This window comes from Colossoma macropomum, unplaced genomic scaffold, assembly GCF_904425465.1.
Source record: "Colossoma macropomum unplaced genomic scaffold, Colossoma_macropomum, whole genome shotgun sequence".
In the NCBI taxonomy this organism is placed as follows: domain Eukaryota; kingdom Metazoa; phylum Chordata; class Actinopteri; order Characiformes; family Serrasalmidae; genus Colossoma; species Colossoma macropomum.
In genome coordinates, this window is record NW_023494793.1 from 9,458,151 (window position 1) to 9,528,163 (window position 70,013).

The 70,013-nt window shown below is 39.0% G+C and overlaps 1 protein-coding gene across 1 annotated transcript; it reads right to left on the reverse strand.

Moving 5' to 3' along the window:
- Positions 1 to 36,134: 36,134 nt before the first annotated feature.
- On the reverse strand, positions 36,135 to 38,850 carry aplnra (apelin receptor a). The gene has a single exon (XM_036578424.1). The coding sequence runs from the start codon at positions 38,456 to 38,458 to the stop codon at positions 37,379 to 37,381; it is 1,080 nt and encodes a 359-aa protein (XP_036434317.1). The 5' UTR covers positions 38,459 to 38,850; the 3' UTR covers positions 36,135 to 37,378.
- Positions 38,851 to 70,013: the final 31,163 nt, after the last annotated feature.

The window sequence follows — 70,013 nt, forward strand, 5'->3', positions numbered from 1 at the left end:
CACTGCAGCTGAAAAGGTAGTTTTTGCATTACATCCAAAATCCAACGAGTGTACATCACTGCTGACACCTAACTGCACCATGCACGTTTGTTTTTAGGGTTGTAAGTAATGTGGTTGAAATGCTATTGGAATATAAAATTCAAAGGGTGTGCATCATTGCTGACACTTCACTGCACCATACACCATTGTTTTCACTACTGTATGTAAGACAGCTGAAATATTATTGAAATTCAAAATAAATAAAAAATTAATAAAGTTATTGCATTGCATCCAAAATCCAAAAGTTGTGTATGATTGCTGATACCTAACTGCACTGTGCACATTTGTTTTTAGGATTGTATGTAAGATGGCTGAAATATTATTGAAGTTCAATATATATAAAAATTAATATGAAGTCATTATTGCATTATATCCAAGATCCAAAAATTGTGCATGATTGATGATACCTAGCTGCACCATACACAGTTGTTTGTGTTGTATATAAGGTGGCTGAAAGTTCAAAATAATTAAAGTAGTTACTGCATTACATCCAAAATCCAAAAGTTGTGCATGATTGCTGACACTGCACCATACACAGTTATTTTTAAAGTTGTATGTAAGATGGTTGAAATATTATTGAAGTTCAAAATAAATATAAATTAATGAAAAGTAGGTATTGCATTGCATCCAAAATCCAAAAGTTGTGTATGAAATTCAAAATACATAAACATAAATATAAAGTAGTTATTGCATTATATGCAAAATCCAAAGGGTGTGCATCATTGCTGACACTTCACTGCACCATTCACAGTTGTTTTTTAGTGGTAGCTGACGTAGCTGAAATATTATTGAAATTCAAAAAATATAAAACTGAATTACTGTATTACTGCATTACATCCAAAATCTAAACATTATGCATGATTGATGACACCTAACTGCACCATACACATTTGTTTTTAGTGTTATATGTAATGGGGCTGAAATGCTCTTGGAATTCAAAATAAATAAAAATGTATATAAAGCAGTTATTGCATTACATCCAAAATCCAAAAGTTGTGTATGATTGCTGACACCTTACTGAAACATACACAATGGTTTTTATTGTTGTATGTAAATGTGGTTGAAATGCTATTGAAATTCAAAATACATAAACATTAATATAAAGTAGCTATTGCTTTATATCCAAAATTAAAAAGTTGTGCATCATTGCAGACACCTGGCTGCACCATAAAGTTGCTTTTATTATTGTATGTTATGTAATTGAAATGCCATTTGTTACAGGACGGCGGGGAGGCGGACCCAAGTGCAGAAATGGAAACAGAAAAAAAAAATGGAAAAAATGAATTGTTTGTGACACTGAAACATGCACATGAGGTGACCCAAAGCCAAGTTCGAACTGGCGATGTATTGATCGGCGGTTCGTGGCGTTACCACTGCGGCGCACAGGTAACTACTGGCAATAACACCTCAAGGTAGGGGGCCTTTCCTTTCCTGTCCTGTCCTGTCCTGTCCTGTCCTGTCCTGTCCTGGCCTTGCCTTGCCTTGCCTTGCCTGACACTAAGTACCGTACAAAAGTGTGACAAACACCACTGTTTGCCTTGACCTTAAGTAGAGGAGTCCGCAGGTCTGTCGCGTTGGGCCTAATCGGATGGGAATTGGAGTTCCCTGAAGTTCTAGCCCTGTGCCGCCGTCGCCCTCTGCTGGCAGCAGGCGGCGCAGGCTGGACACCCTGCCGCCGTCGCCCTCTGCCGGCAGCAGGCGGGGCCGGCTGAACCCTTACACCATTGAAGTTCAAAATACCTAAACGTTAAAATAAAATTATTGCATTATATCCAAAATCCAAATGTTGTGCATCATTGCTTACATTTCATCGCACCATATACAGTTGTTTACAAGGTTCTGTGTAATGCTGCTGAAATATTATTGAAATTCAAAATACATGAAAATGTACGTTTTACATAAGGTAGTTATTGCAGCAAATGTAAAATCAAAAGGTTGTGCATGATTGATGAAACAGCTGCACCACACACAGTTTTTAAGTGTTTTAGAGTCGGAGCTACGTTTAATCAATCATGTACAACCTTTGGATTTTGGATGTAATGCCAGAAATACATAATTTTTTAATATATTTTGAATTTCAATAATATTTCAGCAGGATTACATAGAACACTAAAAACAACTGTATATGGTGAGGCGAGGTGTCCGCAATAATGCACAACCTTTGGAATTTGAAACATAATGAAATAAATCCTTTTTATGTATTTTAAATTTCAATAACATTTTAGCCTCATTATATACAACACTAAAAACAACTGTATACGGTGCAGCTAGGTATAAGCAATCATACTTAACTTTAGGATTTTGGATGTAATGCAATAAGTAATTTATATTAATTTATAGATATTTTGAGATTCAATAATATTATATTCATTTTTATTTATCTGGAACTTAAGCCGTCTTATATACAACACTAAAAAGAAATGTCAGCAATGACGTACACCCTTTGGATCTTGGATATAATGCAATATCTAATTTATATTAATTTTTATTTATTTTGAATTTCAATAATATTTCAGCTACTTTACATACAGCACTGAAAACAACGGTGTATGGTGCAGCTAAGTATCATCAATCATGCACAACCTTTGGGTTTTGAATGTAATGCCAAAATTACATAATATTCATTTTTATGTATCTTGAATTTCGAAAATATGTCAGCCGCATAAATGTAGAATGCTAGAAATAACTGTATTTTGCAGCAAAGTGTCTGCAATGTTGCACAACCTTTGGATTTGGGATGTAATACAATCTCATTTATATTCCAGCCACATTACATACAACACTAAAATAAATTGTGTATGGTGCAGTGAAATGTTAGCAGTAATACACACCTTTTGGATTTTGGATGCAATGCAATAACTTCTTTATATTAATTTATATTTATTTTGAACTTCAATAATATTTCAGCTATCTTACATACAACACTAAAAATAAATGTGTATGGTGCAGTTAAGTGTCAGCAATGATGCACACCCTTTGGATCTTGGATATAATGCAATAGCTACTTTATATTAAATGTTTATGTATTTTGAATTCCAATAGCATTTCAACCACATTACTTACAACCCTAAAAACAAACGTGCACGGTGCAGTTAGGTGTCAGCAGTGATGTGCACTCTTTGGATTTTGGATGTAATGCAAAAACTACTTTCTATTCATTTTTATATATTTTGTTGTTCAATAGCATTTCAGCTGCAGCAGTAGTGATAACTACTTTATACTTTTTTCCATCTTGAATTTCAAAAGGATTTTAGCTGCATTACTTACAACACTAAAATCAGCTGCATTAGATCCAAAGGTAAAATCCAAAGTTTGTGCATCATCACTAACACCTGTCTGCACCAAACACTGTTTATTTCACTGTTAAATGTAATGCAGCTAAAATGCTATTGAAATTCAAAAAGGAAAAAATAATGTAAAGTATTATATTTAAAATGATTGAGATGTTTGTCATAATTCCCAATTAGCTGCACCATTTGTAGTTGATTCTAGCATTGTATTTAATGTGGTTGAACCACAATTGAAATAACAAAATATAAATTAAGTATTTGATTACATCCATATTATTTTTTTTTTATGTAAAAGTTTAAATGAATAAAAAATATTATATTAGTGTTATTCATTCCAAAAGAACTGCACATGCGCTATTATATCTCCAAGCTGTCTATTTGAAGACTGCCTCTAACTTCACAAACTGAGTGTTTGGTGTATTTATAAACTTGAATTCTGCTTAAATTAAGTAAGACAACCTTAAAGACTGTGCATGTCTTCATCAAGCTAATGTCAGTATACAGGTAACATCAGTTTTTACAGGTATTACAGTAGAATAAGTATGGGCATGCACATTTTTAGCTACTGGTTAATTAAATGTCCTTTTTTGTGGTGTGCAGTTGGTGTGCAATTCTCACCATAGATCAAAGTAAACAACACAATTAATCAGATGTGTATAGACACAGTGGTTCTGGAGCTATTGACATATTGACGATTTGGCGGAAAACAAATGTGTGTGCAGGGATGCAGGTTCGGTTTAGAAACGCATGCATTTTATTGGAAATCTCGTCTCACTTTTTTGGTATTAACACAAAAAGAGGGGTGCGTTAAATGTCACCCAAACCGCAAAAGAAAAGGTGTGCATCACTCTCTGTGGTCGTACTGTCATGATTATGTAAGTCTTTACTAGCCTCCATAGTCCGTTCAAATGTTATTAGTGCCGAAAAGACGAATATTGAAAATCAAACTAGCTTTACCGTGGTGAGGCACTTTTACTGCTCTGTTGTGGCTCCACAGCAGAATTAGGTTTTTATGAGATATAAATAAATAAAATAATCCTCCTTTGCAGTAAAATGAAGCTCTGCTGATTTAACAATAAACTGTCTTAAACGCTGGGGTTAATGTACAGTGGTGTGAAAAAGTGTTTGCCCCCTTCCTGATTTTCTTATTTTTTTGCATGTTTGTCACACTTCAGGAACAAATGAGAAAGTAATTGAGATCTATCAGTCTGGAAAAGGTTATAAAGCCATTTCTAAAGCTTTGGGACTCCAGCGAACCACAGTGAGAGCCATTATTCACAAATGGCGAAAACATGAAACAGTGGTGAACCTTCCCAGGAGTGGCCGGCCGACCAAAATTACCCCAAGAGCGCAGCGACGACTCATCCAAGAGGTCACAAAAGACCCCACAACAACATCCAAAGAACTGCAGGCCTCACTTGCCTCAGTTAAGGTCAGTGTTCATGACTCCACCATAAGAAAGAGACTAGGCAAAAATGGCCTGCATGGCAGAGTTCCAAGATGAAAACCACTGCTGACAAAAAGAACATAAAGGCTTGTCTCAGTTTTGTCAGAAAACATCTTGATGATCCCCAAGACTTTTGGGAGAATACTCTGTGGACTGACGAGACAAAAGTTGAACTTTTTGGAAGGTGTATGTCTCATTACATCTGGCGTAGAAATAACACAGCATTTCAGAAGAGGAACATCATACAAACAGTAAAATATGGTGCTGGTAGTGTGATGGTCTGGGGCTGTTTTGCTGCTTCAGGACCTGGAAGACTTGCTGTGGTAAATGGAACCATAAATTCTGCTGTCTACCAAAAAATCCTGAAGGAGAATGTCCGGCCATCTGTTCGTGACCTCAAGCTAAAGCGCACTTGGGTTCTGCAGCAGGACAATGATCTAAAACACACCAGCAAGTCCACTTCTGAATGGCTTAAGAAAAACAAAATTAAGCCTAGTCAAAGTCCTGACCTGAATCCAATTGAGATGCTGTGGCATGACCTTAAAAAGGCGGTTCATGCTCGGAAACCCTCCAATGTGGCTGAATTACAACAGTTCTGCAAAGATGATTCGGCCAAAATTCCTCCATAGCGCTGTAAAAGACTCATTGCCAGTTATCACAAACACTTGATTGCAGTTGTTGCTGCTAAGGGTGGCCAACCAGTTATTAGGTTTAGGGGGCAATCACTATCACACAGGGCCCTGTAGGTTTGGATTTTTTTCCCTTAATAATAAAGACCTTAATTCAGGAAATTAGGAAAAGAAATCAGGAAAGGAGCAAACACTTTTTCACACCACTAGCCACGTTTACATGCAGCCTGATAATCCGTTAATAATCCGACTAATAGCTCAATCGGAATAGAATATGTCCATGTAAACACCTCAATCGGAATAGTCTAATCGATTGAGGCCATTCGGAATACAATTTCTATCCGATTAAACGAGGTGGGTAAACTTCTAAATAATCCGTTAAATAGAAGAATAATAGCCATGTAAACGCCTGAATCCGATTACATTCCAATCGGAACGTGTAAGTATGTTCTGCGCATGTGCGTCGCGTCACGGCGAAAGTTTACACCGCTCAACATGGCGGAGCAGAAACTGGTCTGGACCTCATGTGATGTTCGCTGTCATGGTAACGTTTACTCTAAGCGCTACTCCACGCACGCGCGTCATTTTGCATCGGATTACTTGTAGTGAGCATGTAAACGAAGATTTTCCATCAGATTGTTTAATAGAGTGCATATAAACACCTCAGTCTAAATCTGTAATCGGATTGTATTCAATCGGATTGGCAAAAATCGTTGCATGTAAACATAGACACTGTATAACTGCTAATTCACCCTTTAACCCTGAAGATTGGCGCGCAGACTGCTGGTCACCATAGCGATGCAGACAATCTTGTCTAGCTAGCTACCCAGTTAGCAAAATTTGTCTGGCTCACTTTCGGGCCACATCCCTGGTTTGTTCTGGCCCAGTACACGGCTGGGTCCTCAGCCCAGATTTGGCCCACACACTGTAAAGTGAGTAGAACTATAGGGTGTGGCCCAAATGTGGTCCCAATCTGGCCCAACTACATATTTGGTCCACAATATTCATGCCAGAATTGTCCTACAAATGTAGACATTAGGCAAAAATGGTACGAAATTGTCCAGGATATGGCCCTATTCTGGCACGCATGCCTAACATCTACCCGGTAGTCAATCAACACTCACATAGGAAAGCCAGAATCGGCCCAAAACTGTCTGCTATCCGGGTAGTAGCTAACGAAAAGGCAAAATAAAAAGATTTACAACAAACATCGATAATTTGGTGACGAATTAACTTTTATAATCACTCCAGCTGGTTTCCTTACATGTTTATTCTGACACGAGAAACTGTCAAAAAAGAAAAAGTTGCGAAGCTAAAGTCTATGGGTGAAGTTTCTTTGTTTTTTTTCAGCAGGGCAATAGAAAGTGGGAGAAGTTTGGTGTTTCTAGGTTGTTTTAACTACATTAATCCATGTTATATGGAAGTCCAGAGAGGCCATGTGGTAGTTATAATTTTATCACAAGATAATAAAGTCACAAGATAATAAAGTCACAATCTCAAGATAACAAAAGCCACTTTAAGCTGTTTTGGAATAGCCACTTTAAGCTGTTTTGGAATGTCCTGGCCATCCAAAGGGTATGGTATGGAAGCCCGTTTCCTCCACGGTAAGTCATAATAATGTCATAATAATAAAGGCTTCCCTAATTATGACTTAATATCTCACAATTATGATTTCTCATAATTACAACTTAGCATCTCATTATTATGCCATATTTTCTCATTTATTTCTCAATTATGACTTTACAGTCTCAAGTATGACTTAGTATATCAAAATGACTTTCATAATCATTACTTTCTCATAATTATGAGAAAATGTCTTTGAGTTAGTAAGTAATTATTATAAGGCATTAAGTCATAATTATGAAGAACTTTCTCATTATTACGAGACGTCATAGTAATGAGATGCTCTCATAATTGTGAGACACTAATTCATAGTTATGCAAAAATGGCTACATGTTTCTCTCCATCTCTCCCACTGTCTTGGTCTTAGCAGACCACGAATGTAGTTTGTTCATGCAATGGAAAGTTTTCACTTCTTGTTTGCAGTTCTTAAAGTGAAAGGTAATTCACTTTATCATACACTTTATCATCATCATCATCAGTCGTGTTCACTTTCAGTTCTCATAGGGGAAAAGAGAGTCGTAGCAGAGAACTTCAGAGAAGTGTGGGATCATTATGAGGGACCCGATCACAGAGGAGTATAAGGTGAAGCTGTATAAAGACAGTGAGGGCAACCAGAAAGGAGACGGACTCTAGCGGAAGAGGGAGTCGGTGGCTCTTGCTGAGCGTCTGCTGGACGACTCGGAGAACCGATACTACAGGCTGCATGTAGAGGCTTCCTCCCTCCAAACCAGTCCATCTGGCACACATCCGCCTCTGTAAAGGCCACTGAGTCAGGGTGGCCTTTACAGGTGGCCGTCAGGGTGTCGATCAAAGATGATGACCTTCTTGACCTCCCCAGATTTCTCACACTCCGTCCGCAGGTCGTCTCTGTACTCGTTCAGCACCAGCGGATCTTCCTCGGAGTCTTTTGGGTGGAACATGCTCTGCATGATCACCACGCGCTCTTGTCTCTTGCGTACCTGCCCTTCTCCGGCCTCCAGTCCAGTTGCCCTTCGGCTCAGCTGTGGGACGGAGTTACCTACTATCAGGTGGAGGAGACGTCACGGGAGCGTGAGGAGAGGTAAAAGGGGTGGTCCACGTTTCTGGAGGATGAAAAGGCCGCTGAGGCTGCAGCCCAGGCTAAAGACACTGAAGGAAAGAAGGAAGCAGAAAACACTCAGGGGGCTGGGTCATCGTCAGCCCCGCCCACAGATACAACACCATCACGGCCAGAAAATGAAACAGAAGCAGGACAGCCAGATGAAGCGGCCGTGGATTCCACAGACAGCAGCCTGGCGGGCAGTGACGACGAGGGTTAGATCCAAAATTGGAGGCAGGCCCATTCATTTAGAATGTAATTAAGCTAGTAATACTTTAACATCTATTTTAACAGAGCTCACAGTTTATCATCTAACTATGATCTGACCACAACAACACAGAAGGAATGGAGGATGTAAAGCAGTGGTCACCAACCCTGGTCCTGGAGAGTTACCTTCCTGCTGAGTCTGGTTCCAACTACAATCTGATACACCTGCTCCAGCTGTTTAACCTCTTCAGAAGGCCGCATGGTAGACTAAAGCTCTCTAAAGTATGCATTATGAGTTATAGTGTAGACTAAATATTATATGTTCCTGCTCAAGCAGTTCTTATTTAGGCTTTCTTCTGAAAAAGCCATTTCACTGTTTGCTTTAAAATATATATATACTAGTCAGTCTGGATCAGTGATCACCATCCCTGGTCCTGGAGATGTGCCTTCCTGCAGTCTCCAGCTAATTAACACCTTCAGAAGTCCCTGATTGGCTGGATTAGAATCAGCAGTGTTAGGGCAGCATGTTAGATGCAGGTTGGAACTAAACTCTGCAGAAAAGTAGATCTCCAGGTGGAGAGTTGGTGACCGCTGGTGTAGATGCTTTGGCTATACACACACACACACACACACACACACACACACACACACACACACACACATATATATATATATATATATATATATATATATATATACACACACACACACACACATATATATGTATATATATATATATGTATATATATATATATATATATATATGATGCATTTGCTCTGCATCCAGTGATTCAATGTATTCAGTCTCAACTCAGTCTTCATGTGGATGAAATGTGCAGATTATTTGTTCTTTTAAATCATGTAGGCTAGATTTATTGGTACTTTTGAACAATAGCTTAAAGTAAAGCTTGCTATCAGCGTGAATAGAAGATCATAATGCATTTTCCTTCTGTACCGTGATGTATTTTGGAGTGAAACACAGGGAGGGTCTCTGAGCTAGATGAGCGTTTTCTCTCTGTAACAGAGAAAGGTGGGAGGGTGAGGTGAAACATGATGTTATTGGTTAATATTACTTTTCCCACCCTGGTGATTGGTGACATAATCAGAAATCAGAAAATGTTTCAGAGTCAGGGCAAAAGTCACTACATTTTGATGGAAGATTATAAGAAAACACAAGAGTTTTGTTTTTTATTGTATGATATGATGAATCGTGTTTGATATGACCAGCAACATGAGCTAAAAAGATAAGAAAGGTATGTTTTCAGCTTCCAGCTTGCAGGTTTCAGGAGTAGAGGCCTCCAGACACAAGGCATACAAACTGTTTTTGAAAACTTTTAAGCAGAGTCTTCATTTATGCCACTTGTGTTTGTAGGCCTATAAAAAGCTGCATGTCTGCTCAAGTTTGTCTTACTTTTAAATTGTCACTAGGTGGCAGCATCTGCACACTTTCTCTGGAAGGCAGCCATTTGAATAAGCCATGGCTGTGCTCATGAGGCATAGGACAAATGGAAGATGTAGGACGTCTGATCCAGACTAAATATTATATTTTCCTGCCCAAACAGTTCTTTTTTGTGTTTCTTCTATGCATTTAAAGAGATTATATTTCAGCCAGGCAGACTATAGTGCACTTTTTGCCTTACCAGAAGTAAACAGGTCATTCTAGATGGGTCAAATGTATTTGTGCTGATAATAAATTATGTTTTGGAGAAAAAAAGGATATATTTAACTGATTTGAGTTCGGTTTTGACAATAGATTTGTTTTGTATATATTATATAACTTTATATATACATTATCTTATAGCGTGTGTGTCTGTGTGTATGTATACGACGGTTTATAAGTTTGGAATCAATTAATTTTTGTTATTGTATATACAAAAGCTAACTCTAAGCTAGACAGTTCATAGATGTCATATTCAAGAAATGAAGTATTTTGACAGCAAGAGGTTATTTAAGGATAAATAATATACTGTAATTTTTAATTTATGTGATTTTTGTCTGCCACAAGATGTGACTGTCACTTTTGTAATGCGAGGAAACTATGGATATTAATGTTGTTACAATCTTTTGCAGTCATTTTGAGTGCACAGTTCTGTGTATCATTCTGGACACATAACATTTCTTTATTTATGTTTTATTGTTTTTTTTTACAGCTAATTATTTGTAATTATATACAGTTAGAGATTGTAAATAATTCATTAATTGAATTAAAAAAGTCAGACGCCACCATTTCACTTCATTTATTTAATTTGCAGTAATTTATGGCCATTAAGTACAAGTTATTCATTTTCAGGAGATAATTCAGAAATTAAGATGTAAACCGTTCAGAGTGGTCTGGTGTGAAATGGTTCATTGTAGAGAAACTTACTGACAGATGTCTTTACAGTGGTGGTGATAGGAACCAGGGGTTACAATGTCTACAATACAAATATAGACATTTTATTTACTATACAAAACCACCAATGAACGTACACGAGTCTTCAGAGTTGTTAAATGTAATACTGATGATGGTAAAAGAGTAACAAATCTGAAAAAGATACATTTTCCATGGGGACTGTTTTGCCTCACAACACCCTGCATGTACCCCTCCACTATTATTGGATTAAAAAAAAGTTTCAGTCCAAAAGTTCACAGTCTCAAAACTATTCTTAAACAACATCTCAGGCAACATATTCCTAATCATTTTGTGTAATAACTTTCTAACGATCCGGATATCTGGTTCCTATCACCACCACCACGGGGCGTCGGATTAAACTTGTCTACAAATGCATGTGTACATGAGGGGGCTCACAGCACGATTTGTATTTACGACAGTGGTGTAAAAGTGAAATACATTGTACAACTGTAGGGAGAGCCCAAGAGCAACATACCAATTCTCACATAATGCTACTTAAATTGGAGAAACTGTGTTCTTAATGACAATTCCTAATGTTCCACACTGAGTTTCAGAATTTGGGACACATTTGCTTCAAAACAATGGCATCTAACTGTTCACCATGTGACCAAGAGGGACAGGGATGCAGTCTCACTTCCTGCTCAATAATGCAGGGGTGTGACTAAAATGAGACTCTGCCTACTGACTAAAACTGTGTTCCAGTAGTGACATGAAAATGTAGGACAGCATTTTTAATCACATTTTTTTTTATTATGAAATTAAACTCTAAGAGAAATCTAAATCTTCCAACTTCACTTTAAAATGAATCAAAAACAAAAATAACAAAAAAATGTAGGGGATAGGGTTTGAGCCATCTCCCAAAATACCCTATAAATGTTGTTTTGCATGTGTATTTACCTCATTGCTGTTCCTTAATGCATTCTTGTTAAATAGATCATAATATAATCCTTGTAAATATATAATGTGTGAGTACTTAATTGCTTTTAAAACTTTTTTTTTAATTTTTAAAACTGTTTTAAATGTTTTTTAAACTCTGGAACTGCAGCTTGTACTGATCTGGTAGAACGCGCCATATAATGTCTTAATTGTATTTAATTACTTATTTTATATTTGTTTCAATGTGAGCTTCTTCACAAATTTCTTATACGCAATGTTTTACTTGGCTAATTAAACAGGTTCCGATTCGAGATGCAGTTGAGCAAGTGTTCTATGTATCTAGGTTGTGAAAGGTGTGAGTGCGTGTAAAACCGTTTAAAGATGCTCCGGCTCATTAGTAACGTCTCTGCTGAGTCCAGCTCGGCCGTGTTGGTATGCTGCCCTGCTCTCCGCCGCTTTCAGCGGTTCATCTCCCCACTTCCTCCCGTTCTACAGCTTTGATGGGCTGCCATGTATCTCCCACACTGGAGAGCTTTTCATAGATGGCACCTGTCAGGAAAAGGAGGGAGGGGGGTTTGTTGTTACAGGCAGAGGATTCACAGTTATGGCCAGATGAGACAGGTGTGTGTCTGTGAGGGTGTGTGTGTGTGTGTGTGTGTGTGTGTGTGTGTGTGTGTGTGTGTGTGTTCCAGGGTCAGAAGGATGGCTTAATAGTGGCTGCATCAGCTACTGAGGCACTACTGTTCTGGACTGCAGCAAAAAGGACTCATTCATTTTGGCCTTAGCTAGAGCTAACGTGTATTGTGTATGTGTTTAAGGGGTGTGGCGATGCTCATATTTTCATGTTTGAAACAATTTTCAAGTCTGAGATCAAGATTTAAGTTGATTTTCTATATTTTATATGGCAAAAACTGGATGTTTTGAGCTTCTGGCTCAGATAAATAAGTTAAATAGAACTTTATCAGTGCTGTGCTGCTCTCTAACATCAAATTACATTCAAGTTTTTACATTCAACTTTTTACGTTAACCTTTTCAAAAAGTCTATATAATTTAATGGTAAAGATATAAACAAAGTCATTTAAAGTGCTTTAATTGTGAGAGTGGTTTAGTTCATTGTAGAGAAACTTACCGAGTCAGAGGTGTTCACAGAGGTGGTGATAGGAACCAGACTGAAGAGTTAAAACCTTCTAGATCAGGGGTGTCAAACTCAACCACTAAAGGGCCATATTAATAAATCTCAGCAAATCTGTGGGCCAGCTGTGTTTTTATTTCATTTTTACTCAACATTTTGCCTGGACCTGAACTTTTTTTATTGTTTATTCAAAATATCCAAAACTGCAACAGCAAAATAGGCATTAAATACTAAATACTCAAAATAATTCTAAATGAAAATAAGTCGTTTTAGGCCTTTTTTTTAAATGCCCATTTACTTGAACTAGACACCAGACATCTTTTCTTCTTGTGTAACCGCTGGCCCAGAGATTGTTGTTGGGGAAGGGGGTCAGAACACACACTGTGTTGCAGTGCATGCTGGGTACTATAGTGCATCTTAGGCTAATAAGAATAAAACATTAAAAGAATTTTGTCGGCCAAATAGGACTGTGACAGGCCTGACTCGGTCCGCGGGCCTTGTGTTTGACACATGGGCCCCGCCCACTTCACTCTGACTGGATGCGACCAAATGCATGAGTTTGATCATTGACTGTGGTTTCCATGTAAGGCAGTTAAAGAGAGTTTACAGTGAAAATTCAGTTTTTCTGTTTATCAGTACAGTTTTGAAATCATACACCGCTAATACCGCATAACACCGCATGTCTTCCCTGGCCTTGAGGCAGTGGATTAGTTTTGCACAGGTAACTTTATTAAATTTGTTAAATATTATTGCACATTATACAAGTAAGCAAAGCTGGAACCACTTGTTGATTTAACAGTGACAGAATCCTCTTATTGGGATAACTGTGTGGAAAATAAATGCAATAAATGGTTTAAAAAGGTTCAGGGGGCTGCGGGTGGAGGTGGTGGTGGTACTGTTTTCCTTTTACTTTTCATTTCATAAGAATAAAACTCCAATTCACGCTCTATTACGGTGCTCTCATGTCCACTTCAGAGTTAGGATCTTCCTAAAAATTACCAGAAGAAAAAGTGTTTATATTGTGTGTATTTATTGTAGCAGTTTTACACTTTTTATATGAAGAAAGCTGCAGTTTGCTGTCTGTTTTATCTCGGCACAGCTGTATTCATAAAGACCCTTGAATTGTTTTACAGCATGCAGCCCCTCCACCCATTTCAACCCTCATTGCTCACTAGCAGCTCTTTACAGAGCCACGGAATGGCCACTAGGGGGCCTGCAGAAAGGCTGATATATTGCAAGACAGGGCATATCACAATTGCAACATGCAGCAATATAATCACAATATTCTGTCCGTATCGTGCTTCTCTACTGTGGACCACACATGCATGAGAAGAGAGTTGAGGGGAAGATGCATTAAACATCAACATTGTTCAAATGCCTGAATGTGTGTGTGGAACACCGGATCTGGATGCAGAGGGGACTCATCCTGGGGCCACAAAGGGCCCGTTGAGGTGGTGGTGTGAAGACAGCATTATGAGTGCTGCCCGCCCCTACCCGTTCGTTATAGAGCTAAATAACTCTCCTGTCAACGCCTCCGACCCACTGCCAGTCCAGCTGGACACACACACACACACACCCACATCCTCCCGCCAAAACCACCATCCGATGCGGGCTCATTGCAGCCTGAGAGAGAGAAATGGGTGAATATAAAAGCGATGGGAAGTGAGGGATGCAGAAAGATGCAGGAGGGAGAGAGAGATAGGGGAGATAGAGAGAGAGAGCTTCACATTGATTAGCATGTGCACTGACTAGCCGTTTTGTGCCACTTTCGATAATAGGTTGAAGCTTGAAAGGTTGTCATTCGTGTAAACTCATCTGTTTTATTCCAGGATGCCTCACAAGTCAAGGAGAAGAAAAATATCATGGGTTTCACAGAACATAATATGATTACTTGATTCCATGACTAATAAACAATTTTGATTCATTTTCATCCATTCCTACAGATACACACTTAACAAAATGTTCTTTAAGGTTCTTTAAGAGTTCTTTAGTAAAAAAAAATGGTTCTATATAGCAACAAAAAGGCTTCTTCTATTGTAACAAGCCTGACATCGTAACAATGGAAGAACCCTTTTTGTGCTATATAGAACCATTTTCTTTACTAAAGGACTCTTGAACAAAAAAGGTTCTTTTCATGATTAAAAGGGTTCTTTACATCGTGAAAGTGTTCTTCAGATCAATGGAGAATGTGTTGCATATAGTTCTATATAGAACCTTTCTGTAAAGAGTTCTATATAGCACAAAAAAGGGTTCTGCTATTGTTCGGATGCCAAGCTTGTAGCTACAGAAGAACGCTTTTGGGTACTATATAGAACCATTTTCAAAAAGGTTCATTATAAAACCATCCACAGCACATTCTCCATCAATCTGAAGAACCATTTCACGATGCAAAAAAACCTTTGATCACGCAAACCAGTGTTCGTGGTTCTTTTTCTTTACTAAAGAACCATTTTCTTCACTAAAGAATGCTTGAAGAACCATCATTGTTAAGTGTGTACCACCATGGGACACCACCGAGTTTGCATGGTAGTCTAGCACTGTAGTAGCACGACACATTAACTAACCGTGGATAAGGTTTACTAATGTCAGCTCTGTGAAATTAGCAGCATTTCAGCAGCTAAACAGGCCAACAGCAATGTTGTAAAAGCTTGAAAATAAGCTTGAAAATAAGACAACATTCAGAAACGTTTATAGACAAAAAGGCTGTCACTGACGTCAAGACTTTTAAAAAATAGTTTGTTTTTTCATGTTGTGTTCATCCAAAAATGGATGGAAGAAAAAGGGAAGACCAGAGAAGTGGTTTATATGAACTGAAGTTGTTTATATTGGCCTATATAGAGATTTATGTGTGTGCTAGGCTGGCGTAGATTTGCAGTGTCCCTAGTTTTTTCTTTTCAGGACTACAGCACTGATGGTGACAGTGTTACTGGTTATCAGAGAAGAGCATTAGCTGTAAAATGGTAGGACCATAGAACCATTATTCTTTTCTATTATACTGGTTTCACCTGGGTTTCCAAAGCAATCAACATCCAGTTCATTTCACCAGCACAGTTACAGTAACAAAAACAGACTGTTCAATTCTAAGAGATAAGCAGCTGAATTCAGTTACATCTAATCTCCTCAGAAATATCTCCATGCAAACTTTAAATGTAGTACCTTTTTTCATTATATGTACATCAACATAATACAAGTATGCTAGAATGCACTCTATGACACTAATATCTGTGCTATGGCCTTTGCAACTGTGTCTTATCCAGGCCAAATGGTCGAATCACGTCTTAGGTCAGCCATCCTGCAGGAAACTGCATGTTTAATCAATTAAGAGCCACAATGAGAGAGGAAGACCTGACCATTCTCAGGGCAATTGGAGACTGACCCCTCCATGGCTTATCTTACACTTGCACACACATATAGACACACATAAACACACACACACGCACACACATACAGTTATACAGTAGTGAGATAAAACAAGGGTGCCTGGAAATGCTCTGTCTTTTCTGATGCAAGGATTCCTCAAACGCATTTCAGTGCTGTCAATTATTCCACAAAACTCTACAAAAAATGTTGCCCCTTCAGAAGAAAATGTTGGTAGACCCCAGAATTATAGGCTTCTGAGCTGATTACAATTTATATCAGCTGCACCAAAATGGGTGCAAGCAGTTATTTTTGAGTAGGACTCAGGTTTGCATGTAAATTAGACACTGTGTAGTTTTGTCTCAGTGACCATTCCTCATGTAATGCCACAGATTATTAGGCCCCTATTCCACTCATCAGCTAAGTGTAAAGCCCTTGATATACCAACTTAGGCGTGTTCACCTCAGTCCAAGCAAGTTAAAAAATGCAAAATAATATGCAATGGGATTACGCAATGTACACAGGTAGCTGTAATGCCTCTGACCTGTTGCTGACCGCTTCTTTGCCCTTAAGCAAAACACTTAACCCCAAAACCCAGAGCTGTTGCAACATGTCTAAACTGCCCCTTCCCTGCAGAGGAAGATGGAGATGCATAGCTGTGTTAGGTTATTGTGCACCAAATGGTGGAAATCCTCCGCAAGGTCCATAAATATGTCCTTTCTAGTGCCAAAAGCAGGCCTAGTTTGATAAACATGGGAGCCTCTGAAGCAGAGGTGCTCAGTTTCAGGATTGGGGGCTTTGGTTCAGTACAGTTTGGTGGTTTTTCTGCTCAACTCATTAGTTTTAGTTGTTGTGTTTTGGCAGGGAAACTATCAAAGACTGTTTCAAAGAGATTGAATGGTGTGGGGTCAGTGGGAATAGTTAGCAACATGCTCCTCTCAACTGATACATTCATACAGTACATCAAAAACTGAAGAGAAACTCAAAATATTAAAATGTAACTGAGCTTAGAAAGTTGCAGGGGAATTCTTTAAATAGAACAGATTTAAAGCTGTTGTAATAAGGATACAACATGGCTTAATTGAGAAAAATTCATCTGAACTATAGCACTGCTAAATGACTCAGTTGTTTGCTACATTTCCATAGATATGCTACACCAATTGCCATTGTTACAGTACACTTATTTTACAATGGTTCTGCTACACCCAATTCCCAGTGGTTATGCCACTCCCATTTCCATACTTACACTACACCTATTTTCTTGCTTCTGCTATACCTATTTACATGGTTACAGTACACCCAGTTCCCCATGTTTACCTTACAGTTATTTCCAAGGCTGTGCTACACCCATTTGCGTGTGCCACACCCCATTCCATGGTTACAGTACAACCACTTCACCATGGTTCTGCTGCACCCAATTCCTAGTGGTTACGCCACACCCATTTCCATATTTACACTACACCCATTTTCTTGCTTCTGCTACACCCATTTCCATGGGTATGGTACACCCATTTTCATGGTTTCAATACACTCATTTCCCCATTGTTACGGTACACCCATTCCCATGGTTACAGTACACATAGTTCCATGGTTATAGTACACCCATTTCCATTGTTATAGTACACTAATTTCCATAGTTACAGTGCACCCATTTCCATGGTTAGGTACACCCATTTCCATTGTTACAGTACACCCATCTCCATTGTTACAGTACACCCATTCCCATGGTTTCGGTACACCCATTTTCATGGTTACAGTACTCTCATTTCCACATGATAACTGTACACTCATTTCCCTGTGGTTATGGTACACCCATTTCCATGGTTACCATACACCCATTTCCATCATTACAGTACACATATTCCCATGGTTATGGTACACTGATTTCCATTTGTTACAGTGCACCCATTTCCATGGTTAGGTACACCCATTTCTCCATGGTTACAGTACACCCATTTTCATGGTTTTGGTACACATTCAATGGTTATACTACAGGTGTTTTCATGGTTATGCTACTCTCATATCCACTGTTATACTAAGTCTGCTGCCATGGATATGCTAAACCCATTTCCACTGTAACACCAAACAATGCAATGTTTGCAATGGTTATCCTACAACTGTTACCAATGCCTACGTTACATAAATTTCTATTGTTATAGTGAACCAATTTCCAGGGTTACGCTACAGCCATTTCCATTGCTATGCTAAACTGATTTCCTTGGTTACTCTTTGGTACCAAGTACCTTTGCCTGTTATGTACAGGCTACATGCTATTATGAGTGATATTGAAATAGCGAAGACATTCAATGAAACGATGATTCATTCTTGTTAATTCATAGTTAATTCATTCATTAATCTTCATAGCGTCCACTCAAAATTCACAGCAAAATTTATATATGAATGAAATGAAAACAATTAAACAAACAAACAAACAAAACTTAACACCTGAACCCCTAAGGGTCTGTATATGGGCCTGCACCTCAGTTCCTCACTCTCATTTCTACAGAATTTGCACATTTTTGTTGCTTTTACTATAGATGAAACCAGCAGAGCGAGTGACAGAAAGAGAAAAAGGTGTATTCACACCTCAGATGAAAAGACGGCATTGAACACTCAGACGAAAAACACACAAATACTCAAACATAAACTCACTGCATTCTCCGCCCGACTGTAACCGGTCAAACTAAGCTGAACTGGTTATTCATAGAGACCAGCTACAGAGCAACTTTCTTTACATTAAAGCACACACATCTAGAGTGGTGAGCAGAGAGGTGTTGGGGTGTGTATTGGCTTTTGGTTGGCTTTTATTGTCATGGATATCAGCAATAGTGCAGATTGGGAATGTAATAGCAACTTTGTTTGACTCTAATGGCCTATCGGGGCGCGACTTCATCTGCAGAAAGGGAAAGTCCTCTCTGCCTGAGAGAGGAGGTGTGACCCTTCAGGCTCGCTGTACGAGTATGAGCTACACATATAAAAAAGATGGTTCTTCAAGGGTTCTTTAGTAAAAAAAATGGTCCTATATAGAATCATGAACACTCAAAGAACACTTTGCATAATTAAAGTGTTCTTTGCATTGTGAAATGGTTCTTCAGATTGATGGAGAATATGCTGTAGATGGTTCTATATAGAACCTTTTTGAAATGGGTTCTTCTGTAGTTACAAGGTTGACATCATAACAATAGCAGAACCGTTGTTGGTCCTATACAGAACCCTTTTCAGAAGTGTTTCTATATAGAACCATATGCAACACACACACCATCAATCTGAAAACCCCTTTCACAGTGCAAAGAACCCTTTAAACATGCAAAGGGTTCTTTGAGTGTACATGGTGCTACATAGAACCATTTTCTTTACTAAAGAACCCTTGAAGAACCATATTTTTTAAGAGTATAGAGTGTGAAAATGCATCAGTGCATTGTAATGTGTCAGTCTGAAGGTGACGATTGAACTGCATTGATTTAGCCCCGAAAAAGCAAATGTGTACATTATTTCCACATGGATAAAATACATCAGCACAGTTAATTCCAAAGGCAGGCAAAGTGGAAGACAAAATTGTGCCAGTATGATGTATTTCATTCATGTGGAAATGGTGTACATATTTAGATTTAAGCATTTTCAATGCATTTCTTCAGTGTGGAACAATATAAGAAATATAATAACATTCAATATACTATGCACCTTTTTGGTCAAAACAAAAAGGGGCTTTTTTTGAAATGTAAAAATCCAAAAAATGCTTAGTTTATACTACATAATGCCCATATTTCACTGCTCTGTAAGCACCATCAGAAAAAGGGTGCTGTACTGTGTTCACCAAGGAATAATCAATATAAGGATTACTATGCTAAAGTTATATAATGCTCCTTAAGGTCCAAATTGAGTTGTAAAAGTGCACAACGTTCATTTCCCGGGGAGAAAGTGCATATTCATACCTTTTCATATAAAGGCTGGAGTTCAAACAGGGTGTATGGAGTCAATGCAATGTTAAAAAGTAATTTGGTAGTTCTATAGCCAAGAGTGCTTTTCCACTGAACCTTCGGAACCAGAAAACTAGAATTGTGCTTTTTTTTATTGGTTATCGGTCCAGTACTGAAGGTTCCAGATTTATGGTTTTTGGTACTTGCTAAAGATTGGCTCCAACAGAACCTAAAGGTACTCCAGGGTGTTTTCTGTTTTTGGTAACACTTGCAGCTAACGCTAATGACAATTTAGCAAATTACTCTTTCAGGTAGAGATAAAGTCACCGTTACATCACCAGCAAGAGCATCAGAATAAAAACTAGAACGGTATATGTTGCTTTGTTGATGCTATTTTTTAGAATCATTACTTTGTAAAGAGTTTGCTAAAGCTAGTTAGCAGGCCTACGTGGTTAGCTCCTATATTAGCCTCCACAGAATGAACGTTTTTGCTCATATTTGACTCCTCAACAGAAGAAGTATAAGATTTTTTTTTGGTCCTGCACATAATTCTGATGTTTGTGTGAGTGTGTGAGTTTGCGTGAGAGCAGAAAAGTCCACTATATTACTTCATTTCAGCACAGCTAGTGTTAAGCTCAGTTAACTAACGCAAGATAAGCAAGATAGCTAATGCCAATTAGCTAATTAGCTGACTCTTAGGATAAAAGCTGAAATTTTGCTTGATTCTACCCACAAGTAAATGTAAATGTAGATATGTTTGTGAGTACGTGCGTCCAGAACAGTGCAGTATACTGTTCATATCAGCCAATAAATTCAGCTAACTATAGCTAGCAATCAAAGCGGCTTATAAGCCAAATGGGATGCTTTAGAGTGGCATAACATGTTGACCACAGTTGTTTCTATGACAGTTCAAGCTGTCTCTCAACAAATGGGAATTGAACTATAACCAGAACCAGAAGTTCTTTAGGTTCCCATTTGGGAAAACACCCCAAGAATGCCCTGAAGGGTCTGAAAAGTTGAGTTTAGTCCACACTTAACAAAGATGGCTCTTCAAGGTTTATTCAGTAAATGTGGCGGTTCTATAAACAACAACAACAAAAAAAAAACCCAAACATTTCATGCTTAAATGGTTCTTTGCATCGTAAAATGGTTCTCTAGTTTGATGGAGAATATGTTGTATATGGTTCTATATAGCAACAAAAGGGTTCTTCTATTTTTATGAGGTCTAGCATGTAACAATAGAAGAACCATTTTTTGTGCTATAAAGAATCACTTTTAAAATAGTTCTATAGAGAATCATATACAACCCATTCTCTGTTAATCTGAAGAACAATTTCACCATGCAAAGAGCTATTTAAGCACGAAAGGGTTTTAAATAGAACTTATGGTTCTAAATACAACCATTGCCTTTACTAAAGAACCCTTGAAGGACTATCTTTGTTAAGAATGTACCTTTCTTTTCACCTGTTTTTTTGTATTCTGTGTATTTTTAAAAGAATTCTGACTGGTACAATTGAATTGTGTCCTACAGAATCAGAATTGAACTGAATCATTGAGTCATCATTGAGATTTACAATCTCAGTCTGAACCACACTTGCGAAAATATGAATTTATGAGCACCGGAGAGAAAAAGAGTCCTAACCTGAGTTTGGCCTTGGTGAACGATCATACGGACTGACACACACACACACGTTTTCACTTATGCACATTTTAACATGCAGGACAGGTGGTTGAGGTGAACTTGAGGAACTGTCGGACGGTCACACATACTGGAGTCATAGCAGTGAGAGAGATCCACAGTTGTTCTGGCTCTTCAGGCTGAATCCAATCTTCCATAAAACATGAAGGTATAAACCATGAAATTGCAGGAAAGTGATCTGATTTCAGCAGTTTTAAATCTTCATCAAGCCACGGTGGGACATTTCTGTCACACATGAAACTGCACAGATCCCTGGATACAAACAACCCAAATGGGTAGCATTCATATCATTCATTTGACACTCAAATTCAAAAGACACTTTGTTGTTTTTTCCATCCTGTTCAAGCATGAAGGAATTTTAAACAAATATACACAACTTTCCAACTTACCTCACATGTAGTCTGGGAGTTCACAAAAAAAAAACAGGCACTCGAGAATCGAGAATCGACCTTAAAGCTTCGGACTTGATTCCCCCTGATGATTTTCATGTTTGCACACAATTGCGGACACATGGAATGAGAGATATTCTGTTACATTAATGCTTCCACAAAACACATTAAAGTTTCATCTGTATTTTATTGAAACAAAGTGGGGAAAAAAAATTCTCCAAATTTCCTTGCTAAGGTCATATATATAATTAAAACACTTTATTTTTGCCAGTTGTCCTTCTGTATTTCTTGATTTTTGGATTATTGTCTGGAATCAACTCCAAATTTTCTGGAATCTAACAGCCATATTACATCATGCAGACTGTATGCCTAAATTACTAAATTACGCACTCATTTTAAACCATATTGAGTTTTAATAATGCCTAATAAACTTGTTTATGTGGTTTCTGACACTGTATGACTTAAAGACATCAATAAACATGGACAAACGGTTTGGGTGAATGTGATGATATAGAAATGTAGTTTGCACAATGCTAACCAGTGGCTATAAGCTTCTATTACTTATTATTAGCTACATTAGCCTCATAGCTCCTGCACAAAACTATAGATGTAAACTTCAAGCACCAAACAAGTCCTGGCTGACTGATGACATTTGGGATATCAGGGCAAATGTGTACATTAGATTTTTGCCAGTTGGTTTGCCAAACTGTTGCTTTCAGATTGATCCTCTCAGTTTCTTTTTGTTAGCTTCAAAATTCTTGTGTTTGCCAACAAATCTAAAGTAGTACATCTCTCCCTGTCTCTGTCTCCCTCTCTCTCCCTTACACACACACACACACACACACACACACACACTCATTTTGTTTGTCCTCAGGCTAGCATTCTCCAAAGCTCATTACAGCTTAAATGGAGGAGGTGGAGAACTCACATGGAACATCAAAAGAAGCCTAACCACAGGGGTGATCGCTGAAAGCAAAAGAGAGGATGGATGGAGGGAAGAGAGAAGAAGGAAGAAGGTGGAGGAAGAAGAAGATGAAGGTAAAGGGTGATGGAAACTGATGGAGGAGAAGAGAACAAGTGTCAAAGCCTCCAAATGTGGTAAAAAAATAAGTATAGCAGGGGTAAGTAGAGGAGCATAAACCCTGACCCAGATAGAAGGTCCAAAAACTCCTCAAGTATTCTTCCCGATACATTGTGAAAAACATTGAGTTTAAAACCAACTACTGGGTTACACATATTTAGCCATTATATTGAGATTTTCAAGTCAATTCTTTAATCATTTCAGTGGGGTTAAATAACAGGTGTCAGTGGGACTCCAGTTAGAAGCTGCTTAATTGTAACAAGTACATTTTTTTGTGCTATAATGTATTTATTTTATGTTAAATTGGACATGTTAAAAAAACATAATTTATATATACTTATATATACCTAATATACTTCACCTGAAAGTGAATGTACAAATCTGCTTTAGTCAGTAAGGCCTTATTTATGAAGGATCACCTGCAAAAGTTTGCTAAATAGCTTTAAAATATAACACAACTTAGCTGGGTTGACTCTCAAATCATGTGAGAGCCAGTCAAGTTCTTCCACACCAAACTCACCGTGCCGTGCCTTTATGGACCTTGCTTTGTGCACCGGGGCTCAGTCATGCTAGAACAGAATAGGTTCTTCCCCAAACTGTTCCCACAAAGTTGGAAGTGTACAATTGTCCAAAACGTCTTGTTATGCTGAAGAATTAAGATTTCCCTTCACTGGAACTAAGGGTTCTAGACCAACCCCTGAAAAACAGCCCCATAGCATCATCCCTCCTCCACAGTCCTGTCAGGCAGGTAATGTTCTTCTGATAACTGCCAAACCCAGACTCGTCCATCAGACGGCCAGATAGAGAAGTGTGATTCATCAGTCCACAGAATACGTTTCCACTGCTCCAGAGTCCAGTGGCGACGTGCCTTACTCCACTCCATCCAACACTTGCCATTGTGCTTGGTGATGTAAAGCTTGCATGCAGCTGCTTGGCCATAGAAACCCTGCCATGAAGCTCCCGGCACACAGTTTTCATGCTGATGTTGATGCCAGAGGAGGTTTGGAACTCTGCAGTTATTGATCAGCAGAGCGTTGATGACTTTTATGCACTATGCGTCTCAGCACTCGGCGACCCTCTCTGTAACTTTACGTGGTCTGACACTTCATGATCTGAGTTGTTCTGGTTCCTAAACGCTTCCCCTATTCAATAATACCTCTCACAGTTGATTCTGTGTGCTCTTTAGAACAACCCATTCTTTCACAAATGTGTGTAAAGGCAGACTGCATGGCTATGTGCTTGATTTTAGACACCTGTAGCAATGGGACTGAATGAAACACCTGAATTCAATGATTAAGAGGTCATTCATTCACTGAATTCAATGATTAAGAGGTGTGTCCCAATACTTTTGTCTATATAATGTATGTATAATCACCACTGTCTTGACAAAACATTGTATGTCCAAAATGATAACTTTACAGAACATGGGAAAAAAAACTTTCTGAAGTTTGAATGGAAGTTAACAGAACATGTAATTTTTTCAAGTAATTTTTAAAAGTGACAAAAATGTCCCTCAATAAATATGTATATAACTTACCCCACCCCCCCCACACACAAAAGGTGCCCATGAGTCTGTGTTTTTTCCACCTCTGTCCATGTGTGTGCACTTATGTTTGTGTAAGTGTGTTTGTGTAAGTGTGTGTGTGTGTGTGTGTGTGTGTGTGTGTGGATCAGTGCTCCAGACTGGCCTCTTTGTTTTGATGGATAAGCGCTCAGTCTGCTCTATTGTCTAGACGGGTTTTCAGCCTCGACAGACACATTACAGTATTAACACTGCTGTGTGTGTGTGTGTGTGTGTGTGTGTGTGGTGGGAAAGCTAATGTATGGCTGTCTTTAAAAGCAGAAAGGACGGCAGGTCTGCCACACACACACCCCTTACTGTGTTATCTACTCCATCAATGCTTTTTAATTAACTGCTTTGGTAAGTCTTTCATTCTCTCTCTCTCTCTCTCTGTTTCTCTCTCTCTCTCTCTCTCTCTCTCTCTCTCTCTCTCTCTCTCTCTCTTTCTCTCCCTCTCTCCCCATATGTCTCCACTCCCAAGTGAGAACAAATTGTTTCAGTAGTGTAGTGTATATATCAGATGACAGTTAGTGCTCTTTGATGTTTAGAAGTGTAGGAGCTGAGAAATTTGGACACTTAACCTCAAACACACACACACACACACACACACACACATGTTCTTGTATATATGATAATAATTATGTTCCATATGTATTATGTATAGCTACCTATATGTAATACTGATTATTATAATGTACTATGTGTGTGTAATAGTATGTGTGATACATATCGCTGCAGTCAGAACAAAATCTTGTATCTCCATTTTTTGTCGTTTTTCAGTTTTTGTCATAATTTAAAAAATAACTGTTGCCCTTTACATTGTGTATAAATTTCATGAACGGACCAAAAGAATTTGCTCAGAATTACTTGGAAAATATTCTGGTTCCATTGACTTACATTAAAAGTGAAGTATATTTTTTCCTTCTCCTTTAAAGTTACTATTTTGGAGATACAAGGTTTTGTTCTGACAACGGCGATTATGCAAATACTTGGGCCCTCCAGGTCAAATTACATTTTTGTTGAGTTTCTATATGAAAATATTTATTAATATTTATTTAACATACTGAAGAAATAAATAAAAATTTGGCCTGTGCAAATGTTATGCACATTTAATATTTAATATTTTATTTTTTCACAATACATTAAACTCATAAAATAATTCATAATTGTGCACCAACATTAGCAGAAAATTGGCATATTTAAGTGTGTTCTCTGTAAAAGATGTATTGACTAATTATCACTTAGAACACTAAGTGTAATTTGACCAGTGTTCAAACGTATGCATATGACTGTATGTAAGCACCTGTATGTAATAATAATATGTTCCCTATGTACAATATATATGTATATGTACTCTTTTCCCTAATCCTAAACTTAAGCCTTAATCTTAAACTCAGTAACCAAAAAATGAAAGATTTTATTCTTTCAGGTTTAAAAAATTAATCAGTTGTAAAAGCACTTGTTGGTGCTCTTGGTGACGTCATTAAGTCAGGATCCTGTCTTGCCCTGTAAATGTATAAAAACAAACACACACTCAACTGGGTAGTAGTGTGTTAATGTCTCTTGCAGCTTCACACACAGATGCTTTCACACACACACACACACACACACACACACACACACACTCAATCCTGTGTTTGGACTTTGAGCAGTCCATTAAATGTCACTCTTCATCTCATACCTTAATATACAGATACAGTTATATGGATATCTGATATCTGAGAGTCCTGCAGTTGAACATCTGCACACTGTCTTGGTGTGTGTGTGTGTGTGTGTGTGTGTGTATGTGTGTCACAGGATGTCCAGATAACTCATTTGGGTGTGACTGTTCTCTGCTGACCACCAACTCAAAGACACCCACCTGTCAAGGCCTGTGGAGTGAGCATGTGAGCGTGTGGTGATGATGGAGGGTATGTGCTGCTGCTGGTCATCATTATGAGGGTTAACAGCTGTGAAGCACAGACATTAGTCCGCAGTCAGACACGATGACTGGTGATAAGTATATACCATGAGCACAGAATGTAACCTTGGTAAGCTCATAATATAGTTCCTGCTCTTTTTACAGAGCTTTAGAATCTGAATTATTTCAGCAAAACTTTTTTTTTCATACATGCAACCTACACATCTCTGCTACAAAAGAAAACAAACTTGGCCCAGAGGCCTGAGCCACCAGGGGGGCCCCCACGAGCAATTATAAGAAAGTCTAAACAGCTGCTTTGACTTGCAGGAGAAACTTTAGTGGCAGCACAGCAAAAAAAATGAGTTAATATGTCACCGTATTACAGCTGATCATATTCTGACACTGTCCATGTCTTTCCTGAATGTTTGCTTCATTTTCTCCTCCAATCACTGCTTTGCGACTGTTACACTATCTGCCATTACTTCGGTCAAGCCTTCAGGTTTTTGAGTGAGCTAATGTTAGTTGCTGTGAATGTACTTTGATTTTAAAGCTCTGGGATTCAAACGTTGTGCCTGGGGGAATCTGGAAAAGCACAACCTCAGACCTCGGCAGAGTAGATGAAGCCCATTTCCAAGGCTAAGTCTAAAATGCAACCACCTGTGTTAATTGTCCATCATCATGATCTGCAAACTGTCATCAAAGGTAAGATATAAATTAAACAAAAATTCAGTTTTTAAGCTTGCTATTATTTCTGTCTTTAAGTACATCCAATTCGTCCAGTTTTAATTTGTTGTCTTCGCTGGGATAAATGTTTTGCTTGTGAATAGTGGACGCATGGTTTACGAGGAAGTGTTGCATTGGTTGTTGGGTTTAAGCTAATCTGTGCTATTGTTATATAATGTGTCCGTAATCTTGCTATTGTGCATAACACTGTGGTAAGTGTGCTGCCATCGTGGTGCTGCATAGGCCTTGTGTGATAAAAAAATTCACTGTCCACCCAAAAAAGGTAGCCAAGTAGGGGTCTACCAAATATATGTGCCCAAGGGCTGATAACTTGATAATCCAGGCCTGTTGTTACACTTTTAACTACTGTGTCTGTATGTTGAGTGATCTAAAGCTAATACTATTAGAATCTAGTTTAAAAGTAGAGCCCTTTCTATATAGAATTATTTAATCTTATTTAATAATCATGGCCCACTAAACCCACAAATGTTTGTACATGCTTTTATGGCAGCAGACGGCAAGAATAAATAAATAAATAAATAAAACTAAACTTGTGCCCATTGCTGATGCTGTGCATGCCTGACAAAGTCTATAAGGTTTGAATTCATCACAGTGTATTGGCTGAATTACAGAGAAGCACCATTTTATCTGCTATCCAAAATAACCAGTGAACTATGTGTCTTATAGGGTATTATATGTCACACTGACAATGGTAAAGTAGTGCTAAATTTGAATAAATTTGTTTTTTGGGTACTATTTTTTTTCAACATTTGATTTGTTGTGTACTATTCTCAATGAAATATAGGATTTAAATGATTTGCACATTTTGCGCATTTTGTTTTTATTTACATTTTTCAAAGCGTCCCAACTTTTTTGCAAATAGAGTTGTAGTATTTCCCGTGCTCTACATGCGTTTAGTGTTGTTTGGGTCGGCGGTGTTGCGTCACACTCATAGTTTACTTGAGTAACTTATTCATCAGAGGAGCTGTGATAGATCACAGTTGCACCTTGCTGTCCTGCCCTATAAACAGGTAAACAGAGTAGCAAGTAGTTTGTTGTTGACACATCAATTTCCATTCGCTCTGGGTTCTTCTGCTTCAGTGCCGGCTGGTTCAATCTCTCTCTCTCTCTTGCTCTCTCCTCTTCAAGCTGCTGCAAGTCATTTGTGTGTTCTGGCTCAAATCAATTTGGCTCTACGACATTTTGGAAACAGACCTTATCGAAAGCCCACCACACACCGTGCCATCTTCCACAGATAGTTAAGAAAACTGTAAACAAAAGCTTCTGGTGTTGTATCTGATTCAGTTTCCCCTCAAATTCACATTCCCTTTGATAACTCAGGTCCTCAGGCGGCGCATCCACTGAACAGAAAACAACGCCAAGCAACACTGAGGAGGAACTGAATCGGATACCACCCCAGCGTTAGTCATGTGCGCGCATTGATCTCAGTTGAAAGTGAGGTTATGAGAGGGGAAACAGAGGTAATCCTGGAGTAATAGTTTATATTAAAATACATTTTAGGCCAAAACTTCATAACACAACTCTCACAAAACAATGTCTCTGGTATGAAGCATTTATACGCATTTATAACCATTTTGTGTAATAACTTAGTAGGATGTACCTTTTAGAGCCATTAAATGCATCGGACATCTGGTTCCTAGCGCTATAATAGTGAACAATTCTGACTCAGTAAATTTCTCTGGAAAGGCGCATTTCACATCAAAACAATCCGAATGATTTTGTTTACATGTAAACCACTGAATGATTGAGTAATTTTGCAAAATCGGTGGAGTTCCCCTTTAAGTCAGTTATCCTGCAGACGGAATTTACCAAATCCGTACAATGGCTGGAACCAAACCTGTGTTATTCCAACAGTATTCTTCTTAATGTTATATAGTGTTTTTCGTGGCACAAACCAACTTGTTGCTGAGATAAATAACTCTAAACTGTTTTCAGGACTGCCTAAGACTTTTGCGCAGTACTGAATGTGCATGTGCACGCAAGTAGAGGTAAATATAATCCGAGTCATGCTGCTTTTCTGTGGTCAGTCCTAATCTTACTGAAATAACCTCTTACCATTTATCAAGCCACTGAAGTTGTATACAGTGATATATTACGCACACACACACACAAACACACACACTCATGCGCAAGCAAGATAGCGCCCTTCCGTCAGAGCTTGTTTTCTGTCTGCTGTCAACGGCCCCCACCCTACTGACCAAAACATTCTCACACTAAACTAGACCACCACCATCACGCTGTCAGAACTAGTGTGACTCTTCAGCATGCAAACACTTTTACCTTCCCGTCTTTTACTCTACACTATCATGTTTCATTACCTAGAACCGCACAGATGGAGTGTTCGAAGTTTGAACAGATGTTGTTGTGTTGTTCTGCTTCTTTCCTCTAATGTGACTCAAGCCTGTTGTAAAACTTGGCCCCTGGTGGAAATTAGTGGATTAGCCACTCAGCTCTGTCGGTACTGTCAGTAATGTAGCTTTATTATTCTCAGATGACATCACTGACCAGACTACACGGCTAATGAGATTACTTCATCATATCTCTCTCGCCCAGATGGCCCCGTGTGTTTGTGTTCGTCTCAGACAGACGTGCCAAAAACAATCCACAGATGTTTATCTGGAGAATCGCCGCTCTGCAGGGACGTCCCGCTACGACCACCAGCTAAAGCATCGTCTCCCTCTCTGTGTCTCTCTATGTCTCTCTCTCTCTCTCTGTCATCATCTCGCTCTCACCCCCCCTCTCTCTTCCTCTCTCTCCTTCTTCCTTTCTCTCTCTCTCCTCTCTTTCTCTCCATGTTTCTTCCTCTCTCCCTCCTCTTTCTCTCCTCTGTCTTTCTCTCCCCCTCTCTCTCACTCTTCCTCCCTTTCTCAACCTCTCTTTCTCTCTCTTCCTCTCTTTCTCTGTCTCTTGTCCTTTCTCTCTCTCTCTCTCTGTCACCATCTCTCTCTCATCCCTCTATCACTTCCTCTCTCTCTCTCTCTCTCTCACTCTCTCTCTCCTCTATTTGTCTTTCTCTCCCTCTCTCACTCTTCCACCCTTTCTCTCTCTCATCCTCTCTCTCTCTCTGTCTCTCTCTTATCCCTCTCTTTCTTTCTCTATCTATCTCTTCCTCTCTCACCCTCTCTTTTTCTGTCTCTCAACCTCTCTCTCTTCTTTCTGTCTTTTCCTTTCTTTCTCTCCTCTCTATCTCTTCATCTCTCTTTCTTTCTTCCTCTCTCTCTGTCTCTCTCTCCTCTCTCTCTCTTTCTCTTCCTCTCTCACCTCTCTCTCTCTCTCCTCTATCTATCTCTTCCTCCATCTCTCTCTCTCCCTTTCTCTCTTCTTCCTCCCTCTGTTTTTTCTTTTTTCTCTTTCTCTTTCTGTTGATTTCTCTTCAGTTTCTTTCTCTCGTTGTTTGTTCCTCTCTCTCTTCCTCTTTGATTCTATCCCCCTTTCTCTGTCTTCTCTCTTTCTTTCTCCCTCTGTGCTCTCTTTTATATCCCTCTCTTTTTTCTCTCTCTCTCTCTCAGCTGTTTTCTCTCTCTATCTTTTTATCCTCTCTGTTTTCACTATCTGTTTTCTCCCACTCTGTTTTTTTCTCTGTTTTTTTCTGTCTCTCTCTTTCTGTTTTCTCTGTCTTTCTCTCTCTCTCTCTCTCTCTCTCTCTCTCTCTCTCTCTCTCTCTCTCTCTCTCACTGTCTGTCTCTGTCTCTGTCTCTGTCTCTCTCTGATCTGTTTCAGTGTAAAGTGATGAGCACACAGGATATGCCTGTTAACGTGTGCTTGTCTCTGTCACCTCCTCCCCCCGTTTTCTGTAACGGTCACAGCAGACAAATATTGACTGGCCTCAGTAGCTCTAGTGAGGCTTAAACTTGGCCTCTTGACCATTTCAGGGTTCATCTCAGCTCATTAGTTCTGAATCAGATGGGGCCTTACAGTGTCACTCTCGATAAATCACACTCATCTTTGACCTCACGCTGGTTCAGCATGTGTGTGTGTGTGTGTGTGTTGGGGGAGTTGCTGTAGGACCTGATCTTGAACTGGCGTCTCTGGAGAAGCGGGCTGTAGCCCACCCTTAAAGCCGCTTTTCATCTCATGGTAAATGGTAGATGGTGGGGGTGGGGGGGTGTCTGGTGGGGGGGTCTTAGCCACATTTAAAAGCACTTTTACACCAACCAGATTTCAATCAGCCTCCATTAAAATAAACTCCTCAAACGTACTACAAACTGCTGCTCTTCAACCCAGTTTACACTACTGTACATCAGACACCATTTTTCATTGGATGTTGACTTTTTTAGCACTTTAAACTTAGACCATTAAAATTGTTAACAGTTAACAGATAAAATAAAGCTATTTATATCTCGTCTCTGTCATATCAAAACCTTGCAACTTTATACCATTTAAAATCTGAATTTTAAGTCTCTGCTGTTGGCTTGTTGATCAAAAGGCCACGATATACAGACAGGACGTGACCTTGTATTTAAAAAAAGAAAGACATTTTCTTGCCCAAGAACTGCTGTGATCATCCAGTTTCTGTTTTTTATCTTAACGTATCACTTCTTAAATGTTACACTGTCAGAAATAAAGGTAAACTGTCACTGGTGCAGTGCCCCTGTTGTCACTGGGGTGGTTCCCTCAAGGGTTCATCTGAGTACCTTTAGTCAGGGAGCACAATTGTACCATAATCCATTGAAATTCTATTTATAATAGCTGTACTGACTCCACACCCTGTCTCGTCTCCAGGGTTTTTATTTTATTGTTCTGTTTTAAAACATTAGATAATTAAAAGGTACAAATACACACTTTTCACCTGGAAAACCTATTTAAGATACACAATTGGACCTTAAAACCACTGTTATACCTTTGAGGGAACATTTACATTGTTTGTACCTTGATGAACGAAAAATGTACCTGCACAGAACCTTTATTTCAAACAGTGTTACATTAAAGGAGAAGTAAAAATGTGATTTTTGTGAAGTAATTTTGGACCCTTTCTTTTCGTCCACTTATCATAATATGTTCACATAATATGTCAAGTTCCACTTATAATGTTTATGAGTTGGTGCACTAAAACAGTCACTTCATTTCAACTTCTCTTCAGTTCGGATTTCAGACTGTTTTCACTGCTGATATGTGTAAATGAGCTTTGTTCTATTGGCTGGCCTGTATTGTGCCTTGTTTGAAAAGCAGTTCATGCTGAAACACTCCTTATAACCTCAGTGTGAATGGGCGGGGCTAAACACTGCTATAGGAAAATGAGGCAGTTGATTTTGGTGACATCACAAAAACAGTGAGTTCAAATGGGCTGTTTATGCTGCTTAATTTGCATAAATGTTTGGTATGGACTGTGGATTTTGATGCTAACAGTATTTACATACTATGTCAAACGTCAAAAGAGTTAGGGAAAATTAGTTTTGGATGATATGTGCCTTTTTAATATCTCTGTCAGCTTTAAAGAGCCCCATCCTATATTTTTTCCTGAGGTCCACTTACAAAGTTTGGATGGTTTCATAAACCTAGAAAACACTTTAATTATTATCCCTTTTAATAAAATGGGCTGTTTTCAGTTCTTTGGCTTTTAGACTGATATATGTAAATGAGCTCTGTTCTGATTGGCCCTGTATTGTGCATTGTTCAGAGGCAGTAAGTGCTGAAATACTCCATATAACTTCAATGTGAATGGGTACAGCTAAACTACTGTAGGCAGAAGAGGGAGTTATAGTTAAATGTGCTGATTTTTGTGACATCACAAAAAGAATGAATTCAAAGCAGCCTGTTTTAGCAGCTTTGTTTCCATATATATATATATATATATATATATATATATATACTGAATGCGCTGAAGTGTACAGTTTGAAACTTGTTTACATACTATAACAAACTCTTTTATTAAAAATTAGTTTTCAATGACCTACATTAACAGTCGTCCTAATTCGTGACGACTGTATGTGAGAAGCAAAGCAAGGTCAGCAGTTTAATAAACATTTGAGTGCTTGCTCAGTTTTACACACATTTGCGCATGATTGCATGCGCGTGTGTGTCTGATAAACAGAGTTGATCTGCTCGAGAGAAGCGCAGGAATGTGTGACACTTTTTCTGTTTGAGCGACACCACAAGCCACCCCACAACCCTGTGAAGCTCTCGCACACACATGATGATAGCAAATACACGCAGTGCCACATCCATCTGATCTATATTACTGGAAATACCCAACACACTCAGTTTAAATACTGGGGTACTGTACATACAGTACCGTGCAAAAGTCAGAGACCACCCTTCATTTATTTAAAAGAAAAGAGCAGAAAACATACATAACAGATAATTACACAGAGGCCTCAACAGCTAAATATTATATCAGATTTTTCAGTATTTAGTGTTTCCACTCTTTACCTTTATTACAGCTTCCATTCTTTTCAGGCGACTCACTTTCAGTTTTTCAGAGAAATCTTAGAAGTTGGTTATATTTTCTGCTTCTTACAATTAAAGTAATTCTAGTTCAAATTTAGACTCATTAGTCCATAAGACCTTACTTCATATCTCAGGTGTTTTAGTGTTACAGTGCATTTTTTTCTTTTTTGCTGTCCGTCTCCTTTTCTCAGTGAGGCTTCTTGAACAGCTATACATCCTTTCAGACCCATAGCGCTGAGTCGTCTTCTCTCAGTGGAAGGATGGACAGAAACACCGGTGGATGTTTTCAGATCTGAAGCAGCTTGATTTTCTCCTCTCTCTCAAAGATGAAAGCTTTAAGTGCTGTTTATCTGATGGGGGCAGTTTTGGTGTCTAGCAGGACTTGTTCAGTTGTTAGGAGTCCCATTTTCTCTGTATCTTTTAATCATGTTTGATTTGATTCATTAATTTGAATTTATTCGTGTACTAATTGTACTGTGTATTGTTTATTGAAATATGTGAGTGCGTGTATACATATATGTATATATATATACATATATATACATATACATATATACACACAGTGCTCAGCATAAATGAGTACACCCCCTTTGAAAAGTAAGATTTTAATCAATATCCCACTGAACACAAGAACAATTTCCAAAATTTTGACAAGACTAAGTTTCATAGAACATTTATTTGACCTATAACCATGGAAGTAAGGTTAATAATATAACTTAGATTACAAAATCTTCAGTTTTACTCAAATTAGTTGATTCAAAAATGAATACACCCCACAACAAAAACTACTACATCTAGTATTTTTTTCTATGACCTCCTTGATTTTTAAGGACAGCACCAAGTCTTCTAGGCATGGAATGAACAAGCTGGCGACATATTAAAACATCAGTCTTTTCCCATTCTTCAAGAATGACCTCTTTTAGAGCCTGGATGCTAGATGGAGAGTGTTGCTCAACTTGTCTCTTCAGAATTCCCCATAGGTGTTCGATTGGGTTCAGATCAAGAGACATACTTGGCCACTGAATCACTCTCACCCTGTTCTTCTTCAGAAATGCAACAGTGGCCTTAGATGTGTGTTTTGGATCATTGTCATGCTGGAAAAGTGCATGACAACCAAGGGCATCTAGGTGGGCTTTTTTGTGCATGGGCTTTAGGAGAGGCTTCCTTCGTGGACGACACCCATGCATGCCATTCCTGTGCAGTGTACGCTGTATTGTGTCACGGGAAACAGTCACCCCAGATTGCCTTTCTATTTCTTTAGCTAACTGCAGTGAAATTGCACGGCGATTTTCATCAAGACTTCTCATCAGAAGACGCTCCTGTTTAGGTGATAACTTCCATGGATGGCCTGGGCATCTTTGGGAGATGGTTGCAGTTCCATCTTTGTTAAGTTTTTGTATCACTTTTGCTACAGTATTCTGACTGATGAGTAAAGCTTTGCTGATCTTCTTGTAGCCTTCACCTTTCTTGTGTAAAGAAATTATTTTTCGCAGGTCTTGTGACATTTCCATGTGGTGCCATTGATGACAGCATGAAATGGGAAGGGGTTTTCTTTGTTAAGTAACGCCCTTTTATAGTCAACTGTCTGCTGGACACCTGTTTAATTAATAAGTAGACTCACCTGTGGTTGAATTCTTGTTAATTAGAATTTTGTGGTCTAAACTTTAGCTGTGCTCCTAAGACTTTCATTGGGGTGTACTCATTTTTGCAACATGGTCTTGAATGAATTTGTTAGAAAAATTACTTTTTTGTGGCAAATTAACACATCTTGTTTGCAATCAATGAACTACATTTGTGGGAGTATTTTGTAGTAAAGTATCCCATAGAAAATGTTGATTCTGAAAGGAAACTAAAGGTTTTCTGACGAATCTGTTGGGATGTATTCATTTATGCTGAGCACTGTATATATCGCTGCTGCCAGAACAAAACCTCGTCTCTATATGTATATATAAAAAAACACACACACACATATATACATATACACATATATATCACTGCTGTCAGAACAAAACCTCATATCTCCAAAAAGGTAACTTTACAGTAGAAGGAAAAAACATATTTTACTTTTAATGTAAGTCAATGGAACCAGACTTTTTTTTGTTTTGGGCCGTTTCTTTTGGTCCATTCATCATGAAATTTATACACAATGTAAAAAAATGTTTGTTTTTTTTTTCTGGTTGTTTTGGATAGTAGATAAAATGGCTATTAATTTCTCTATAATGCACTACTTCACATAAAACCACTCAATTATTATCAGTAAGTTTCAATAACTGAATTATGCAAAATATTTGAAAACTGATGGAATTCCCCTTTAAAGTCAAGAACATTTTTCCCCTTCCACTCTTATGACAGTGAGGATACACAATAACAAGCACAACACCAGTCCTGGATTCATCATTTGCCTTTAATACAGTAGTTAGTTACAGAAAGCTGTGAAAAATAAACCAGGCACTCCAATTAAAATGATTTTTGAATTTAATGCCTCACATTTCTATTCAGTCAGATGGACTTTTGTTACTGCGACATAAAATGCAATGGCAGTAAATGCAGCATCGTCAAAACAAGTTCATTTTTCTGTGTGCATCCTTTATCTGGACCCTCGCCCCCCTCCTCTTTCTCTCCCTCCCTCGTTCCCGGAGACATTTGTCAGCTGCCATCTGCCTGTCTGCCCCGTCTCCTCCCAGCGAGTCTCACTGACCACTCTTAAAACTATCTAATTAAGCTGCAACACCTTGACTTCAGTTACTCGCCAACCCCCCATGCACCCCCCCCCAGCCCTACCCCCGCCCCCCCACAAAAGAGGACACGCATGCTTTGAACCTTTCATCAAGAAAAACAAACACACAAGCACACCCAGGGTGCAGGCTTCATTCTCAAGCATTATACTTTTATATCTTCATTTACACAAGTGCTACAGACACTAAACATACTTCTGAAGTTGTCGATTTAGCAGAAAAATAGTATGAAAATACTGTACAATTTGTCCATTTAGACCAGTGCATGCACACCCGCACACACACACACACACAATTCACATACAAGCCACAAATTCCTGCCACAGATTTCTGCAGTTAGTGTCTCCATGGTTCGGTTAGATTTGAATATTGAATTAGCATGCTATGCTATAGAATAGCACGTCTATGTTCAATCTTCTGTCAACATCTGTGCATGAGACATAGCAGGAAGACACACACATTCATACATACACATATACACATGCATACGTCATTATTCTTACAGTAGAATACACAAAACCTATGTATTATTCACATACTGTACATATAGCACATAGCAGTCCATATCTTTAGTCACTTAGCAGTCTGTTTCTGTCATCAGTTCATTATGACACAAATGCTGACTGGCCTCAGTAGCTCTACGGGGGCTAGAAACCCCTTTTCTCACTTTTAAGTGAGCGAGAGAGATAAAGAAAGACATAGAAAGAAAGAGAGAGATAGAAACCTAGATGTCCATTATCTCATCTCATCCAGTCAAAGCAACATTCATGGCTTATAAGGGCTCGGCCCAGCCAAGCCGAAGCCAGCCAGGTTGGTTCCAGCCGTCTGGCCGCTTCCATGTGTCCCACCCTGGGTTCCTCTCACCTTTTGCCCTTTCCCTCCCCCCTGCGTTTTCTCACACTTTGGTGGCCAGCGACTGCACCTCGGACTTCTGGGTCTGGGCGCTGAGGGTGGACGACATGGAGCTCATGCGGCCGTGCACCGCCTTCTTCAGGTTCAGCAGGCACAGGCACTGCGAGCGGAAGCGCAGGTCGAAGAAGGCGTACAGGAATGGGTTCAGGCAGCTGTTGACGTAGGCGAGGCAGGTGGCATAAGGGTGCGCCAGAAGCAGAAAGTGCAGGAAGCCGCAAGAAGTGGGCGCCAGGTCCAGGTAGGACAGGGCGTCCATGCTCTTGAGGACATGGAAGGGCGTCCAGCAGAAGGCGAAGACGACCACCAGGGTGGTGATGATCTTGAGCAGCCGTCGCTTCTTCTGGTCTTCCTTGCGCAGGTGGCTGAAGTGGCGCGCGACGGTGCAACCAATGAAGCAGTAGCACACGGTCATGGCCAGGAATGGCAGCAGGAAGCCCAGGGCTGAGGAGGACAGGCTAAGGCCAGCGATCCACAGCGACTCGTGGCGCCGATTCAGGGCCACCAGGCTGAAGTCCATGGCACAGCTGGTACGATTGCTGTCCGCTTCGTCCACAGTGGTGCGGAAGAGAAGGGTCGGGATGGCCAGCGTCATGGAAAGCAGCCAGATTGCACCTAGCGAAGCTAGCATGGCACCCCGGGAACGTAGACGTCCGCTGGACAGCGAGTGGACGATGGCCAGGTAGCGGTCAAAGCTCAAGCAGGTGAGGCAGAAGACACTAGCGTACATGTTGACTAGCACCACGTAGCTGCTGATCTTGCACAGGGCCACTCCGAATGGCCAGTGGTACCCAAGAGCTGTGTATACTGCCCAAAGTGGCAGGGTCACCACGAAGGTCAGGTCAGCCAAGGCCAGGTTGCCGATGTAAACGTCAGCTGCACGACGCTTTGACTTGGAGCGCCAGACGGTGAAGATGACCACGCCGTTCCCGGACAGACCCAGGATAAAAATGAGCATGTACAGCACTGGGATGAGGGAGTAGGATGGTTCCCACTCTGAATAGTCGCATGCAGTCTCGTTGTCTTCATAGTAGTCATAGGTGTCGGGGTATTCCGTGGGATCCATTGGGAGATCCTGAAAAATTTCTCAAAGTTTTTCAAAGTTCTCAGATCTTCTCAAAGTCCTCAAAATTTCTCAGCTCAGAAAAGTTTCTCAAAGTCCTCCAAAGCTTCTCAAAGTTCTTGCACCTTCTCAACGTCCTCAAAACCTTCTTTGACAAGGTTTAGTCCAGTCTTTAAAATGTAAAAGGCATGAGAAACAGACCTTGCAAGACTGCAAAAACAAATGTTCCCTTTTCTCTGGGAGTACAGACAGAAACTTGTGCACGTGGAGAGCAGGAGAGACTGTTTGAGTGAGGGAGGAGAAACAGAGTGCCTTTTTAAACACCCCCCTGGCCAGCCCACCACTCCCTCTTTGCCGGCTAGCCCTGTTCTCTTTTAACCACACCTCCAAAACCCCCACCCCACTCTCACCCACCCTTTCTACCCCCATCCCATTCCCACCAACCCACCCCCATGCCCCCGGCCTACTCCCACCCACCATGGTGTCCCAGCACCCCCCTCCATTCTCAGAGTGTGTCAACACTACGGAATTAACTCTGTTTTTCTTCTTAATGAAAAAGTAATGGTGTGGGCTTCTTTCAAGTCAGATTTGAAATGACAGCTGACAAAAGGCCCCCTGCTTTCCCCTCTCTATAGGCTCCAGCACTCTACCATAACTTTTTAAGGAGAAGCTCAACAGCATTTTAGATTAAAGCAACCAAGATGCTCACCATAATTTGGCTGTCAGTTTATTTCATAACCAAATGAGTTGGTTGATTTTATATTTGTCTATAATACAAGATTCATAGAAGAAGTGACCAATGAAAGCAGTAACAGTAGTCAGAAATAGTCCTGCTCTCTCTTAATTTTAATTAAAAAAAGTTATAAGGTAAGCCCACCTTCAAAACTGGTGGTAGTTACTCCAGTGGTCTCATGGTCCCCAAAATCAAGTTTGGACAGAAACCGGACAGGTTCCTACCAAAACCACAGACTGACAAAGGAACCAAATTATAATGTAAAAGGAGCTGGCGCTCAGCATTAGCACCTTATTTCCTATGCGGCTTGAGGCTGTGTTCCAATATGCACACTCAGACACTAGCTAGTGGACTTCTAGTGCTGCTGTAATACACTTATTTATGTAAAATATACTTGTTCATTTTAAATATCAGTACATTTAAACATGTGTGAATGCCATTGGACAGGGCACCTCGTCATCACAGCAGTCTATAAACTCCAAAAGAAAAAAAAGGTCCCGGATGTGAAGAGAACTGGAGAGAATGTGAGCTGATCAGAGAGTTTGGGATCAGGCTGAGATGATCTGCAGATGATATTATCACACTAACGAGGTGTGAGGTGAGATGATGGGTTAGTCAGATCCTCAGAGGCCCTGCAGAGTCTGCAGAATGTTGAATTATTCATTAATCGCTTCCCCATGTGAAAAAACAAACATTAATAAATGAAATGAATGGTTTCAGAAACTGATTACATCACATTAAATTGATTGATTACATTGCTTTAATTAAAATGAATGATAGCTATGCATAGAATTTTGCACTGTTGTTAGAAGTTCTGGCAAAGTGGTCTAAAGTTCTAAATTCAGCACTCTAGTCATAATTCTATGTATAGCTTTGCATTCTAGTTAGAACTCTATACATAGCTTTGCATTCTAGTCAGAATTCTATACATAGCTTTGCATTCTGGTTAGAACTCTATACATAGCTTTGCATTCTGGTTAAAATTCTATACATAGCTTAGCATTCTAGTTGGAATTCTATACATAGCTTAGCATTCTAGTTAGAACTCTATACGTAGCTTAGCATTCTGGTTAGAATTCTATACATAGCTTACCATTCTGGTTAGAATTCTATACATAGCTTAGCATTCTGGTTAGAATTCTATACATAGCTTAGCATTGTAGTTAGAATTCTATACATAGCTTAGCATTCTAGTTAAAATTCTATACATAGCTTTGCATTGTAGTTAGAATTCTATACATAGCTTAGCATTCTGGTTAGAATTCTATACATAGCTTTGCGTTCAAGTTAGAATTCTATACATAGCTTAGCATTCTAGTTAGAATTATATACATAGCTTAGCATTCTAGTTAGCTAGAATTCTAAATTAAGTGTTCTAGTTAGAGTTCTATCTTTGCATTCTAGCTAGTGACAGTTCTGTGGTCTAACTCGTTCTAGAACACTAAGTCTGCATATTGGGACGCAGCCGAAAGTTGCGTCTCTCGGCGCTCGAGCGGTTCCACTTCCACTAGAGCCCAGTCTCTCAGTCTGAGAGGAGCTGTTCTCGTCCAAACACGCTTCTCATCTCACAGATATCTAGATTGTTCACTGTTGCGGCGGTTTTTGGTAATGACTCCGCTTTCCTCGCACAGTCTTCCTCTCCTTTAGGATACCAGTTTATTTCTCTTTATTCGCTCTTATTTAACTCGCCGTGCGGTGTGAAGTGAAGCCCTCAGTCAGGGGCGGTAAGGCGCACTGTATCTCTGGGGGCTCTGACGGCCTCTGTCTGAAGATGAAACGTTAGATAGGAGCGATGTGAGCTTAATTCTCGAGCCCTGGGATTAATTAACATGATAAAGACAAAAGCAAACTTACTAAATAAACTGAAGCGAAAGGAAACGACGCATTGTGCTTCAAGTGCCCAGCTAACGACACGCTCTTCACGCGCCACACCCTGAAATAAGCACTGCAGAAATCATTCAGAATGCAGGAAAAGAAGCACAGCAGAGATCATCACAACACGCATTTGAAGTGTGTATTATTATTCTTATAAGACATTATGCAGGATCTGTTGGAAGCACGAGGGACTAATCCATCATCTCATCTCACACCTCATTAGTGTGGTCATCTTCAGGTCATCTCAGTCTGGCCCTGAACTCTCTGATCAGCTGGGATTCTCACCAGTCCCCTTTCTGTGGCTGAATTCAGGCTCTATAGGCTGCTATAACAGTGATATTCCCTCACTGAGATGGTTAAATATCGCTGTTTTTGGAAGAAAACCTCTTATCTCCAAAATGACAACTTTACAGGAGAAGGAAAAAACATTTTTCAACTTTTTTCCAAGTAATTTTGGGTCTTTTATTTTGGTCCATTCTTTATGAAATTTACACACAGTGTAAAGGCCAAATTATGTATTCTCAAATTATGTCAAAAACAAAAAACGACAAAAATGGAGATACAAGGTTCTCTGAGTGATGCTTTTCCATTTAAAATAAACCAATAAATTAAATATAAGCTTTAATACTGGGTATTATGTTGTATGGTGGTAATAGCAGCATTAAGACTGGAATAAGGCATATTTTGATGGAACTCATCCCAAAGGTACTGGATGGAGCTCCATCACTCCAGGGGGGCTTTATATTCCTCTGGTCAACATTTGGCATTGGGCATGGTGACCTTAGGCTCATGTACAGCTGCTTCAGAGCATCCATTCTCAAGCTGTGGGTGCTTAACTGAATGCTTGTATTAGCAACGGGTGCATTCATTAAGTAGATCACTAATTTGAATGGACATATAGTGTGTATTCATATGCATATATGTGTATATGGATAGATGTCTTGCATATAATTTAATGCGTACGATAAGAACGGAGAAAAAATTCCCTGTTTTGTTGATTTTTGAAATGAAAATTAAGTTAACACACCCTCTACAGAAAATGTACCTTAAACATGGCATTTTCTGCTAATTTTAGCACAATTTCTATTAATTTGTTGAGTTTAATATTTATGTTTACTTAGAAAATCAACAAAACATGGAATTTGATCATGGGTATGCAAACTTTGGCATGCAACTGTAGGCATCCAGTTCATGAAGTTGCTTCTGAATCTTGTACAATGACAGCACAAGCTATTCTATTCTATTCTATTCTATTCTATTCTATTCTATTCTATTCTATTCTATTCCACTGGATCAGTGTTACAGTAAAGAACATACTTCCAGGTGGATAATGCCAACACCTACACAGTCAGAACTGTTCACAGTGGTGGTGATAGGAACCAGACGTCTGAAGAGCTTAATGCCTCTAAAAGCTCCTTCACAGAAAGTTATTACACGAAATAGTTATGAATACGCTGCCTGATGCCTGAGTCATTATTTTATGATATGATTGTATTTTTAAAAATCTGTTTATGGGGAGGTACACACAGGGTGTTGTACAGCAAAGCAGTCCTTGAAGAGAACATGTTCTTTTCAGATTTACCACTGTTTTATCATTATAAACAACAAGTATAAACACTCACTGTAGGAGGACACGTGTAGGTTCACTGGTGGTTTTGGATAACACATAAAAATTGCTATCTTTGTGTTCATAAATCTCGACCCCTGGTTCCTGTCACCACCACTGTAAAGAAATCAGAGCTGAAACGTTTCTCTACAATGAACCATTTCACAACAAACCACTCCTAATGACTTTGAATTACTTAAGTGAGTGAATTACACTGCAATTTTAGAAAAAATGGGTGGAATTCCCCTTTAACAGGACTGAAATGCAGCACAGTGTTTTGGTTCAATCTGTTCTGTCAGTACTTACTGCTGCTTAAAAGTAGCTGCTCTCCCCGCTGTCTGGATGCGAGTTTTCCCAGAGGTGAAGCCAAGCTTTATGTTTACAAACGTTCTGATTGGGTCTGTCCTATTATTAGTATTCTGTTCTTTAAAGCTCGAGTCATAATCCTGAAAAATAGCCCAGCGCTCGGAGCGTTTCCCAACTGGGCCTTTAAATCACACTCAAATCAAACATGACTACACTCTTTAAAAAGATGGTTCTTTAAGGGTTCTTTAGTAAAGACAGTCTATATAGAACCATGAACACTCAAAGAAACCTTTGCAGGCTTAAAAGGTTCTTTGAAATGGTTCCTCAGACTGATGGAGAATGTGTTGTATATGATTCTTTCATCAAGCATTCTTCTATATCTAGCTTCTAACAATCCAAGAGACCTTTTTGGTGCTACATAGAAGCATTTTCAAAAAGGTTCTATGTAGAACCATATACAACATTTTCTCCATTTATCTGAAGAACCATTTCACCATGCAAAGAACCTTTTAAGCATGCAAATGGTTATTAAGTGTTCATGGTTCTATGTAGAATCATTGTCTTTACTATACAACCATCTTTTTAAGAGTGTAGTTGTTTATTTTAGACGTTCTAGTGCTCCAGTTAGAGCTGAATTGGGATTCAAATGCACCCCTTTTGTCCCTGAACTGCTCCGACAGTTAGATGCAGAACTGGCTCTGTATGTGTGAATGGCCTGTGCTGTGTGGAGCTGAGTCTAGCAGAGTGCAGTGCACTGGCTAGACGTTCTGGTCTGAACTTGTCTAGAGCAGTGAGATATTATAGACCATAACTTTTGCCCTGTCTGTAGCTTTGCGTGCAAGGTGTGGGATGGGGGAACATCTGCAGAACCCAATTTCAACTCATTTCTACGCTTTATTAACAGCACGTGAGCCGTTTTGTGGCATTTACTGGGAAAGAGAGACTCTGACATGTGTTAAAATTGTCAGCGCATACAGACAACAGCACACTATTTTAACGGATCACTGGATTTCACCAATCATGGCACGCTTTACTAGCTTTTCTCAGAGCCTGTTTGATGTCTGTTGACCTGTGGTCAACGGTAGGCAAATCAGGCCCAGAGGGGATATTACTCCTACAAGACTTTTTCCTCAAATCACTTTTTAATGATGGATTCAGCAGGAAGCACTTTAACCCCTCAAACCCAGAGGGACCTGTAAGGGGTGTCTGCACAAATTACAGATTAGTTTCATAGCAGTTATTGATTAATATATGGGTCATTCTGACAAACTGGTTCAAAGTCAGAGTTAAAAACACATTTCAGACTTTTAATTGACCTTAACCTAAGACTAAAATCATTTCACATTGAGTGACTCTAAACCTTAATCATTTTCATTTTTATCTATGTTTGAACATTCCAGTGTGTCACTGCCAAAACAATCATAACTCTACCAAAACTTTACCAAATGTTTCAGTAGTGACAGTTTAAGCTAATTTTGAGCTGAACTCAAAAATGCTAGCTAGTACATGACTATTAAGAACAGCTTTTTACAGTTCTACGCACATAAAATCATATTTTTCATTTAACTGTTTCGGTAGTAACAATTCTTAATGTTACACACTGAGAATTTATGACACATTTGCTTCAAAACAATGGGAAAAAAGGTGTTTTACAAAATCAAAACCATTGAAAAAATGCAAAAACATTAAGTATAATTTGTGATGAGTGTAAATTTAGGGGTTAGGGTTTGGGACAGATGATTCAATGATGATTTTCTACATACTTATCTTATTACTATCTCTATTAATGCCCTCACTTTAAATAGGTCATATCATAAACCTTTAAATATTTAAGGTCTGAATACTTCATTGATGTTTTTCAGTAGTTTTAAATAGTTTCTGCACTTTACGGTGGAAGGGCAGTTTGAACTTATTCACTAGAATGGTCTGAACTTATTCACTAGAATGGTCCATATAGTAGTTAGTAAATAATGAGTCTGAGGATTAATAAGTTAACCATAGGCCTGCAGTTTGAGAGGTTCTAAGAGTTTTAGCACTATGGCAGCTTCTCTTATGGGAATCATGATTATTTAATGTTGCTATATTACTGTCTGATAGTTCATTCATTCATTCATTCATTAAACCATCATTTACATCGAGCACTTGAAAGTGATGTATTTCACTCGATTCAAATGTGTACATAATTTCACATTAATAAACTATATATCATTTCTGTCAGAACAAAACTTCCATTTTTGTTTTTTTCATTTTTTTTTGACATGATATCAGCTGATTAAACGAAACACATAAACCAGTTACAGAGAGAGAAAGTCACTGAAGAAATAGACTAAAAGACAGGTGTGAGCTGAGCTGTAGTGTTATTAGTGTTATAGGGTACAGAAGTCATGCTAAAGTCTGTTCTGCAGGCAGTAGGATCTCCTGCAGCGCACGCTCTGCCCTCATTACCCTCCGCCCTGCCCCAGCCCTGTCTGCAGCCCCCTTCCCCTGTGAGCTGTTTTTGTTGGACCCCGGTGCTCTGTATCGGAAGAAAATAACACACACACACACAGAGCAACAGCAGCCAAAGACTGTCTGGCAAAAACAACACAGAGCTTCCTGCCACGGTGGGGCTGGAAAAGAGCCAACTGACTCAGCGCCCCCTAATGGAGACACACACACACACACACACACACACACACACACACACACACACATTACACATACATAAGCATATGCAGACAATACTGCACAAAAGTCAGAGACCACTCTGCATTTATTTATCCATTTATCCAGTCAAAACTGCCATTACTGCCATGTACACACTATTGATTTTTCAGGAGATGTTTCGGAATAGATTAGATATAAGATAATCCACACAAGGAAGGAGAGAGTCAAAGAAAAATAAGTTATAACTTTTTAGGAGCTTATTAAATAATCAAAATACAGAGAAAATGGGCCTCCTAACAACCAAACAAGAACAAGACCAGGTAGACCATCACACTGTCAGCTACTATCTCACACAGACAGATGCCACACACACTACCATATCACTATATATATATATATATATATATATATATATATATATATATATATATATATATATATATATGAGTGAGCAGCATATATATATATATATATATATATATATATATATATATATATATATATAAGAAGTAAGAACCCATTTTTTGTTTAAACTGAGGGGCTGGAGACTTATGTTCTTAACTAGAACTAGGCTGGTCAGCTAGCTAACAGGCTAAAAGAGCCCACATCCTAAACAACTCCATCATTAATATCACAGGCTTAAATTAAAGTACCTACGATATGATTTACTGTAAAACGGCAGTATAAAAGTCTACAAATGTCACTTGAATGTCTTCAAATGTCCATGTTTTGAGCCCAAATGACTATTTCTTAGCTATATTTTGTGCTGTTAGGCTGCAGGATCCAGTATTTAAATCCTACATAGTGCACTATGTAGGGAGAAGGAAGCAGTTTGAGACTCAGCCCCAGCAGGAGAAGAGGGAGCCGCTGGATTGGTGCTAAATAAGGGGTTGTAATTTGGTGATCAAAAAGTACCTATAAAGCAAAACTTTTGTAGTTTATTACTTTAATGTATAATGACTGTATGTAAGTACAGTATATTATTTATGATTTAATATATCATTTACACATTGAGTAGTTTAGTTCTCTAAAACTTTAAATATTGACCAAAATTTCCTAAAATACCTTCTGGTGTCTAACTTCATATAACGTACTACTAACTTTAATATACACTGTATAAGCTATTATTAGATCGTCGCAAAAACCTCCAAAAACTCAACTTTACTGAAGAGGAAAAAAAAACATTCAGAACTTTTAATGGAAGTTAATGGAGAATTGATTTATTCCAAGTAGTTTTGGGCCATTTCTGTTACTCCATTCATCATGAAATTTTGACACAATGCTAAAAGGCAGGCGGCAATTTTAAATTATGTCAGAAAATAAGATATCGGGTTTGTCCCAACAGCAATGATATAAAAACGCAGCAATATTGATACGACAAGTGATTACAAACTTTTGAACAGTAGAGTAGATGGATGTGGTTTTAGAGTTGTTGACGTGTCAGTCACCACTTTAGAGTTTGTGGTGTGCTGAGACTAAATCTGTTGAGACTAAATCTGACAAACACAACTCACACACACACACAGGTCTCTGTAGGTGGGTCTGGTGTTATCTAACTCCCCACAGAGTGGAGGGGACGCCTGCGGCTCACTGGGATCCTTTACACAAATAAATAAATTCACAAATTTGAAAAATAAAAGGAGGGCTGATAAGAAACAGATGGTCAGATTAGCCAGACGACTCTTCAAAACAAACACACACACACACATCTCTAACTCCCAGATTAAACAGATGAATTGGATAAATTCTCTACAGAGAAACTCTTTGTTAAAATAAGCGAATCTCTCAGTTGCAGTAGGGTGAGCAGTGTTTAGTGAAGTATCAGTGCAGTAATCCTGATCACACCCTGCAGCACAAACCGGCCATTCTACTCACCAACACCAGTAACAGCCCCTTCACAGGGACAGTTCAGCAAAAACCAAATGTATAAATCTTTACTTTGCCCCAAATTGTGTCATAGTTTGGTGCCTGGAGCTGTGAGGCTAATGCATCTAACAAGAAGCTAACATGTAACTATAATCTGGTAATTAGCATTGTGCAAAAGTATGAACAACATCCCTGCTGAAAAGACCAGAACAGACCAGCATAAACTCTATTCTGGTCTAAGCTGGTCTAAGCTGGTTTAGCCGGTCACCCAGCATGGTCATATCCAAAATACAACAAGTGCTAATTTTGCTGGTGATCAGCACATTAATATCCATTGCTGCTGACCAGCATACTAGCATCCAGAACACAACTAAGCTGGTTTAGCTGGTGACCAGCTATGGTGACCAGCTATGCTGGCCTCATATTGTTTGCTACTACTGTTTTTAGCTTTGCTAAATGCCAAAAAAGGCTAAGATGAAATGTTGAATCTATTGAGTTTCCCCTCCAGCATATGAAACAAGGCTTCTTTTGTGACTATTCAGAAAGCACTAACCACATTTGTTCCGCTGCAAAGCAGCTGTACAAATTTCCTTCATTCACATCTTTAAGGAATTTAAAAATACACCCTATAAAAATGAATTATATTCCTATTTTGTTGTTGACTGATCAAAAACCTTATGCCAATTTTTTACAGAATTTGAAAATGCCAGCTGCTGTTTACATTTTGTTAAATTTTCATGAACTGACTAAGAGAAATACTCCACAGTGACATAGAAAAAAAATCATGTTCAGCTTCCAATGACAGTTCAGAAAGTTTTTTTCTTCTCCTGTGAAGTTGCCATTTTGGTAATTTTGCCCCACAGTGACAACGTGTTGTTTGCATTTCAAAATATGAATTTAATATCTTGTAAGATATTTTTAACTATAGCTTTTTGTATGGACCATGAATGTGGAAATTCAATTGCATCCATGTTGAAATGTTAGAATTGCAATAATTTATAATAGTATTCAATAAAATATTTCATGAAATAAAATTCTGCTTTTCAACCATAAAACAAACCAGCAAAAACAGCATATTGGCTCATACAGTCTATATTTCACTACTGTGTAAATAGTTGCTCTAGTCGCATTTGTGTACTTAGTGTATTTTTGAGAAACAAGCCTGAATGCTCTTACTGAGTTCTAATTTTTCTCTACACCGCTTTAGTGGCAGCAGCACACAAGAGAGAAACTTAAGCATGTGAGGTGGGGGTGCTTCAGAGTGGCTGTCTGGGTGCTATTTTCTTACGTTCTACAGAGTAATCAAAGGCTACTGCAGACTACATCCTACATAATAGAGTCTCTGTGAGTAGACGGAGCTGGTTTGGAGTGTAATCAGTGTGTTATTAGTTTGAATGGCAGGGGCTGCCCTGAGTTACACAAAGACAGTAGCACACGTTTTTATTCCTGTTTTTCTGGGGTGAATCCTTGTCTTTCTGACTGTATCTTTTAAAAAACAGGTAAAAGTTGTGCCATAAACAGTATTATCAGTGGCGAACCGTGTACTACTAGAGCTAGGCCTTCACTTCAGGCCATTAATGTCAAAACTCAGAGAAGCAGTTCTACCAAGCAGTTTTTAGCAGTTCTAGATTTACACAAACATATGAAGCTTGTAAAAGACACTTTATGCTTTATTTTAAGCTGGTAACAGGCATTTTAGCATATAACTTGTAGTAGTATAATAGTGACTCCTCCTTCAGTAAAGAGCCCTGGCATAGAACTGCCACTGTTTTCTATTTCTGACTCGTCAGGCTACCACTCGTACTCACAGTCAGTGACATATCTAGAACTTCCAGAAGGCTGAGAGTGATGTTTTTCTCCTGAAATTGGTTCCACTTATTGGAATCTGTGTGATCAGTCCTGTGTAACGTGCTGCTGTTGTGTGTTGCACTATGAGGCCTGCAGGCTGAAATTTCATTCCAATGTATATAAATTACATTGAAGAATGACAATTAAAACCACTTGACTAGACCATAAATCAAAATGTAGTTGGGTAATTTGAGGCAAGTGTGTGATGCTTTCTCTATGCAGTTTGCATGATGCTAACTGACAGGACATACTTGTTTGCTACATTAGCCTCGTAGCTTCAGTGTAAAACCAAGGGAGAATTTTTAAGACCAAACGTGTCTTGGTTGATTGAGCATGTTTGGCCTAAAGGGAAACTACTATAAACTGGAATTTTGACTGAACTACTGCTTTAACCTCAGGGAGCAAAATCAAATCTTGTCTTGTTTTAGTTGCTCTAATTAAAGCTGCGGTTTTTGTAAAACCACCCAAATGTCCCCACAACGTCAAAATGCTCTTTCTGGGGGCATGTGTCCCCTATAAAGGGTCAAACAAGCACATAGACAGTGGAGTTATTAGCATAGCTGAAGCAGGCTGGGCTAAGTGAGCTATAGCTTGGAGGCTGAGGCATAAAGCTGTCAGAGCCAGCAGACAGGTCTGATCTGACTTCATGGCTTGATTTGTGAAACCCTGAACCCAACAAATCACACAGTGGCATCTGAAAAGTGTGTTTATGAGTGTGTGTGTGTGTGTGTGTGTGTGTGTGTGTGTGTGTGTGAGGAAGAGTTTGAGGGTGCTCTCTGGGTGTCACCCGAATAGGCCTGGGGTGGGGTGAGACACAGGCCAAGAAACTGAGAGGATGGCGGTGAAAACACATTCACACCTTTTAGACTTTAGATATTTCTCTGATATGGTTCTTTTGTGAGGAGTTAAATCACAGCACCTTTAGCTTGGGTTCATTTCTCATTCCACTCATGAAAAACAGAATCTTTCAGCTTGTAAAGAAAAATTAGAAGAAATCAAAAGGTGTTATGTTGAGAGCTAGCCACTTCCTTAAGTTTCATTGTGAGTTGCTCTTAGCTAGCTAACTTAGTTAATGTAAGCTAACATTCAAGGTAAGCTAATGGGTTCAGCTTGCATAGCCAAAAAATAATAAAATCTTTGAACTTTCTTTTGGTAAGGCAAATATAAATGTGAACTCTAGGCACACTTTTTCCTGTTACAGCACTATTTTGAGTAAAACGTTGTGCATTTTAGCTTGCAGGCTAATTAGATGAAGCAATGTGTAAAATGTAAAAGATTTCATGCTGCATTTACTAAAGCTTATAACCTGGTATTTCTCATTCAGACTAGGATAAAAAACAAAGAAATCATCCCCTGAACTGGACCCTACCTGAAAACCATGAAAGTGTCCTTAATTCCAAGCATTAGACATCATAACAACATGGCTAGTCACACTTTTAACAGTAATAAAGTACAAAATCTCTACTTTTAAATGAGATTTCAGTAGTATTTGCTTTAGACCTACAGACTCATCTGTAACACTGACACATTTTGCTGTTTTGAGAAGGTAATTCCATCAAGAATATCACTCATATCACTAATGTTAGTTGGCTAGCTTGTTGCTAACAATTCCTGCTTTCATGGAGGCGTCTGTGTTTTTCTTTTCGCTTTAGCTTGAAGGCAACATCGAAACCGATATAGTGCCCACTTTAAGTTGAGCTAAATGCAGCATAAAAGCTGTTTTACTACAAACGCCTGTTAGCTAGCATAGTTAACCAATGTAAGCTAACACTCAAGGTATGCTAATGGATTAACTTTGAGTGCTAGACTTTCTTCCCTACTAAATAAATCAATACAAACCAGCATGAGTTTCATTCTAAGATGGGTTTATACTGGTCTAGTGTCGGTCTGGTGCTGGCTTAGCTGGTCACCCAGCATATTAGCATCCATTACTGTGACCAGCATCCAAAACACAACAGCCATGCTGGTCTATGCTGTTTTTTTACAGGGATGAAAAGTGAATATTAAGTCATTATTTCAGTGTTTTTTAACCTATAAAGCCTATATAGAGTTTCTTCATTGAGTCTTTTACCTGTATTAATGTGAATTAACACTACAGTAGCCCACTTGTACTTTTCAGTACTTGTCCCACCTCAGGCAAAAGCTGAAATGTGTGTGTGTGTGTTTCAGTCTGTTGTAAAGTCTGGGTGCTTGAGTTGGGAATGCTAAAGAGCAAAGTCGGTCTCTGCCAGATAAAATCACACCCCTGTGCTACTCTACACCCTCTACACACAAACGTGCTCAGATCACCGTCTGACTGTTGTCTTATGCAAGTGAGTTAATTCACAGAGGTTTAAAAGGCAGTGATTTATGTTGATTTGAGTTTGGTTTAGCAGACTAATACTCCTTTTTGATGTTCCTCAGAGGCAGCAAGCAGAGCAATCAGTGAAATCCATGGCAAATATGAATCAGTTCATCACTTTAACCCTTAGAAAGTGCAGTTATCACCAGCAGTAACGAAAGCATGGTGTAACTTGATATTAATTATTTCTCGTTTACGTTATACATTTACATTAGTGTATACAATAATATAATTACATGTGAATAGTATAGAAAAGTGAAAGCAGTAGCTTGAAACTTCGGAGAGTTAATCCGATTAAACAAACAGTTATTTCGGGTTTATGTTAGTCAGTGACTGATTGGTTTTCTTTTCTTTGCATTGCCCAAAAGTTATTACTGGCAAACATGTGATTAAGCTGCGAACTACTTAAAGGAAAAGTTTGGCGAAAAATCAAATAGACCGTTTTCCACTTACCCTAAAAGTAGTTGATCAGCAGCGTCATTTAGCTTTAGCGTCCAAATTTAGCTTCTTTAGTGTAGAAATGAAGCTATGAGGCTAACATTGCTAACAAACACTAGAACTCAGTAATCACACAAATAACCCAAACTGTCTCCGTCTTCATTACTAAAACTTCACCGTTACAGGCACCATTTGAGACAACACCAGGACAGGTATTCACAGGATCAGATTCTTCCATATTTATGAAAGTTATTGTCAAAAATACTGATTCTAGATCAGCACTCCTACTGCTGAGGTGGTTTCTAAGTACTCACTTTGTTGTCTAAAGTGGCTGCCAACAGTTTTTGTCCTGTTTCATAGTTCACAGTAGGTCATGCTGTGTCCTAAACCACATTGTCAAGTCTGCATGACTTTAATGAACACTTGGATGCAGTTTAAAAAGAAGTTTTGTGATGTATTTTTACAGGAACAATTTGGGCTATTTGGGTGACTATTGAGTTCTAGTGTTTGTTAGCCATGGGAGACCTACCGCTCCAGTTATAAGTTAAAAAAGCAAAATTTGGACTTCAAACGTGACTCGGCCTCTGGGGTGAGTGGAAAACTGTGTAAATGTGATTTTTTGCAGAACCACTCCTTTAAGCCACACCACAAAAGCACAGAATTTAGCTGATTTGTTTCTAAAATGTCTGGAGAAAGCGGTATATTATGAAAAAATCAGGTTATATTTTCCAGTTAAATGTGAAAATGCATCTCTGCTGACACATTTAGCAGTAGTGCTGTTGTTAGTAGTTGGTATTGCTGATTTAAGTACTTTGTTCAAAGCTTCTGGAGCGCTGCAGTTCTCCGTGCAGACAGTGTTGGGTCTGGAGCCACAGATAGAAGGGCAGGCGCCTGCCACCCCCGACCTGATCTGATCACACTGATAACACGGGAGAGATCACACATCACCCTCTATCTGAGAAAGATAGAGAGAGAGAAAGAGAGAGGGAGAGAGATAGAGAGAAATCTGATTCATTCATTTGATTAATTTGACTCACTCTTGATATAATACGACATAAATTAGTGGTTTGCTTTTGTAGACATGCACACCCTCCAAACGTAAACCACACAGCTGGTACACAAACATTCACACAGCGCCTGCTACTGCACTCACATGTATCCCAATCAGCGCCGTGTGTGTGTGCCAGGAATCTGTCAGCGCTGACGGCCGAATCATCCTGAACAATGTGGATCTGTCTATCAGAACCCAAACAGCAGACAGCGCCCGGCGCGTGCGTTTGGAGACAGTGTTTCTGTTCCTATGGGAGACGCCTTTCTGTTTTGCTTCTTATCTGCCTTCCTCACTGAACACTTGCCAAGACGAGCATGAAAAACAATGCAGTTTAACATCTCGCTCCTCTGTACTGTTAACAGCACTTTAATGTGGCTCTTTGAGGCCTTTTTGGCCTTAATGAGGTGATGATGAGGAGCGATGAGCCAAATGCGTTTAACTTCAGCCCTCAGGCTTCTACTACGAGATAGTTGTAGAACCTGGATTGGTTTTAGAAGACACAAAAGTGCAGAAAAAAAATCAAACTAAAGCTCTTCATTTACTGCCATAATGCCCTATCCACACTGACACATTTACTTCTTCAGTATTTCAGTTTCAGACTATCACCAAACAAGCAATGTAAAAGGGTCAATGGCTGTAATATTGGAAGTGTTGCCAGTATTTGCTTCACATTTACTCTTTAAACTCTATGGGTCTGCACGAGGGTCCACACTTCAATCCTTTCACTCTCCCAACTGCATAGCTTACACATTAGTTTTGTAGTAGTTTCTGGTGCTGTAAAACAGGGGTTTCCAGCTTTTTGCACCTTGACTACAAAAGCTTCCACAGCCCGCAGGATTTAACCAACCTAGTCGTTTCGATTGCAAACAAATTGCTACTGGAAGAAATCTTGTATCTCCATTTTTGTTGTTTTTCAGTTTTTGATATCATTTGAAAATGTCGGATGTCCTTTACATTGTGTGTAAATTTCATGATGAATGGACTAAAAGAAATGACATAAAAGGACTTGGAAAAAAGTTTGGTTTCATTGACTTACATTACTTCTCCTGTAAAGTTATCATTTTGGAGATATGAGGTTTTCTTCTAACAACAGAGAAACATATAATGTACAATAATACAGCCTATCAAACTTCACTTCATAACCACACAGCATAATAAACACCAAAAAGTCAATAAAAATATGTTTGTAGCTTTCAGTGGTGGGAAGTAACAAAATATAAGTATTTATATAGCGCCAAATTGTTAACAAATAGACGTCCTGCTGAATGTGAAACCAGAGTGGAGGGTGGGGGTGGGATGGAAAGTGTGGAGGCTGGGGGGGCTTGCGGGGTTGCGGACGATCCTTTGAGATATATCTCTGCGTACTTCTACAGGTCACCTGTGGTTGGCTGCTTCCACAGCTACCAAGAATGCGGGAAAAGGACGTAAAGAGAAGCAGCAGGTGTGACGGATGAGTCATGGGATTGAAGGAGTGCATTTTCATCCAATGTTTTTTTCCCAAATCCAGAGTATTAAAAAGGAGTTTTGTCCCCCTCTGCTTCAGTAACTGTCTCTACTCTCCAGGAAGGCTTTACACAAGATGTTGGAACATGACTGAGAGGATTTGATTGCATTGAGCAGCAGGAGCACTAGGGAGATCAGGTATTGAGGTTGGATGATCAGTTCTGGACACTCTAACTCATTCCAAAGATATTGGTTGGAGCTCAATCACTCAAGTGAATGCAGATCCACTGCTCTACAGCTCAATATTTTAGGGGCTTCGTACCCCTCTAGCCTACGCTTGGCATTAGACATGGTGACCTGGGGCTCATGTGCGGCTGTTCCAGAGCGAACTGTTCAATGCTTTTCTATGGCGATTATACAAGCTCTGTGTGCTTTTGAACACCAGATGTCAGTGAGTGCACCTTAATGCAACTGAATTCACTAATAAGAAGGGAGTGTCCACAAACTTTTGGACATATATTGTATTGGACTGATTGATTAAAAAATGCTGGGCATATGCTTTACAAGAAACAAAGAAACAAAAAAAAAGATATTTAAAATCTGTCGTTTGTATGATTTTGCATGCATATGATGTCTAGCATAAACTATTATTCACGTTTAATTTCATGGTTGCGTACAACAAATGAGCACTCAATGAAGAGCTCCCTGTTTCAAAAAACATACACTTTTTAAATAAAAACATTTTTTTAATTTAAGTACATCTAGGAATATGTACTTTTACCTGAGTTAGCAACTTCTGGTAGCCATTTATCTATAATGCATTAATTCCATATGATCAAAGTGAGAAATGTTTTTACATTAACCTGCACTGAAAATACAAACATAAACAAAACACGTCTTGGCTGTCCAACTCCATTTGGGGGTAGTGTCAAAGTCATTTAATGAAATAAATAGGATTTTTTCACCAAAATCTTCTTTTAAGCAGTGTAGTGAGAACAATGGGAAAAATGGGAAAAATGGGAAAAAAATGTAAATCTAGTCTTTGTACTGTTTTTAACTGAATACAGGTCAAAAAGGAGTTGTGAATTGTTGCTGTCTGCTTTTGAGTTTACAATAATATTCCAACAAAACATTTCTAGTTCCAGGGAAATGAAGCATTTCTACTTGTAGTGGTTGTAGTTATCAAGCAATTAATCATAATTAATCTTAAGATTAATAAGTGAATAATACGCTTGGGGTTAAGGAGATAAGCAGTGATGCACATTTGCTTTTTTCATCTCCTCCTTTCCACCTATATCCCTCACTCTCTCTTGCTCTCTCTCTCTTTTATCTGTAGTGAAGTTCTTTCCTGCCGTAGCTCCTTGTTAGACGCCATGTGTTTGGGTGAGGGTGTGTGCACGTGTTTGGAAATTAATTCAGGAAGAAAGCCGAGTTCACAAGGTGTTTCCTTACTCACAGCGGGGGCTCCATGACCTTTGACCTCACCTCTCTCTCTCCCCTTTGACCTCTGCTCCCTGAATGGTCAAAGCAGCAGATCCTGTGTTCAGGACAGAAGACGATGTACAGATTGTGTCTGAGCGAGTGTGTGTGTGTGTGTGTGTGTGTGTGTGTGTGTGTGTGTGTGGATAGATGTGTTTCTTTTGCACAGAGAAGAGACTTAGATCTATACTGCGAGGTTAAACTAGAGCGCCACACAGTCCACAGGGCAGTGTTGTGTAGATATTGTTAACATGTTGTAACTGTGAATTGTGACTGTAATATAAGTCATGCAATTTATTTATAAACACCCGAACAAATCAATAACTTTACAAGACTGAGCTGCATTATTGTGACCAAAATAATTTACTTCTGTTGGATTAGATTAATACCTTACAGAAGACCATTTCAGTCAGGTAGAAGAGAAAAATGCTATTTTCTCAGAATTTTGAGTTATTATGTTGAAGTAATGACATAAGTCTCAAAATAAATAATTACTGTGCAATAATAAATCATTATTATAAGATACCAAGTCATCGCTTTGAGTAAATAAAGCATTATTTCAAGATGCTACGTGAATATTTTCAGAATGTAAATCTTTATTCTGTGATATTGAGCCAAAATGTTGGTAACATTCAACTCAATTTGCCTTCCCTGATGGAAATACAAAGCATTAAGGCAAGAAAACATCAAAAAACAACATTTGTAAGGAAAACAATTCAAATGTGATAAATTGGAAAAAAAAAAACAAAGGATGGAAGAGAGAGAGCAAAAGGATGAAAATGGAGGTATGAGAAAGGAATGAAGAAAGAAAAAGGAAGAAAAGGAGATAAAGAAAAGAAGCAATAAAATAAGAAAAAGAAAGAAAAAAGGAAAAGACAAAAGTAAGGAAAGAAGAAAAGAAAAATAAAGAAAGACAGAAAACAAAGCAGGGGAGAGAGACAGTAATACAAAAAAGAAAAGGGAGAAATAAAGGACAGAAGCAAAAGGAACAAAAAAATTAAAGAAAAGACAGAAAAAAGGAAAGAGTAAGAAAGGAAGGGAGAGGCAAGGAAACAACAAAATGAAAGAAAGAAAGAAAGAAAGAAAGAAAGAAAGAAAGAAAGAATATAGAGAGGGGAGAGAGAGATAGAAATACATAGAAAAAGAAAAAAAAATAAAGGAAAGAAGAAAAAAAGGATAAAATTAAAGAAAAGAAAAAATGAGAGAAGGAAGGAAAGAAGAAAATATCTTAAATAAAAGAAAGAAATATAAGAAAGAAAAAGAGACAAGGAGTGAAAGAAAGAAACAGAAAGGAAGGAAGGAAGGAAGGAAAAAAGAAAAAAGAAGACAAAGCAAGGAAGAAAAAGAAAAAGACATTAAAAAGAAAGAGAGAGAGAGAGATAAAAAGATAGAAACAAAAAAGAAAGAAAGAAAGAAAGTAAGAAAGCAGGAAGAAAAAGAAAAAATGAATAAATGAATGAGGAAAAAGTGTCTGGGGGAAAACAGATGAAAAGCACTGAGGTTATATCAGGTTTAGAAAACGTCAGGTGAGTTAAAGTTTAATAAATAACAAAGAAACACTGAAATCGGCTGCTTTAAATGTGAGAAAGGAGGAGTGAAAAGAAGGATGAACAAAGAGAAGAGAGGAGGTTGAAAAGCCATAGAAAGGCTAAAAGGGAGATTAGAGTGCAGTAGAAGACAAAGACACTTTAAACACAGCTGGAACATCTGTAGTTATGAGTGTGAGGAACTGCAGTGTGGGCCAAATATGGACCCTCAGACAACAAAATAGAGCCATAAGCCACAAAAGGCTGTGCAGTACAGTCAATATTAACCATTTATTGACTGTAAACTATGGTTATGCAACATAACAGTCAATGATTGTTTCACAAACAGCATGTTTAATAAATTAGTATATTAATCTAGAATTTAATGTGTGAGCTCAGGTGTATATAAGTATATGTGTATATAACCACTCATAACGGGGCCAATCAGATTTCAGAATCAGACTATATGTGTTATAATTATAGCTCTGCGCTTTTTTTAAATAAACCGATTTGAAAGAATTAAAGCAGAATGTCCGAAATAGGAAAACTTCAGTTCCCTCTGCTCCCAAAAACTGCAGCAGCAGGAAGTAAAGAAACCAATTGTGTGTTTACTCACTGAGCTCTGAACAGAAAACACAGCAGACCCGGCTTCATTATCCGAGTGATGAGCATGTATGAGCAGGCTGTGGGTCAGCGGGAGGGATGGACGGAGGGAATGAGGCAGACGGAGAGAAAGAGAAAGAGGAAGTGTAAGGAAAAACACAAGAAAAACAGGGAAAGCAGGAAAAAAGAGAAGATAGAGGTGATGAGAGGCTGGATAATGAGTAATGAGAGGGATTAGAGAGCAAGCAGGGACACACACGCATTCACAAACAGCAGGGAGAAGAGCTGAAAGCCACCTACATACCCCTTTCCTGGGGGCAGGGGGCAGGAATTTAGCCACATCTGGACCTAAATACCACTGAAAACAAAGGTTTGGCCAAAGCTTTACCACAGACACACACGCTACCATGACAGTGTCACTGTTGTGCTGAGAATGGTCCACCATCCAAATGACATCTGGCCTGCAGTGGACCTATGGTGCATCTGTGGGGTAGATGTTTCCGGCCAATGAGTGTATGTAAAAACTATATATATATATAGCTGTGAAGAAGCCCTCACTGTGAATAGGAAATAGACAAAAAAGAAGAAAAATTGCAAATGTAACAGGTCAGAACACTGGACTGACCACCTCGATCTCAACATCACTGAATGTGTTTGGGATTATTTGAATCATGAAAAGCAGAAAACGCAACCAACTTCTATGACTCAACTTTGAAAGTGTGGAAAGATATTGCTGCAAATTTCTTTTAAAAACTGGAAACAAAGTCTCCTGAAAAGATTGTAAGCTGTAATAAACATAAAGTTTGAACACATTAAATACTGAACGTTTTAACATTATATTCAGTTGTTGGGGCTTCTGTGTAATTTTCTGTTATGTTTTCTGATATATACTCAATTCTGATTGTAATTAAGCACGAATAGAGTGGTAATGCAGGCCTGTCCAAACCTATTGATCTTATTACCTCACCTGTCATTCATCACAAAAACTCACAGAATAACCTACTAACCAGAGCAAGATCCAATCCCACCATCCATCCATCAGTAGTGGCCCAGAGGGTAAGAGCTTTACCCCAGGAGTTGAAGAGTTACAGGCTTCATGCTTGGGCAGGACATGAAGGATGTTGTTTTAGGCGGCCCGTATGCACGTGGAATCTCAGAGAGCACTCAGCGGCCCTACGGTTCAGATCAAATTCAAAAAGGATCAAGTGTGCGAGAAGCTTTTCGAGAAGAATTTGAAACACCTTGAGCCCAGATGTTATAACAAATTCATCTGGAGTAAAAAGAATTCAGCTCTTTTCTGCTGTTCTGCTCTGCAAAATACACTCATGGGCCACTTTATTAGAAATACCTACCTTATACTTTCATTCATTGGCCATTTTATTGGAAACACCTACCTTATACATCCACTCACTGGGCACTTTATTAGAAACACCTACCTTGTACTTTCAGTCATTGGCCACTTTATTGGAAACACCTACCCTTCACTCACTGGCCACTTTATTAGAAACACCTACTTTATACGTCCACTCCCTGGCCACTTTATTGGAAACACTTTATACATCCACTCACTCGCCACTTTATTGGAAACACCTAGCCTTTACTCACTGGCCACTTTTTTTAGAAACACCTCCCTTGTACTTCCACTCATTGGCCACTTTATTAGGAACACCTACCTTATTGGTCCACCATACAGGACTCTAGTCCTTCAGATCCCATTTACCACATATAATTGGTCAGTTTCTGACCACAGGACCACCCTTGACCAGATATTATTTGGTAGGTGGTCCATTCTCAGCACAGTGACATGACAGTGACACTGACATGATAGTGTGTGTGGTGCTGGTATGAGTGTATCAGACACAAGAGTGTTGCTGGAATTCACCACTCAATAATATCCAGTCAAGAACGTCTCTGTGGTCAGAATCTGATCACTGCTGAAGTGCTATGGTACGACTAACACAAACCAAGCAAAAATAAATGGATGAGCTTCAGTTTCTAACTGAGCACCAGCAAGGTGGAGCTACAACAGAGGGGGTTTCTAATAAAGTGACAAGTCAGTGTATGTCAGTGTAAATACCAGCCTAAGAATATATTAAACCAAACGCTCTATAAAAGAGATACACCAGCGCAAACATCATGTCAAAATAGCAGAAATATACCAAGACATTAAAACAAACAGAATTCCAGGAATATGCTGCTGTATTTTGAGAACATGTATCTAAACCAGCAGACAAGAGCCCCCCTGAGAATGATGTATTTCATAATCTCTGCCTGTTCCCACTGAACAGCTCCTAGCATGTACGTGTGTGGTTTCTGCACACAAACGGTTGTTTCTATTAAAGGGCAACGATAACAGAAGAATGTTATTGCAGTCTGTCAAAACTTTCTTCACCATATGGTTTACTACAATGCTAAATGTGGCTACTAGTGAGTGTCAAGTATGTGTGTGCTTTCAGGCTGTAATAGAAGCTGGTTCTCTGTCTGAGTGACAGGTGGATTCCAAGCTTTCCAAATTTGGATTCACAGAGTAAATTAGTGCCTACTTCAGAGTTTGTGTTGTTATTGTAACCATGGATAATTCCAAAGACTAGAAATTGGCCAGCCACTCCTTTCCTCTCCTCTGCTTATAGTTTTTCCCTCAAACCCATACTCTCCAGAGTTGGGTAGTTATCAACCAGTTGTCATCTAACTAGCTCCCTTTACTCAGGTGCTGAAGTGAAATGTTGATGGTCCTATTCTGAGTCCTCTAATGATCATACTTTTTGTGAAGAAAGTAAACTCATTTTCCTCATTTCCTCTTTGTTTATTCAGATTTAGTTCATTATTCCTTTATTGGGTTTAATTTCATTCTATTCTGTTGGTTCAACTCATTACCACCTCTGCTTATCTCTCAACAGGAACTACTGTGACAAAATCTCAGGCATCTTAGCAAACTGTTTAAAACTGCCTCATCAGTAAATGCGTTTTTGTCATTTACTATGTAACAGTAGAATAGATACAGTAGAAAGTGTCTGTAGCTGACAAGATTCTGCCTAAACCAACTGTAGTCTGACAAAATTCTGTCAGAATCCGACTGTAGCTGACAAACATGTTTGAATTTGACTGTAGCTGATGAAATTCTATCTGAATTTGACTGTAGTTGATGAAATTCTGTCTGAGTCTGACTGTAGCTGATACATGTCTGTCTGTATTTGACTGTAGCTGATAAACGTCTGTCTGAATTTGACTGTAGCTGACAAATGTCTGTCTGAATCTGACTGTAACCGACAAAATTCTGTCTGAATCTGACTGTAGCTGATGAAATTCTGTCTAAATCAGACTGTAGCCTGACAAAATCCTGTCTGAATCTGACTGTAACCGACAAAATTCTGTCTGAGTCTGACTGTAGCCGACAAAGTTCTGTCTGAATCTGACTGTAACCGACAAAATTCTGTCTGAATCTGACTGTAGCTGATGAAATTCTGTCTGAATCTAACTGTAGCTGATGAAATTCTGTCTAAATCTGACTGTAGCCGACAAAGTTCTGTCTGAATCTGACTGCAGCCGACAAAGTTCTGTCTGAATCTGACTGCAGCTGATGAAATTCTGTCTGAATCTGACTGTAGCTGATGAAATTCTGTCTAAATCTGACTGTAGCCGACAAAGTTCTGTCTGAATCTGACTGTAGCTGATGAAATTCTGTCTAAATCTGACTGTAGCTGATAAAGTTCTGTCTGAATCTGACTGTAGCCAATAAAGTTCTGTCTGAATCTGACTGTAGCCGATAAAGTTCTGTCTAAATCTGACTGTAGCCAATAAAGTTCTGTCTGAATCCGACTGTAGCCGATAAAGTTCTGTCTAAATCTGACTGTAGCCAATAAAGTTCTGTCTGAATCTGACTGTAGCTGATGAAATCCTGTCTGAATCTGACTGTAGCCGACAAAGTTCTGTCTGAATCTGACTGTAGCTGATAAAATTCTGTCTAAATCTGACTGTAGCTGATAAAGTTCTGTCTGAATCTGACTGTAGCCAATAAAGTTCTGTCTGAATCTGACTGTAGCTGATGAAATTCTGTCTAAATCTGACTGTAGCTGATAAAGTTCTGTCTGAATCTGACTGTAGCCAATAAAGTTCTGTCTGAATCTGACTGTAGCTGATGAAATTCTGTCTAAATCTGACTGTAGCCGACAAAGTTCTGTCTGAATCTGACTGTAGCTGATGAAATTCTGTCTAAATCTGACTGTAGCTGATAAAGTTCTGTCTGAATCTGACTGTAGCCAATAAAGTTCTGTCTGAATCTGACTGTAGCCGATAAAGTTCTGTCTAAATCTGACTGTAGCCAATAAAGTTCTGTCTGAAGCCGACTGTAGCCGATAAAGTTCTGTCTAAATCTGACTGTAGCCGATAAAGTTCTGTCTGAATCTGACTGTAGCTGACAAAATTCTTTCTGTATCAAACTGTAGCCTGATAAATAAAAAACAAACAAAAACTAATCGCCCAATTATTTGTCCATAATTAAATGGGATCATTTATGCAACAACTTTTTATCTAACAAACTTCTCCATCCGTGCCACTGAACAATAGTTTTTAGTTTGAACCCCACCTGAGCCCAACAAATAGAGAAATGATGCCCGACCCTGTGTGTAGGATTGTTGTTTTGGGTGACAGGTGGATTTCTTCTCTTCGTTCTCACTCTCATCCAGAATTAGACCTTTTGTCACACTGGGAACCTGCAAAATGGGGAGGAAGTAGTAACAGTTGTGTGCCAAATGGGCTGTTTTACAGGGCTACACACTAAACAGAGCTAAACAAAGACAGACATGTGTGTTTCAGTGGGGGGTGTGAAAGAAGCTCAGTACACGTGAAGCTACAAACAAATGTACAAAATGTTTGCTTGCTCAGATCATGCCTTCCACATATGGCTGTACTATGAAGAAAGACTGTATGACTGTAGGAGAGGAGAGAACTCTTAGAATATGGACTGGGGTTCTCGTCAGCTTCTACTAGGCATTCCAGCCTAAAACGAGTGTTTCATATGTTGTTTGTTGTGTTATGCAGTACACTGTAGTGCAGCATTGCATCCCTCAGCCTCATCGGTATGACAGAATATATGATTTTATATTGTTCTCATGTTACTGTTCATCAGTTTCCTCTCATTACACCCAGCATGCATTATGTAGAAACATTGCACAACCATGGGGAATCCCTGTGGTGTCAACCAATCCTGATTGCTAGCCTAGCCCATGATCTATAGGCTCATAAACAGTGATTCTACCTTGATTCACACTTAAAACGATGTTTCTTCAGGCTTCTTTAATAAAGGAAATGGTCCTACATAGAACCAGGAACACTCAAAGAACCCTTTGCATGATTAAAGTCCTAAAAATGGTTCTATGTAGCACCAAAAAGGGTTCAGCTATTGTGATGATGTAAAGCTTGTAACAAAAGAAGGACCTTTTCTGGTGCTTTTTTAAAAAAGATTCTGTATAGAACCATCTACAGCACATTTCCATCAGTCTGAAGACCCATTTCATGATGCAAAGAACCCTTTAATCATGCAAAGGGATTTTTGAGTGTTCATGTTTCTATATAGAACCATTTTCTTCACTAAAGAACACTTGAAGAACAATGTGTACATTGCTAACTTTTAGCTGTTAATGTCCTCCTCACCTAGCATGTCTTTTCTGCCATTTGAGTAATCCATTATCTCCATTGTAATAATACACTTTGAAGACAGTTACTACATTTAGATGACCACTGTAAGATATTCTTACTAGCAGTAACGTTAACTATGGATTCTTTCTGCATTTACCTGCTAAAAAATAAATGAATGAAATACTAATTTAAAAAAAAGCCACAGTCAGAAATCCACTCCAAAGCTTTTACAGTTCCTAAAACTTCCTCCTGTCTTCAAGATACATAATTAAAAGGGCTTTTCTAAAACTGCAAAAAAGGAAAATCTTTAAACCAGGAAATCTTGCTCCAAAACTATCGTGGTACTGCTTTATGAAGTGAGTAACAGCTGTAGCAGTGGATATATTTTTCATTTGGCCAGAGTGCACCTTTAACCTAGAAGGCCGGATTCCCCCTTTGTATTGAACAGAGATAAAACTGATAGACAGGACTGAAAAACAAGGAGGAGATGGGGTTATGGTGGGGTGCAAAAACTTTGCCACAGCAAATGGAAGATAGAGATGGAAATGTATGGGATGTTCGAATGTAAGGAGAGTGATCTTCAGGCATGGAGGAGGAGGTTATTTAAAGGAATCTTCAGGCAAAGAGTAAAAACACTAATGGCCTGTTCTTCCCTCAGCACACTGTAAAAACCCAGTAACATCAACAACACCCTCATCAGCACACTTGAGTGTGTGTGTACCGACACTGCTTTCAGCACCGTCTTACCATACACACACACACACACACACATATATGTACACCACTTATGCATTTGCATACTTCCTCTAATACAGACATTGTGGCTCAAGTTATTGTCCTTCTGTGTTTCTTCTTCACCTCCTTCCTGCTCTTCATCTTCCTCAGCTTATCATCTCTTTATCTTCTCATTAGAGCCTTTTAGTGTTTCCTTTGTGGCAGCTGAATCTAACATTACAGCCATTATTGTTCACTTATACACCTATAATGATTACACTCACTCACACACATACACACGTGTGTGTACGACCACAATGACTATGTGTGTCTATATGTAATAACAGACACACATAATACAGTGCATAAAAGTCTCCAACGCTCTGCGGACTCAATAACTGCAGAGTTCAAACCTCCTCTGGCATAAACATCCGCACAACTACTGAGCACAGGGAGCTTCATAGCAAGGGTTTCAATGGCTGAGCAGCTGCATGCAAGCCTTACATCACCAAGCACAAAGCCAAGAGACGGATGGAGTGGTGTAAAGCACACCGTCACTGGACTCTAGAGCAGTGGAAATGTATTCTGCTCTATCTGGTAGTCTGATGGACGAGTCTGGGTTTGGCAAATACCAGGAGAACGTTACCTGCCTGACTGGACTGTGCCAACTGTAAAGTTTGGTAGAGGAGGGATAATGACATGGGGCTGTTTTTTTCAGGGGTTGGCAGAGACCCCTTAGTTCCTCTGAAGTGAAATCTTAATGCTTCAGCAGACCAAGACATTTTAGACAACTGTATGCCTTCAACTTTGTGGGAACAGTGAAGGGAAGAACCTTTTCTGTTCCATGACTGAGCCCCAGTGCACAAAGCAAGGTCCATAAAGGCATAACTGGCTGAGTTTGGTGTGGAAGAACTTGACTGGCCCTCACAGAGCCCTGACCTCAACCCCAACGAACACCTTTAGGATGAACTTGAATGGAGACTGCGAGCCAGGCCCTCTCATCAATGTCAGTGTCTGACCACACAAATGCTCTTCTGGATGAATGGGCAAAAACTCCCACAGACACTCTCTAAAATCTTGTAGAAAGCTTCCCAGAAGAGTGGAAGCTGTTATAGCTGCAAAGGGGGACCAACTCCATATTAATGCCTATGGATTTAGAGTGGGACGTCATAAAAGCTCCTGTGGGTGTGATGTGCATACATTTTATCTTTTCCATCAATATGGTATGTAAGTATTTATATGTAATACTAATATGTCCCAAATGCATTATATATAGTACTGTGCAAAATCTTGTTTAATCATTAAAAATGACAATTGTTCAATATACACACACAAACACACACACACACACACCCACACACACACAAACACACACACACACACACACACACACACACACACACACACACACACACACACACAGACACACACACAGACACACACACACACCCACACACACACACACAGACACACACACAGACACACACACACACCCACACACACACACACACACACACCCACACACACACACACACACACACACACAAACACACACATTTTCTAAGCCGCTTATCCTGCCTGGAGCCTATCCCAGTGTTCATTGGTCGGAAGGCACCCTGGACAGGTCACCACTCCATCACATATACATTCACACACACATTCACACCTAGGGGCAATTTAGCATCTCCATCTGGCCTGACTGCATGCGTTTGGACTGTGGGAGGAAACCGACGCGGACACAGGGAGAACATGAAAACTCAACACAGAAAGAATCGAACCCAGGCAGACAGTGCTGACCGCTGCACCACCATGCCGGCTATATATACAACTAGTAAGACTGGAGGTCCTTGTGTTTATATATATGCCTGCTGTTGTTGGCCATTGACAAACAAGCCCTTAATAACACCACACACACTCAAACTCAATGCCAAAACCATGTGTGATACACACACACACACTTCCTTAAGGGAACACAGCACTCTATGGCACACACTGGTCAGCGTGAGAAAATATTTGGACAAAGCTCATGATGACTCTCTGATGACTGACCCCCACACTCACACACTCCACCCCCACTCCTTCACACAGACTGAGTTAAGGGGTCAGTAAACTAGAGGTACGACTCTATTATTATTAACCTTAAACGTTACAAAAAAATGAATATGAATTATAAAGAGACATGAAAATTATGCAAATATGAGAGTAACTAATTGCTCATTAAGTACATTATTCATTTTTCAGCATCACATGGAAACACATATTTAACAGTAAATGTTAAGTGGAGCTTGTTTTTCTTCTCTCTCTCAAAGTTGGAAGCTTTAAGTGCTGTTTATCTGATGGGGGTTTTGGTGGTCTTACAGGTCTTGAGTCTCATTTTCTAGCTTTTAATTAATTTTTGAGCTCCTTTTTTTGCCTATTTTTCTTTGATTTTCCTAATGCAAGTGGATCATCTCATATTTACTCTCAGAAATATGTCCTGAAAAATTAACAACCTAATGGCTCTTTTGACTTGGAAATTAAATAAATGGAGAGTGTCCTACTCCATGGATTTTCCTGTCAATAAACATAAGATATCATTCTATGGAAACGTCCATTTTTGTGTCCTTAGCATTTACAGATATATTACACTTGAAAACATGTTAGGGTTACAATTTATGTATATTTTAAAATAAAACAACACATTATTTTAACCATTACACCTTCATGAGCCTCAATTTAGCAATATTGCTTTATAAATCAATTACATAGAATTCCAATCACCACAGAAGAGCTCATCCCCACAGTCATGTGTGTGAGTGCCAGATTTTGAGGTAAAAAATATGTTTTTAACTTTAACTGCAATAATCTATACATGACTATGAAATATATGAATTAAATAAAGAAAACAAATAACAAATAAATATTATAAAATAGATAATGAAAGTTGTTGTCCCCCAGGAGTCGTGTCACTGGTGTTACTGTGCAACAAAAAATCTCTTATTTTGAAATAAAAATCACACTGATGACATCACTTCACTTCCTTTTACCTATTTTTTGAAGATCTCTGAAAAAAAGCACATGGTGAGTCCACTGTGTCTGTCAGTTATCCGAGATTTTCTCATTTAGCTCATTATTTTATATGAAGCTTTTAGTTGAAGTCACTGGTGTGACCTACTTTATTTCTAGGTAATTGTGAAACAATAGAATATAAACGGATTAAATTACATATTTTAGTGGATATTCCATGAATGACAACATGTGGTTTGATGATCTGTAGCATAAAATGCATTTTTTCATTAAAATGTGACTGGTGTTACTGTCTCTGGTGTTACCTTTCTTATATGTAACATTTATGACGATCAGTAATACCAGTGACTCCTATGGACAGAGAAGTGGACGTTTCTGTAGAATGACCCGGGGCCCATTGTGTCTTACGGGCCCCTAAGCGACTGCTAATGCTGCTTATAGCAAGAAGCAGTCCTACATGTCACGTGTGGTGTGAAGAATGGACCTTTGGAGGTTTGAGGAGAGCACTGTAGCAGCTGTGTCTGATCTTACTGAGAGACAGCTGCAGCATACCTGTCAGCCCTATAAACCTCACCACACATGCAGATCTGACTCCTCCCACTGTGAGCGCTGAGATATTTCAGTAGCTGTAGGAGTTAATCTAAACCTTACATCTGTGAAGAATCCAGTTCAACACGAACTACATAAGACCTCCGAAAACAGACAGGGTCAGACGGCAGCTCCTCCAGCGCTTCTTCAGGAATCAAAGGTGATAATAGTGAGTTTTGCCCCGTTGCTGCAGTAACAGCCTCTACTCCTCTGGGAAGACATTACACTAGTTGTTGGAACATTGCTGTGATGATTTGACTACATTTAGCCACAAGTGCTTTAGTGAGGTCAGGTACTGATGTTGGATGATTAGTTCTGGACACTCCATCTCATCCCCAAGGTACTAGATGATGCTCCATCACTCCAGAGAAGGCATTTCCTTTAAACACCTCTAGTTGATGCTGGCCACTGTGCGTGGTGCCCGTAGGCTCATGTGAAGCTTCTCCAGAGGGTCATTCCATCGATCAGTGCTTTTCTGTGGAGATTATAGACACTGTGTGGTACTTGAACTCCAGTGTCAGTCATATGTGCACCGTAAAATGGATGAACTCACTAATTTAAAGGAATGTATGGACTTTTGGACACACAGTGCAGTTTAAAGTATGTCAGATATGTGCTCAGATAAAATATATATGACATTCAAAGAACACAAGTCTGTTTCCAATTCTCCAACACCTGTCTGAGAGAGTCAGAGTGAGAGAGAGAGAGAGAGAGAGAGAGAGAGAGAGATAGTGAGGAGAGAGATAGAGAAGGAGAGAGAGAAAGAGAGGAGAGAGAGAGAGAAAATGAGGGAGAAAAAGAAAGACATAAAAAAGATGAAAACAAAAAGAAAGAGAAAAAAACAGATTGAGAGTAAAAGAGAAAAGATGTAAAAGAAAGAAAGAAAGAAAGAAAGAAAAAGAAAAAACAAGAGAGAAAGAGAGAGAGAGAGAGATTAAATGTGCTCCCTCCCTCTTTCACTTTGTCTCTCTGCATCTTCCCTCCACTGTTAATCTCAGCCTGCGGCTTCTCCTTTAAACCCAACGCGCCGCTCAGTCCAACAGCAGCTCTAAATCTAATATATGAGAGAGTTGCTTTAAAAGTGCAGGAGCTCAGTCAGAGGAACGGTTCTGCTCCCTGGGTACATAAAAAAATAATAATAATATTATTAATTATTAATTAATTATTAGGTTATTAATAAATTATTTAAAAACAATGTCTGTATTTTTGTGTTTTAAAGGTTAGTCAGTAGGACCTGTGAATATTTTCACTGTGCTTCTTTAAGGACATTTTCCCACCTTTCAAGTAATTTTAAAACAATGAAAGTGTTTAAAATTGTACACTCCATGATCTGAGAGTGTTTTTATGAATTACTCTTAAAAATCTGTTAGTATTTGAGAATTTTGATACTGATAGCTAGTTTGTCTCTGTTTACATATATGTAATGTACGCTGCATGGTAGCTGTCCAGTTGGGTTAGTTAAATGACCTCACCATAAAGTGAGAATTCTCATTAGCATTATACGATTGTGATGATAAACACACAGTGATGGCAAAGACAGCTCACTATTTCATTATCTATTATCTATTATAGCAAAATACACAGCAGGACTGAATATTGCTATAATTTAAGCTGTGTCCCAATTCAGGGGCTGCGTCCTTCAAAAGACGTGGTCTATGAAGGCGTGTCCTTTAAAGGCTTTGTAGACCCACAAAGGCTGAACCGAAATGGGACGCTGCATCATGAAACACTGCCCCTGTCAGGTTCTTTCACAGTTCTTTAATGATGGAGCCAGAAACTTTGATTTTATTTTTTTTTACATTTTTTTTCATTTATTAGAGCTGGAGATTGTCTGTTTCTTGCTCCCTAAAACAAA

Coding starts and splice junctions, on each gene's coding strand:
- aplnra (XM_036578424.1), bottom strand. CDS start 38,458: ATGGATCCCACGGAATACCCCGACACCTATGACTACTATGAAGACAAC.